The sequence below is a fragment of the Lytechinus variegatus genome, chromosome 10 (genome assembly GCF_018143015.1).
Source record: "Lytechinus variegatus isolate NC3 chromosome 10, Lvar_3.0, whole genome shotgun sequence".
Classification (NCBI taxonomy): Eukaryota; Metazoa; Echinodermata; class Echinoidea; order Temnopleuroida; family Toxopneustidae; genus Lytechinus; species Lytechinus variegatus.
The window spans coordinates 32,298,399-32,370,487 of record NC_054749.1 but is presented as its reverse complement, the minus strand read 5'-3'; the positions used below and the strand labels follow the sequence as shown (position 1 = coordinate 32,370,487).

Here is a 72,089-nt window from a genome sequence, read left to right as displayed (position 1 = left end):
TACATATTCCTTTAGACAGCAATGAACTTGAGAAACAAATATATATTCCTTTTGTTGTTGTTGCTATTTTCACTTCTGATAATGGATCGATAATCTAGCGACATGAAAAAGTAAACTCTATATTCCCCTTCACAAGCCAAATAAAATGCATGGATTTGCATTCCCTTTTAGCCTGTCATAAGCCCCCCCCCCCCCGATAATCTCTCTCTCGTTCTCTCCTCTACTCCCTCTTCTATCTCTATCTCTCTTCCTCTCACTTCACCCCATCCCCATCTCTCTCTCTCTCTCATCCCAGCTATTACAATTAACAAATTTGCATGAATTGTATTTGTCTTGAGCTCATCAAAGCCCATTTGTAATATTATGAATAAATGATAATCATAAACTATTACAATCGAGCATGGTAGTTTGAGTAGTACTACTAGAATCGCAGAAATGTCGAGTCGAGTACTTACAACGCAAATGCATTTTCCTTAGGGCACTGTCCGAAATAATGCTATAATGCTCAATGCTCATTTTTAAAATGTCAATATAAGAGGACTATAATATTCTTGCTAAAAGCCCACCGCATATTTACCGTACAGTTCGATTAATCAAAAGTTACAAGCATTTGAAAAGGGATTTAATAGAAACATTTAATTATGTAAGAAAATGAAAGAAAAATGATGATCTCTATATCAAGAGATATGGTGAGAAAGGTTTGAGACGTATTGGATTTTAAGTGACAAACAAAACTTATGAGTTTACAACTGTGGTAATGTATTTTACATTACTCTTGTCTGGGTTTGCAAGTAATATGAATTTCACTTCCGACAAGAAAATTTCTCCTCTCCTTCTCCCCATCCTGTATTTTCTTCCTATGTTGTTTTTATTTAATTTGTCTCCTTTTCTTCTTCCTTTTCTTTTTCACTCTTCTACTTCTTCTTTTTTCTTCTTATAGGCTGTCAATGCCTAGCAAACCTTTTTTACGTGTTATATATCTGGAAAGATATACAGGGCTCACATAAAACTTTATTGAAAATGTTTTCCCTATAAGTTTTATCTCACAAAATAATGAATGAATACAAAATATATGTCAAAACGTCTAAACATTTGAAAATTGATCAAAACTTAGACCCGTTCCGTTTGTTTCTTAAAAATAATGCTTTGTTTATGAATAAATTTAACTATATCCATTTCAGGAAATATCCATAATAAGATAGTTGTCAAAACTGAGATCAAAGACGATTGATGATTCTCGCTTGCGCTAATGATACATTCTCTTTAACTCACCCCATCTACGTCAACATTGGTCGTATAACAGTAGAAGGAAATGATCATTCCCGAATGCGAAATGATCCACTCAGTCCAAAGATATTTCAAACTTGTGGAGTGGGTAGACGGGGGTATAAATCTACAATACGAGGAAAACGATTGCTTGGCTTTTACTACAATGACAGATTGCTTGATTGCTGTGAAACCATCAAATGAGACACGTGTTGGGCTGACGGATAAGAATACTACCCATTAAAGGCGCTATTCAAACGTTGCATTGTCATTGTTGAATATTATGATCGAAGGTTCAAATTTCTTTATATAGCAATTAAACTGAATTTTAGAGAAAAAATTTAGTTAATTTTCCAAAAAGTGCATGCCATTGCAAATATTAAGAAAACAAATCGCTATACCGTCACCGACTCTAACAGTATACTATTCCTACCAATCAGTTGCAAATACAATACGAGAACTTGTAATTACCTGTAAAATTATCAAAACAAAACCTGAAATCATATTCCACCCCTAATATTAATAAATCAACATTCCAATCAAATGGGGTGGTATCCATCAAACAAACATCCGAGAATAGCATCAGATAGAACGATTGAAAGAGAGTTTGAAGAAAGTATCAAAATCATACTGACACCATTGCTGTGTTATCACTTCATCCATAAGACAAATGGCCTACTATCATGACTATCATGACTATAATGGTACATTGTTTTAAAAGAGGTTCGGATGTGTCGCGCACTTTCTCCTACAGACGGATAGAGAGAGACAAGTGTATTAATTTCAAGATCTCTTTTTCAGGGATTCGGTTAGTTAGAGCCCCTTATTCTAAAGTTGTCCTAAAAATAGAAAAAAATAAAGCCCCTATTATATATCTTCCTGTCCCCTACATCTTGGGGCCTACAGTCCTCTGGTACCTCCCCTGACTACAATAACAATGATCTTTAAGGAACTTCCTCCGCTTGCCAATGGCATGCAGCGTTCAATCAATAATATTTTACCCTCGAACTGTAGATATATGACTTACAAAATAACGATTGTATTTAACCGATTTTGTAGGTTGTGAAGAGTAAATGTCTCTAAAATGCCAACACGAAATGATGAAAATTATATAATTCGATTGCAACACGGATCTCAATAATCATAATAAACAACAGGGTGACATACCTTGCGTTTCAAGGAGACAGAGAAGAAGAAGAAGAAGAAGGAAGAAGAAGAAGAAGGAGGAGGAGGAGGAGGAGGTGGCAAACAACTTAAACTTATTTATGTAAGACGAGTTCTATAGGACAAACAATCTAACCACATTATGAAGATGAAAAGGTAGTAAATGAAAACGGAAAACGTCAACTTCCTTTCACCCCATACCAAACCAATATACTCATAACTCTCCACCAGTATATTTCTAAATGAAATATGAGAGAACAAGAAGCTATTCCATGAGATCATGGTGGTACTCTCGAAAAGATATAAAATTTGCTAATAACACTCCTACAGGGGTAATGAAATAGGGTTCTATGATATATTACGTCAAAGTCTTTATGGTCGAATTGACTCCGGAATAAGTATACCAGTAGCTGTAATATTTTATTTTGACTAGAAGATGAATGCCACAATAGATTATTCAAAAAAATCATTAAAAAGTATATATAGCCAAATTTAGCAGAAACATCCTGAAAAAAAAATCAAATCGCAATCAATGTAGTACGGCACACAGAGAAGATCCACTCACTACCAAGCCAAAGAAAACAACAAAATTCATTGTCTCGATCAATATGTAAAATAACTACCGGTAAACAAAATTTCTTAATAGAAGACGATTGGAGGTTTACTACAATCTAAAACAATTTACCAAAATTTGAAGAGATATTCTGTTAGAGGGGTACTTTATGTAGAATTTCTCATTTCAAAATGACTAAATTCTTGTCAAAATGAATGGATTCTGGCGACTTTTAATGGCAAGATGTTTTTCATTCATTTTGCATAATTGAGAAATTTGAGTAGATTAATAAAAAAAAGATTAAGCCTTTATTGCATGCTCGACGATCTCCGATCGACTCGCTTCAGGTCTCCAAGAACATTTCCATGACATCATCGCTATTTATAGCAGCCGCATATAGAGACAGCAGCGGGCACAAACTCTTAACCTCCCACTATCTCCACTCCATGACGAACAAGAGAAACAAATCAAGATGAAGACGCAGTGTGTCCTGCTTAAGACTTATGTTTCATGCTGTACTTCTTGACATAGATTTTAAATAGGGTTCACACGTCTTAAGATCAACCCTCTTTACATGACATAAATTGAAAAAGTGTTTCATGGTGATATGGGTATGTTCACACGAAGTAAAACCAGCCGAGTTCATTTCTTAAAATCATCCATTTATTGAAACTTATACCATGTCGTAAAGGGTATGTCGTGTTCACACAAATCATAACAAGCGGAAGTTCATTTTCTTAAAATCACTCATGGTGACAGGACATGAAATGGATTTTTAAGATTTTTTTCCTCATGTTACGGGTATGTTCACACAAAAATGGAAAGCCAAAGAATATTGTACTTATAAGCCTAAAATTTACCTTCTCATCAGAGAGAAGAGGGAATCCAACCCCCTAAGTCGCTACCCCTGATAATGTCATACTCAGTTTCCCCAGGTAGACTAGAGAGTCAAGACTCAGAACAAACATTACAAGCATTAAAAAACACTATGAAGTATATCTCACATTATATACCAAACCAATATCCTTTAAAAATAAAACCATGAAGTTTATTAATCTTTTAATTGTGCAATATATGGGACCTAAATATTACTGTGAATTTTTAAGAAAGTATAGTTAAAAAACACAACTAATTTATCAAATTATATTATCAGTGTATTATTTAAACAAAATTTTATATTTATCAATACCCTAGTTTATCTTAGTTCATTCAAAGGCAACCAGGCTAATCTTATTCCAGAAGGAACACTCAGGATTATTAGAATAGACAAGGAGCTTCGATAGAAGCTATTTCATCTGAGAATATTACCACAAAGAAAGAGATAACTTTACAATGTGGCTTCCTCACTCCTGATTATCTTACAAGGACGATGATATGACTGACACCAAAGAGTTCAACCTTAGACTATCCGGACTTATAAACTGAGCATGGAAACTACAGTTGCGGGAAAGATGGAAAAACTATAATATTCCTGACCTCTTCCACAATCTATTCAGGTTGTGAAAGAAGAAAAACCAAAATGTCCTCTCGAAAGAACTGCTCTTCTTCAGATGCACGCCCTCACATTAAAAAATAAGACCAAAACCAGCTGAAATGTTCTGGCAGAATAGTCTGTATTAGTACCATTCGCGCCGTTCAGTTTGGTAAGTTTGAATTTTTCGGGTAAAGGTCAAAGGCCTTCAAATGTCTCCCCAAAACCCCTCATAAATAAATTACCCTAATAATTACTAACATGTTCAATTCGAAATGTGATTTTGCCTTGAAAAAGCAAGTAAATTAGAACACATTGATCCAGAAAAAAATTCCACTTATAGGCATAAATGTATATATATTCTAATGCAGATAAGTTTTAATCCCTCTACCTTATACTTGTAATATCTATATGACTCTAAGCAACTGCAGATACGATCTTTCTCCCCCCCCCCCCCTCTCTCTCTCTCTCTCTAATCTGATTCCCAAGGTTAATAACGGAAGAAAATATATTGTACTTTTCAGCGACACCACATTTAGAATGAGAAGATATCACTTTGGATCCCAATTGATCACATCAACAAGATATTTTACTCTACGGACCTCTTTAGATCTACTCTAGATATGAAGATAATCATTGGTTTCCATGGTGATTGCACATCATAAAAGTAAGCAGACTTGCCACGCATCAAACTTTATAGTTATGTGCTTTGACAAGTGCAACAAACATCACAGTGAGCTTAAATAGGCCTATGAGAAAGTATTCATAAAAGTCTTTCTAATCTACGAGTCTTTTGGTGGGATATTGCTAAGAAGGCCTAAGTTGTTCTCACACTTCATTTTTACCAGGTATAATGTTCTTAATCGGACAAGTGCGAGAACACATACTATAAAGAAAAAGAAAACGATGAGAGAGAGAGAGAGAAGAAGAAGAAGGTGAGATGGGTGGAATGTAAATTAAATTTTAAACACTATTTGCCCTTCTTCCTTGTGTCAAATTTTAAAAATATGATTATAATGATTCTAGGACATCTACCCCCTGGACATCTACCCCCCGGACATCTACCCCCCGGACATCCACCCCCTTAGGACAAGTACCCCCTAGGACAAGTACCCTCTAGGACATCTACCCCCCGGACATCTACCCCCCGGACAACTAACCCCCGGACATCTACCCCCCGGACATCCACCCCCTTAGGACAAGTACCCCCTAGGACAAGTACCTTCTAGGACATCTACACCCCGGACATCTACCCCCCGGACAACTACCCCCGGACATCTACCCCCCAGACACCTACACCCCAGACATCTACCCCGGACAACTACCCCCGGACATCCTCCCCCGGACATCTACCCTCCGGACATCTACCCCTGGACATCTACCCCCTGGACATCCACCCCCCGGACATCCACCCCCTTAGGACAAATACCCCCTAGGACAAGTACCCTCTAGGACATCTACCCCCCGGACATCTACCCCCTCATCTTTAAATTGATTTTGAATTGATAAGATATATATTTTTGCTCGTCTGTGAGCGATCATAACGAACGAGCAATTTGACAAAAAAATGACAGGGGGTAGATGTCCGGGGGTGGATGTCTGGGGGGTAGATGACCGGGGGGTGGATGTCCGGGGGGTGGATGTCCTAGGGGGTAGATGTCCGGGGGGTGGATGTCCGGGGGTAGATGTCCGGGGTAGATGTCCGGGGGGTGGATGTCCGGGGGGTAGATGTCCTAGAGGGTACTTGTCCTAGGGGGTACTTGTCCTAAGGGGGTGGATGTCCGGGGGGTGGAAGTCCGGGGGTTGGATGTCCGGGGGGTAGATGTCCAGGGGGTAGATGTCCGGATACGGATTATAATCCCCAACAAAATTGAAAAATAAATGGTAGAATAAATGGGTGAATAAATGAATAAATAAACAAATAGATAGATAGATAAATAAATGAATATTATAAGTAAATAAATAAAATGATAAATGATGTGTGAATATGAAGTGAAAAGAGTAATGGTTTTGCTTCTTGAATATTTTATAATTGAGATAGTATTCTGGTCAATTTTTTTGTACACCACTTAATAAATGAATATTTTTTTCGAATTTCCTAGAGGAATAGAACCATCGTTAAGAATAGTTAAGTAATGCTAATTCACACTCGTGATATCAAATCAATATTCTTCTACTACATAACAATAGAATAGACCTTCGATATCACTTTAATCATGACCTTCTACTAAAACCCATTACTATAAATGTACGCAAAGTTATTTGAATTTATATTAATTCATTAATTTAATTTCATTAGTTTGGTGTGACCCGGCTTTGAGCCAATCAATAATTTTCACCTTACGTCACGACTCTATTAAGTCTCTATATACTCTTACACTAAACAATGGACGAGTTTTCCTCCATGACTCCCAGAATAGATTTGACAGGATGGTGCCTCTTTCAACTTTAGCCTTTTTCACATTCATCTCTCCCTTTCCGACACCAAAATAATTTATCTTCACTTAATATTTTCACCATGAATCTAATTAGGTTATTAATTCAAAGAGTTGGGATGTTCATTTCGTAATCAGGAGTAATCCCTTCCCACATCAAATCAATTCGGCATGAAAGCGGTGCTATACAGCGCGTCCCAGAATAAACGAAACCGAGATTTAGCGATCATTTATCATAACTTAATCATAAATAGAATAGACAAATGACCTACCAATTTAAAGCTTAGAATCTCCTCTTTCATCTGATATTACTTAGGTTATTTCTTATTCACGCATGAGTGAGTAAAAACAATTTGAAGAAAGGATACCAAAAACTCATTTGGCGGGGGTTATCTGGGTTTCAAAAAGAAAACCACATTTCTGAAAAGTTCAATATCTGCTCTTTGATTTGGTACCAAAATTACAAAATATGGTCAAGAAATAAAAAAGTTCTGTTCATTTGAAATAAGGCTTGTATTTCCATAATTTCATGAGATAAAGTGTTTTCACCGATTTCCCACAGAAGCTTTCGCATGGTGAACAAAAGATTTAATGCATGGCTGATCGTCAACAAAACAGAGTGTCGAGAGAGTTTAAAAGCCATCCTGGAGAACCTCTTCATTTTATGAAATTATTGAAATTCAAGCCTTATTTCAAATGACTAGAACTTTGTTATTTCGTGACCATTTTCTGTAATTTTGGTATCAAATTAAAGAGGAGATATTGAACTTTTCAAAAATGTGGTTTTCTTTTTGAAACCCAGATACCCCCCGCCAAATGAGTTTTTGATATCCTTTCTTCAAATTGCATTTGCTCACTCATGCGTGAATGAGAAAAAATCTAAGTAATATCAGATGAAAGAGGAGATTCTAAGCTTTAAATTGGTAGGTCATTTGTCTATTTTATTTATGATTAAGTAATGATAAATGATCGCTAAATCTCGGTTTCGTTTTTTCTGGGACGCACTATATATAGGCTTGTCAACAAAACATTACAGCATTCCATGTTCAGCATCCGCATATTCGAATCACATGAAAGTGTACCATTAGTTTGTAATATATGAAGTTGATTAATGTTTGCTTTTGAATGCATTTAAGCATAACACCTAATTTGTACAATTGGTGTTATATTCTATGTTGCCATAGTTAAAGTGTGCTGAATTTTCAAAGAATTTATTGCATCCTGACGGATGCATGTTTACAGTCACAGTTTATAACTGGTATTGATGATGGGTTTTTTTTGTTTGTTTGTTTGTTTGTTTGCATTTATTTCTGCGTTCAAAAACACAATACAAAATTATTTATAATTACAAAATACAAAATAATTCACAATATAAACAATGTGGTCATATTACATAATAAATACAAATAAGGATGTGAGTATAACTTAATCTTTTATAAATGTAAACATATACATATAATGTAAGAAATGAACGCAGGAGACCGCCATCGTGAGCGGTTAGGCTTGAATTGATGGCGGCCTCATAAAAGAGGCAAATGCTCTGGAGATCCCTTAATAGGTTGTATTGGTAATAAAGACAAATCATTCACCGTGTCTAAAATTGGGATTACACCAATAATTATAGCAAGCCTTGGCTGTCCATACATTTCTTTATTGCAAAACTTATACACTGAAGTCTAATTAAATACATTAGTTCCAACTGGAATTATGTATACATATTGTAAACATCACCCATGTGTTGAAAGAATCAATCAGTTACATCTTCAATTCCCGCAATGAAGTAAGACAAACTTGGACGGTTGAGCAGATGATTTCAAATAGGTTATGATTAATTTTGTGTCTTGGAATTTAAACAAGATTGTCTGGATTAGGAGGAAATAGCGGTCACCTTTTCTAGGGCATGTTTAAAAGAGTATATGGGGAAAAGACAGGTGGATTTACATTTTACATCAGATTTCATCTCAGGAGAGATAAATGCATGCAGCCCAGTACAGATATAAGGGTAATGAAAAACACCTGATCATTGCCCACACCCAAAATAAAAAAAATGAAAAAATAAATAAAAAGGAGAGCATATGAAAATCAAATACTGGGGTCTAAGAAGGTACATAAATTTAAGAGTCCAAAAGATAATTCGAAATTATTATTTCGTTGTATAGTTGCCATAAAGGGAGGATTGGTGTTTGGAACTAGCTTGTACTAAAAAAATAATGTCAAATGAATAACTGTATTACATGTATTTCGAACATTTTTGTTCTTGCATGCTTATATCTCAGAATTGTGCAAACAACAGTAGTAATGATAACGTCAATGATAATAACAATAGCTGTATTAACAATAAGAGTAATGATCATGGTTATGAAATAGAAGGATAATTTTCATAGTAATAATAATGATACTACTATTACTATTACTACTACTACTGCTACTGCTACTACACTCTAAAAAATGAAGTGCTAATTTAGCTCTTAAAGAGCGTTTATAGTGACTGCACTTCGGAGTGCTGATTTGTCTAGTTCAAATTTGAATTAGACAAATCAGCACTCCGAAGTGCAGTCACTATACACGCTCTTTAAGAGCTAAATTAGCACTTCATTTTTTAGAGTGTACTACTACTACTACTACTACTAATAATAATAATAGTAATAATAATAATAATAATGATAATAATAATAATAACAATAATAATAGTCATTATTATCATTATCATTATTATAAGTTATGATATATAAAACAATTATCTTAAAATTATGAAAATTCAGAGAAAGTCATAACTAGCCTTCTATACGAATTCCCCAAAATTTGAGACCCTAAAAACACCCCCAACCTCCCCATGAGAAGGGAAAATTATCTTCTACTTGTGGATAAGTGGTGGGCTGCATCTCGATGAGAGAATGAAGAGGTTAAAATCAATTTACAGAATAAAGCATCAAATCAACTTCCTCTATGAACACCACAACAAAGAAAAACAAAATCAATGAACGGATCAAAGAACAGGTTAGCATTTCAAAACCAAGAGCATACACTTCTGGATGTGACTCTGGACGAAATAGTCTTCAAACGTAAAAAATTTAATCAACGTTTGGTCACCACTTCATAAATTGATAAAAATTATCAAGAATAACAAGAAAAAAAACTGTAAAAAGTCAAATAAATCCAGCAATCCACCCTTTTAAAATCTAATAAGAACACTATGACGAAATATCACTCACATTACAGAAAACAAACTTGTTATTACGATTATGTAGCATCCGCTTATTTGATCATTAAAAACATAATCTTTTAATTTCTTTTTTTGATTTGTTTTATGTTATTGCCAGGCCCCACCTCAAATCTTTCAGTGATCTGTTGAATAATGGTACCAAATGAAAATGCATATTATAAAATAAATGTATATTGTCAATGATTAAAAAAAAAAATAATCCAACTCTATTTGGATTGATGTGCAAGCTGATTATTGATATGTTAAGAGTGAGGCTAAACAACAACTAAAATAATTAGCCAGAAGAAGCTAAAATTTCCTTAATCTTCAAATCACTCTTCAAAACCCTGCCTCAAAATAGCCTTCATCTTCAACAAAACGTTTGCACAATATTAAGACACGATGTTGCGCGAACGTCCAACAGCCTATGTACAAGACTAGCAGGAGAAACACGTACTTCAAGTATCGAATGCAAACCCCTCTTTGATCTGATCAATGCCCTTCTATATAATCACAAGTGGGATTAACTCACTATTGAACTGTATCAAAAGAGGGATCAGTTCGGCCAAGGACTCTCCATATGTATCATGGGTACAAGCATTATCGGTTGCTGGAACTATTTAAGATCATTAGTTTAATACCATCTATTGCGCATAAAGAGCTATCGCCTACTAAAGGAGAGCTAACAGTTTTCTTGTTCACTTACTCGGAATTGATTATGTTGGTCTAAAAGGAAAAGGGGTACATTCATTTGAATATCGCTGATAACTTTTATAATCATGATGAGGGTACACTGTATAATAATGTTAATGATCATAACACCATGGGGTTTAACACGACACCAAATAGTGTTACCAAATGTTAGCAAGCAGAGTGTGTTATAACAAAACCAATGTGTGTAAGTCCTACACAATTAGTTTAACACTGGTGTTAAATGCTTAATGGGTTCTCTGTTAACACTGATGGTGTAGTTTCGAGTTAACACCACCGTTTATTCGGTGTACCGTTTTCATTTCCTTCAACTTACAAGGAGAATGAAATTGAAAAAATAAATAAATGAAAGAAGTGGGATAATATTTTATTTGAGAACTTTTACAGATACAGTGCACATTTCAACTACTGACCTCTCTTCAGTGATAATCGGTATTGTAATTTGAATATTTAAGTAGCCAGCTCAATTTGTTTGAGGATAACTGTGATCTATATGTATATATATATATATTATAGGTGAAGAGAATATATATGTATGTATATATATATATATATATATATATATATATATATACATGTATATGTTTATACAGTTGAGGCCAAAAGTTTACATACACCCATGAAATTCAGTGAAATTTATTATCTTGCCAAACATCGTAAAATTTACTATATCTTCAGAAATATACTACCATGACGAATCTGGTATCAAATGAAAGAACGTTTTAAGCTCTTTCACATGATTGGGATGCTGCTGAGATTAATGTATATTTCAGGTGGAATTTTCTTTGAAGAAAAAAAGTAAAAAATGTATTCTATTGTTTGTTATTATTTTTTTAAACATCGTTTCATAGAAGTATATAGATGTCAAATCTATGATTTATATTTCGTTTCTATCATGATATGTCACCACTGAGCAAAAAGTGTAATCAGAAATGTTTGTGTTGAGAAAGAACTAGCGCAAATATGGAAGAAAAAAAATTATCAAGTTTTTATTTTTAATTTGTTTAAAATATGAAGTTTTTTGTGGAAAAATGACACCTTAATATTTTTCAGCTCCTGATGACAAAGCATTGTGATGAAGGGGCATGGCATACTCATTTGTTTGATATCAAATTCGAAATTCGTCATGATAGCACACATATATTATAAGTTACAGTAAATTTTATGATGTTTGGCAAGTGTTGACATTTCTTTGAATTTCCTGGGTGTATGTTAATCTCTGGCCTCAACTGTATATATACATACATATATACTGATAAAAAATCTTAAATCCAGTGCCTGCATTATGCTCAGTGGTATTTGATCGAAGAGAGAGTACCTTTCCAACAGAGGGGGGGGGGGGTCATATACTATAGGTGAAGAGAATTTGAAGACATTTTATACGTTAAAAGATGAAGAGAAAATGCAAATTATAATCAGAAAATAGACGAAGAGTGAGATGTAGATAAGGAAAGACCAATAGAGATATAAGAGTACGGGCATGATAGATAGATGGATAGTGGAATAGTGGGAGGGAGTAACACATGAAACTGAGCGAGACTGGATAAAAGAAGAGAAAATGCAGATATGGAGTTACATTGGTGGTTAAGAAAGTCAGGGTGACATTAATAAAGAGAGAGAAAGACATGGATAAAGTGACTTGAAAGGAATGATACCTCTCGGTTCATATAGGGGTGGGGCGACGGAAGAGTCAGTGTGGTGACTGCGGGACGATTTTTGAAGTAGTGAAAGGGGAAGGGGGAGCTAGAAAGGGAAGTAAGAAAGATATAGGTCATGGAATTCTACATCCCCCTGTAATGCATTTTATGACGTCACCTTATAGGTTTCTATCTCCATCCCTTTATTAAAATACCCTGGTGCCGCCCCTGTTTTGTGTAAAGTAGGATTGGATACTGCTAATGGATGTTCGCAGGATGCTTTTGTTCTATTATAGTCTATTCGAGCCACTATTTATAATCAGTCATACAGCAAATCTAATCACTACTTCACCTTTTAGAGAAGGGTTTTAATGCACTCTAACAACCAATTTGAATGACTCTATATTTGGGGATGTCAGAAGTGTTAATAAGGATATCAATCGATCACATAGAGTCATTTTAAGGAGTTGATGATCTTCAAATACTTGCCTAAAGGTCAATAGCTGAGTGTGCATGCATGCCAGTAATTCATTTTTTTTCTTATACTTATAGCTACGGTTTTTATAATTTTCTTTTCCCATTTCATTAATGAATGTGTTTTTTTTACTTTGGGTTTGACCATAGGCAATAATTTGTAAACATTTAATTGAAAATTGAAAAAGATGTTTGAAATAATATATTAAGTAGTGGGATGTTATACGGTATTCGGACTTGCACAAAATGTTTAGCTCACTTTAAAATAGATCACTCTACATACAATCAATGTGCCTTAAGATACCCTGAAAGAGCATTCAAGTAATAACAAATTTACAAATCCATCTAAAAAAACATAGCAATGATCCCCGGTTTTCCGAGACACAGAAAAGAAAGAAAAAATCACGAAATTCACAGAATCGCGATAAAAGAAATATTTTTTTAGGACAGAGGGAAGGAGCGAATTGTTAAGATTCCAAGTAACATCCAATAATAAACAACAGAGCATCAGCCAAAATTAAACAGATTTTGTAATTTAAACTTGCTTTATCAAATGTTTTATACAAATTTCATTTCCAATGATATTTAAAAAAAAAAAAAACACAAGTACATTACTCGGAATTCCGGTTCTCTAAATAGTTGAACTACAATAGCAAATCATTTTAGTTTCCAACATAATGATGTCATTTAAGGCAAAACTTGACTTTAATCCCTTTAGAACTCATCTTCGCAAAATACCGAAGGGCCAATTTTCCCCTATACGTACGGGATATTTAGGTATACCCTCATGGAGAGTGAGATCCTATCTCTTGTCTCATTAATCTACCTCGAAGTATAATGAATTGCCCGTTACTTTATACCAGTCTTCCTCCAAATCAGTAACATCATAGCTCATTCTCGATCGGATGGAGATGTACCTTCATTTAAAGGCTAATTCAATAAATCTTCGCCATATACCATGGCCTCGTTAGACAATTATTGCCAGCCATACTGACCAATACCAGCAGATCGAGACCATTGAGTTGGGTATTCTCAAGAGGGTATAAAGAAAGCGGTACTGACAGCTTCTCCGGTTCGTAATACATGTAGGCATGTACACTCAGAAAGGTTTTAACCAACCTATAGAAGATATTAGGAAAACGAGTCTATACCAACTGTTGGTTAAAACAAAATTTGGAATCCAATAATGATTTGGATTTTTAAAAACAACAGTTTCTCGGTTCAATATTTTAACCTGCCTTTGGGTTGGTAAGACAAGTTTTAAAATTCAAAATATTCACACAAAGCATGGGGACGTTTCGTGAAAGTTGTAAGCAATGACAAGTTGGCTTTCTTCGATAGTTACCATAGTAACAGCTGGAGGCCAGTGCCTCTCAACTAATCAAAAGCAAAGATTTCACTGAAATAGTCAGCACTTAGTCAGTGCTGACAACTTTCATTTAACACCCCCTGGTTGATTGTCCCCGATACATCTCATAGGCCTTTGAAATAGTTACGTTGTGCATATTTGATTTATTTTCCCTTTTTGTGGTGTAATATATTCAAAAATGTGTCCTACATAAAAAGGAAACCTTGCCGTAAAATTTTCAAAATCAAAGCTAAAGGGACTATTAAATGGTGCAGACGAAAATTGGTACAAGTGGGAACTGTATAAGAAATATGTAAGCTGTCTGGCAATGGATGTCATCATCATTGACCTCCTGACTGCCCACTCCAGCTCGTCCATGCACGTCAGCATCTTAACTAGTCCCCTCTTTAAGGAGCAATCGCATACGTCATCATCACTACCAAACGAGTTTTGAGATTCCATTGAGCGGGAAAATGCATGTTGGTCTGTGTGCCTGGGCAGGAGAATTGAAATAAATCATCGGGTTTCTTGGTCAAGAAGTCAACGGTCTATATTAACAATCGAGAGGGAATAAAGCGTTTACTGAAAACAGGATGTTGACAGAATTTCAATTACACTTGTGGTATTTATGTCTGCACCATCTAACCCCTTAATTCTTTACCCTTACTTCAATCTCCCCTATTCTTTCCTTGATACTATTTTTTTTTATTTGTCTGCTTAATTTGATTTAGTATCAGGTCTGTAATTTTCTGTGCAATGTTTTCATTGAGAGGCGCTCAGTGCGAGCTCGCATGTTAAAGGACAACTCGACCCCAACAAAAAGTTGATTTGAATAAAAAGAGAAAAATCCAAAAGGCAAAACGCTGACAATTTTATCAAATTCGGATGTAAAAGAAGACAGTTATGACATTTTATTTCACTAAACAGTTATCTGCACATCCTGGTTGGTATGCAAATGAGGAGACTGATGACATCATCCACTCACTTTTTCTTCCGTATTTCATTAAATGAAATATGAAATATTATAATTTTCTCCTCATTGTCAAGTGAAATAATTATTAATTCTTCCCTGTGGAACAAGCATTGTTTGATACTTCATGGTTCAGTCAAGTTGGTCCTTATTGTCAAATTTATAAAAAAATATTGTGTAATTCGAAGAATAAAAAAAACAAAAGAAATAGCGAGTGATGGACATCATCGACTGACTCATTTGCATGTCACTGAGTTGTGCATAATCACTATTTTGTGAAAAATTTTGCGAAACTTGAAAATAAATTTCGGGTTTTTTAATGGTTCATGCATTAATGATGAATTATATTTTTTCGTTTTAGGAACGAGTGCGAAATTATTTGTTTACAAACTGAAGGAACAGTATAAATTATTTTCAAATTTCTGAAAAAATTACATTTTATTGATTTTCACCATAAACGATGAGTGAGAAAGCTGCTCGCATATGACGTCACAAATCAAATAATTGAAATTTTGATAAGTTTTTTTATACTTTGATGGAGTTTTCTCAAACCTTCGGCAATATTTTTTATCATTTTTTTTTACTGTTTTACGTATTGTGCAGCTCAAGTTTTTTGGGTGTTTTTTACGTTTTACATTCTCTTTGCATCCGTTAGTGCAGTGGGACCGAGCCTAAACCGAATTGGTGTCTCTGCCCCTACAACCCAAATCGCCTCTTCTATTTCTCCTATCTCTCTCCCATTTTCTTTCTTCTACTCTCTTCCCCTTTTCCCCTTCCGCTCTCCCTCCCCCTTTCTCTCTCCCTCTCTCTCTCACACTCAAATCCATTATACCCAATTGGCAATGATAACTACTAACATGATTATAAAATAAATAAAATAACAATACTGTTACCATGGTAGCGGCCTTGAATCCATTGAATTACAGTAACAACAGGATGAAAAGGGGAAAGGAACATTTTCATAATGCATATTTCTTGTATTTATTCAGAATACCGCTATTGACGTCAAGGGGCAATTTAAAAGGAAAATTACAAATGAAAAGTTAATAATAATCGTTTTCTACTGGGAAATGTGTTAATAGAGTCTTTCCATACCTTTTATTTGATTACAATGGATGTACTTGCAAGTTAAATCAACTACTTTGAACTTATCATTCTTTGTATACATTTTCTGATTTAGTTGTCAAGGGAAAACATGTACAATGATGTGCTTGTATAGTGACTGCACTACGAGTGATGATTTTCTAGTTTAAACATGAAAATCATCACTCGTACAGTGCAGTCACTATACAAGCACAGCGCTAAATTAGCCCTTTGTCTTCACGTTTTACAGTGTAGTACTACTGCTACTTCTACTACTACTACTACTACTGCTATTGCTTCTACTGCAAATACTTCTACTACTGCTGCTGCTGCAACATACTACTACTCCTACTACTACTACTACTACTACTACTACTACTACTACTACTACTACTACTACTACTACTACTACTACTACTATTACTACTACTACTTACACTACTTTACTGCTACTTCTACAACGACTTCTGCGAATATAAGTTTGAATAACGACAAAGAATGGTCAAGGCTATTAAGACGCACCTCCCTCCCCTTCAACTGAAATCAAATGCAACTTCAATATCGCTATAACTATATTTGCTCTATCAAAATCAGCTAAAAGAACACATCGCCTTATCAAATAATAGGTTTACACTAAAACAAAACGATTCACTAATGAGTTAAAACCTACAATATTTGAAGAACCGTTTTCTTGTATCCCGGTGACCTGAGAATGCAATATTACATAATAAGACATTGACGTCATTCGCTGGTTTGTGCAAACAAGACCAAAGTTTATCCATGGAGATGTCTTCAACTGGACTCCGTAGCTCTGAAATATTGGTTAGTTTGGGGCTGGTTGGAGATGTGGCAGGGGTTAGGGCACAGGTGTGTGTGTTTTAATTATTATTATCATTATTATTATCATTATTATTATTATTATTACTAAACTCTGTCATATTTATTGTAATGCATGGGTAATTATTATGGGCTTGGTTTGAGGTGCGTTGGGGGATGTGTGGTAGTTCTGACTATCTCTTAGTTTGTAGATGGTTTCAATTGTTCTCGGAGCTACATTACTGGTTCATTGTTAATTCTTAAATGTTATTTCGGCCCGGAAATACCAACAAGATGTGGACGGCAGGCCTTATTTATTCCATTAAACTCTTATACATTATACTTATTGCCAAGCATAGAGAGTCTTTTTACAAAGGTGGAATTATGAAAAGCACGAAATATTCAACTAAATGCATTAAATCAATATCATTTTGAAAACTTTATATATTCCGAGCAATATTTCATGAATATCAATTCAGTAATACGTCACATACTAATTTATAGTAAACCAGTCGTTCTCAAAACACTGCTCAACGAGTTGAGTTACTAAGAGTATAGGATTCATTCACTGGAGTACAGATGGGGGTGGCTTGGGGCGGCTTCCCCCCCCCAAAAAAAAAAAAAAAAAAATCACCACCAAGAAAGAAAAAAGTGAAAAGGAAAGAGAAGGGTGAAATGTGATATAATTTTCTGTATAGTATTTAAAAATCTATCACAAAATTGGATTTTTGTAATGAAAAATGTTTTAATTTTTAGCTCCGTCGCTTCGCTCGCTCGCAACTTTTATAAATTTTATGCGATACGCCATATGTAGCCCCCTCAATTTTTAATTTATTTTTTGCTCACTACGGCACTAGATTTATTTCAAGAGAGAAGAAGTAATTTTCAGATTAATTGGTCTAAAGCTTTTAAGAATCTAACTGGTATATAATGAGTCACCACCCCACCCCCTCTTAAGTTCAACAAAGATTTACATTAAGAATCATACCCAATATGATCATTCATATCATGTAGCGGAGAGGAAAGATGATTCTAAGATAGAGATGGGGAAAATGAAAGCGATGTAGTAATGACCTTCGCCTGCTCTGAACCCTAAATTATAATCCAATTAATGAATGAACGATGAAATTCCCGCCTTAGGTCAACATACGTAGAGTAAGATGATAACTAGGCCAACAGATAAATCTCACCAGAGTGGCCGGAGGGTCTGAGGGTGAAAATCTTTACAGCCGTAAAACCTAAACCATAATTGAATTATTCTCATTTGCGATGTGACGGATACTGTTATTAGAGTTATCCAAATATTATGCTGTTTATACGTGCCACGTTGGTAATCTTGTTAGAGAGGCCGCGACCGGGATGCTTGCACGGCTATTAAGCTGTGACGAGTTAATTCTTTTAGGTCCACAAGCATAAATCTTACTGCAGTGGGTCAACGAATATATAGTATAATATCCTTTGGGGTATTACAATTTCAGTGGAATAATTTGACATATATAAGTGGTTTCAGTCCGGTAGGACCTAAAACCCTTAAGATCTAATACCAACAAGAAGAAATTAAAAAAAAAATGAATGTTCGGTAAAAAAATATAATCTTAGGTAATGCTCGTCATAAAGTTATTAAAGTTATTAAATACCACCATCCCGCTATCAGATTCATGCTTATCCACACAGTGTATATGATCAATCTCCACTCCTTGGGGAATATTCAAGCAAGGTGTAGCCAAGTCATTGCTAACCTAAACACCTTGACGTTAAAATCGCTATGGGTATTTACTACCTGGGTGTATAGAGAGGACAAACTGATACACGGCTCGCTATGGGATTTGAACCTCTGACCTCATGGTTTACAATAAGAGGGTCATATATAGCAACCGATCCACAGCACCCACTACACAGGTTTGGCCTACTACGTTACAAATCTCTTTCCTGATGAGCTCTCCATGTTGACTGCATTGGTCACGTGATTAGTATCATGGCAGAAATCCAACTTTGATATCACGAGTAGATATGAACAGCTTGCTTAATGTTATATAATTATCTAAGTTGAGGATTAACAGAAGATTGTAACTATCAGGGCCCAGTTAATCGAGGAAGAGGTTTAAGGTATACACTATGTGGTGAGTCCTGGGGCCTGTTGCATAAAACTCTTTACCTGAGAAATCTCTGGTAAAAACTGAAAACTAAGGTTACTCTGATATCTGTCATTGACTTTAACACAGGGCTAATACTCCGGTAAAAACAACCCGAGTTTTCTCAGGTAAAAAGTTTTATGCAACGGGCCCCTGAAAAAGGACTTGTGGTGAAATGGAGAGGCGGGAAAGTGGAAAGTCGGGAATTCTAGGAAGGCAGAGAATTAATTTCTGAAATGAGTCTATTGTCATTAAAACCCCCTGAAAACCAGAAAAGGTTTGAGGCTTTAGTGGTTGGAGACAAGAGAGTAGGCTGGCTGGCTTCAAACATCATAAGGATATATTTAATAGAAATAGAGGCCCCTTTTCACTTATGGCACCACGGGTCTCAAGTGAATCACAGTGGTTTCCATGGTAATCAGATAATGGCAAAGTTATAGCTGTAAGTCTATATGAAACTGGCCTCTTTGGATGTTTGAACTCGCTAGTAACCAGTGTTGATTAATAATATATCAATGATACATCTAGGTCAACACACGAACGTTTCATCTCTCAAACGGATTTTTTTCTTTTAACAGCAGCGATAGTTTTGTAATATATTCTATACATGGTCACCATCTTAAATTATTTGTTTGTTTTTTACTCTTTTTACTTTTTTTTCTTCACTATACTTTTGAATCTTAATTCAGTCTAAGCTTGATCTCATCAATGTTTAAGTCTTGTCTAAGGAATGTTATCTATATCTGGGCACGATACTTTCTTGCTCTGTTTTTGGAAGGCAGCTAATACACAAAACATCAGATTCAATAATGATAATCACAGAGTATTCTGTCTCTGATATGCCTTAAGAGCTGCCTTGTGACCAAATCCTTGTGTATAAACACGAAAAAGTATTCTCAAATGCAAGATTTTATGAAGCCAATTTGCTAACCCACTTAGTAAATATCAAGTGCTAATTTTGAATAATCACCACTCTTTTATTTGACCTAGATACCTACAAAACAGATTAAATTGTCAGTTTTCAGGTGTATTAACTCATATTTCAACTCGGGTAAAATGTATACCGCTGCCTCCGTCATGTCCGTACACACGACATGGCATTATGGAATACAATAAGCTACGCCATAGCTCAGATCTTCGTATGTATACATTATAAGGCATTGATGTAATGATTGTTTATGATCAAATATAAGTAGAGATGACTGCCTTATCTTAATAGCATCCCGTCATTGAGCTGATGAATGTATACTCCTATAAACATAGGTATGAAGTATCGGTAAACTTACATCAAACGACCCTATTCGAGATACGACAGTTGTCAGGTATAGCCTTTGACGAAGGCGTGCATTCATTCTTAAACAATCTCTCCTGCATATGGCTTTATTCTGAAAACGAATCTTTTGAGTCACGCATGATAAATGGAGAATTCCATCAAACCCCACCCCCCAAAAAAATGAATTAATGAATATGCATATAAAAATGCCTAATAGTTAAAAGAAATTTACCTTGAAACGGATGTAAAATAAGGAAATTGTGACATTGGAGTTTCGTTTGATTTCACAATACAGTATTATCTGAACATATTCTCTAAATGCAAAAGAGATAATCTCATCCCTAATCACACCCCTTTTGAGTGACACTAGGGACCAATCCCTTTGGAGTGAAATGTACATCCTTTTTAGAGTGAGGGCACATGCACTTCACTCCAAAACGGGTCATAATGCACTCTAAAAGGATGTACAATTCACTCCAAGTAGATTGGTCTTTAGTACTATATCACTCAAAGACGAGTGTGTGTAAGGGACTATTAGCTTTTAGAGAGTATGCAAATGAGGGAACCGAGGAAGCCATCCAATCACATTTTTTTTATTGAATCATTGTCAAATGTGAAATATTTCATATTCATTTTTCCTCACTTTGAAATGAAACAAAGTTTGATTCTGCATATGTGTGGCATTTCAATATTTTTGTTTGATTTGATGAAGAGCCTCGTTATTGCCAAATCGGCAAAAATTGGAATCAGCATGCAGTACGGTGTTGACACCCTGATATTATGATGGGATATGTACATGTATTTGTCATAGCTGTGTAAACATATTTCATAACAAAATTTGATAAGAAATAATGATCTGCTGATTCTCATTCATTGCGAAGTTTGATCTCTCCATGACCCCCTTTCACCCTTTGTTAGATGTTCAGTTCGAATACCACGCAACGATTTGTTCTTGTTCATCATAAAATACGTTCTGCTTAGTCCGCATATTTCTAAGCATGGCGTTGGGAGATGAATGATGTGTTTTGTTTGTTTTCACTATGATCGTTATATTTTTGTTTACTTCGCGAGACTATATTCTTGATCAGCATGGGTGAGGATCGAACTATAGTTGTTTGGCTTCGAGATTATTTGCTACATACAAAGACAAATTCTCTAACCCCTTTATGTGCCTCAACACGTCTGCATAAGCAAGTTTCCTGACAAAAGTTTATGCAGAACAGCAATTTTATTCACTGTTGAGCAAAGTATTAAGGCCATGAAATGTCATTATCTTGATAATATCAATAAATAAAAACCCTTTTTATCATGCATAAAAGTCAGCATACCCCCAAAAAGATGCAAACAACTTTTTTCTTTGGGGGGGGGGGGGTATGTTATAGGTCTTAAACATTTTAGATAAAAGCGCAGCAGCTATCTGAAATAAGATATAGATTTAATGAAATAAAATGAAGAAATCATTGTAACTTTTATTTTCTTAAATGTCATCTTGGCCTAAGTTTTCAGTGTTTTTTTAAATAATAGTTTGGAGTTTTATGAGTGGATTATAGGGTGAAAATCTGAAAGTCAATTCAACTTATAATGCAAAATATTCTCTACATCTATATAGTTATCACTTCTTTCCTTACTTCATATCATATAATTATCGAGGTAAAAAGAACAAGAGTACAAGACAGTAGAAAGAAATATGTGTACAAATCAATTTTTTCCCAAAGTTCTCTCCAGCGACTTCCATCCTTCACGAAATCAAAGATTTCTTCTATTTCATGGAGACCAGTGTCTATTCGCAGAGGATTAATCATGCGTGTCTCCCCTTTTTGTTGCCTTTTAAATTTTAGATTTTTTTTATCTAGCATTCTCTTTAATATCAGAGCGAGTTGGCCCCCAGGTAACCGGGGTTCGGTGGCAACATACATATCATGATACCAAATACACACCCACTTCTCACAGATAAAACGAGGGGATGTGACATTCCGCGCATTATTCATGACGAAACATCATCACTGTCGCATCAACCAACGGTTATCGAACAACTGTAATTTGCATTGTAAGCTATCTCCCACCGCAGATCAAAAATACATAGCAGTTTTTCCTCACTGTAGGTGAGAAGATCGTGTGTACGGATGGAAAGATGATTTTTTTTTCGGTCTGGTAAGACTTAAGATGAGGGTCTGCGTAGTAGACAGAAGGAGACTAATTCCAGACAGACTTGATGACAGAAGAGAGGTGCACTCTTTCCTCACAATTATTTCCATGCAGGATTGCAACTTAATTCACTCTTTATCTTCATTTCTGTGTAACTCTGATTAATGGAAAGCATTACATTTTAATAGAAAAGTGCAGGTCAGTAATAAAGGCAGAATTCCCATCATTTCTTGGTCGTAACTGTTAAGCAAAACTTACCATTTTAAACAATAATGTTTAAACAATCAAACAGAGGAATCCTTTAAAGCATTGCACTAATGTAACATCCAGCAAAGTGCACAGGAAGTTTTTTTTTAATGCGTGAAATTAATATTATATTGGCACAGCATGGGCCTTATGTATCCATGTGCCACTAGTACACTCTTAAGGTCAAATCTATGGTAGATTTGAACTTGTTATACAAAAAGAAAAGGAAAAGGGATAAGAAACGAATAGAGGAATTGTTGTATAGGCCTACATGATAAAAAAGGAATAGCGATGACTAAAAATATCTATAGGGCCTTTTGACCCAGATTGTGTTGAATCTTACGCTGACGTGCACGGCGTCATGTTCGGGTTTAATCAAGGGTAGATTGGAACCTCGAGTTCAAAATAAACGTATTTTTCTAACCTTTTTATACTGCCATATTAAATTTTCTAACAATTTCTGAAATAGTATAAAGAATTATAATGAGAAAAAATATATATTTATATACTATACACTCTATATATAGTTAAAGAAATGTTCATAGTTATTTTAGGCTAATTAAAATCTTATTTTAATTTTGATGAATGTGCCTTTGAAATAACGAACTTTATCTAAGTATCCGTTAAAAGAATAGGCAAACCAACCTTCGTAAAACCTAATCCTGTTTCATTTTATTTTCGGTCATTTTGGTCAATGTGAAAAGTACCATACTAAATAAAATATCTTTATTAACAAATAGGCCAGTCTGCCTCACACGCTTGTTCTAAGGATTATGTATTACTCAACTGCCTGCATAATTCTGAAAAACAAATCATCCAATTTTATAAATATTCCTTTAAATGCATTAAAAAGAAACAATCAATGAAAATAAAAAGGTCTAAAATTATAAGCACTTATAATGAGTACTTTTATACCAACATAAAACTGGTGCCTGTAAATTACCTACGGGTATACAAAAACGCAAAGGGTGAAAAAGAGAGGTCAAAGGGCGACCCTTAAAATTATAATAAAAAAAAACACTGTCATCCCTATTCTTTTTAAAAGAGTAATTTATCCTTTCAAACTCTTACATTTTAGGGGAGTTTATAAACAAAATAATAATTTTACTGCCCAATTTTTTTTTTATTTGTTAAATTGTGTTCCTTAAGTCTAAGATTATGTTATATATATTTTATTATGTTTTGCAGTATTTTCGACCTTGTCATGTTATATTTATCATTCTTATGTTGTGAAACGGAAATCAATAAAATCAAATCAAATCAAAATCAAATCAAATCTACATCCTTGTATATACATGTAGCTAGTGTGCTGCATGATATACAAGTAACCAATTTGCCAATGTTCTTCATTGGGTGATTGCCTTTAGTTTTTCATGATCTTTTAGAAGCAAGTTGAAAACACCACATTAGAAAATAAACGGGTCACATCGTTTCATGTCTCGAGAACATTCGATTTGCTAATACCTGAACCCTGAGGCACTCTTGTCACCATAGCTTGACAAGAACACGTCAGATTCACGCAAAAAGGCCGTATAAGCCATGCAATGTTGTTGGCTGTAACACCCTTCTGTGGGCATTCAGCAAAATGCATTAAGACTTCATCCAATTAGAATAAAGTGGAACCGAATAGTGTGAGAAACATTTTCAAATAAAACGGAAAGAAAAAAAACTAATGTCTTTGAACTCTTGCGGAAGGACCCAGTGGAGTTGAAAATCAACATTTTGTTGCCTCGGCTGCCTCGACAGGAGAAATTGAAGTAGCACCTATAGCTTAAAACTCGCCCACACGTATACTTACCCCCATCCATTACATAGGTCCTACGTCCTATACCCCCCCCCCCCTCATGCCAGCATTACATTGTGATCTTCGTTATTCCCTTATAGGTAATACAATATCTGTCGTGACTGCATGATGACTGTTTAAAAAGCTTTAGTTTATACGGTGATAAAATCGCCCACATGAACCGTACAAAATGCATCATTTCAGCAGTGCTATAGAACATTAAGTCACTGACAGATCAAGGGGGTGGGCAAAGCCGGTCCGTGCCCCCTTAAAAGGCACAATTAAAATTTGCAATGTAAAATATCCGTTAAAACAGAAATGTGCCCCCCCCCCCTTCTTAAAGTAAAGACCTGTTCTTTTTCCCTTTTTTTCCTCGGGAAAATGTGCCCCCTCCGTTTTGGAAAATCCTGGATTCGCCCCTGCATTAGGTTATCCGAACAGCTGAAATCGTGGTTTTCATGAGCTGGTAAGGATATGCTAGTCAAAAGTTCGATGTATATAGTGCCCTCTTAAAACTGAAGTGTCATAAACTGAGTACTAAAAATTAATGTCAAGAACCATCATCAAGTTTACAACACACGCTATATATATACGCTCACAAATATTACTTTTGTAAATAAACCAAAGATGGTATGATAGCAACAACTGCTTAAATTATGACAATGAAATATAAGGCTGAATGAATCAAACAAGTAAAAAGGTATAGGCCTCGAAGGCAATTAAAATCCTCCAAATTACCCCTGTTTATTTGGATGTTTACCACTGAAAATCATGTTCCGTAATCAATTATGGAATATATAATGATATGATATTGAATATGATAAAATATCACAATTTTACTATTATAATGATACCAATATTTTCTAACATTAAAATTTCATTTGAAAAACAAATCCATGTTCAATATAGTTTTCAAAGGCTACTCATTTTGTATTAATTAGAATAACACATTGTATTTCATTACCCCCCCCCCCCCTAAAAAATACAGTATTTTCAAAATACATAATTGTGTTACCATTCAGAATATAAATCAATATTTTCACAATAATCAGTTCTACTCTTCTCAGAACTTTTCTTCTATGTTGTACAGGCCTATATACCATAGTACGTGGTAGGTCACTCTGGTAATCAATGCAGACATTGGTTTTCTTGCTAGATTATGTTTTTTTTTTTTTTGCTTCAAAACTATCCTTATACCCCATGTTTACCCCCTCCCCCTCCTTACCTGTTCCGAATCATCCACTTCCCATAAGCTGTGAGGAGATTACATTGACCAACATTTCACTCTTGTTCCCCATAACATCATCCCACTATTCTGCTATTACGGTGGGTCCCAGGGAAGCAGAGCGTCATGTTTCATACGGACCTCGCTACTTAGGTATAGGCTTGCAAGAATCATTCGATTTTACAATCCAACCAGGTACTTTGGATTCGATCATCAATAATATCACAAGCGGTGCCCCCTGACCCCATAACAAAACCATAAAAAGACGAAAGGTGTGAAAAGAAAAGATATTAACACATGGACAGATTTAATGTGTATGAGGTAATGGTAATTATTTGAGGGGGGCCTAAAAAACATAAATATAATCTACTTTAAACGCAGAAATATGATCAACATGGTGTACTCGATCTTCAGTTTCTATTAGATGGAAAGATAGCAGGATTCTGGGTGAGAATTGAGTCTGTGAATTCCCCTCCAGACAAAATTATTAATACAGTTTTACGAAATCATTATAGAGTCGGCAAAATTGCGTCTGCAATGATCGAGGGCCTCATCATTCCCAATCCCATGTCACCCCGCATCTTGCCCGTAGCCCGTCTAGGCTATTAGACCCTCACCAGCCAACCAACCGCCAAACTAGGTTGTGAAGAAAATGTGAACATTATCATAGCGCTCATGAAAGACATGAAAGTGGCAATTACATTGAATATGCTCAGTCTGAGGTACAAGGATGGGGAAAAGCACAGCATCATCGAAGATTGCACAAAATGTTATCGTGGTAAAGCTGTCATAAAGTCATGGGGTGACTTCTAAAGCATTGAAGATTGAGCTATACAACTCATATTTGTGGAGTGTCGGTTGTCAGCCCATTAACCAAGTTATTCAATCGTGCAGTGAAGAATGTGTCTACACGATAATTTTTTAGAAATGAAAAACAAAAATATGATAAAGTAGAAAATAAATGTCAATAGAATACTTATAATCCATTATTTCTCATGAACCACAGTTTTGAACAATCACATCTAATGTACAATTTGGTTTCATGAATCCCGGTTTTAATAATCAAATCTTATTGGATATGGAGCTCCTGCTCTTCTAAGACACCCACCAAAGATTGTGTACAATATGTGCTTTCAATGCTATTCCGTATATTACACCAAGCTTTTTTGAACAAAATATCAACACATTTGAGAAAAGATTGATGTATTTTTCAAAACAATTTCCTCCTTTCCATTATATATAGCAGCAAAAATTCATCACTTGTCATAAAAAATACTGAATTCTACTGTAATCAAATTAATTCATCAATAATTCATCATACTGATTTAAATCTGGAACAAATGCCATGTGACAAGTAAAGAAAAACATATCAATGCAGAATCTTGAATTTTGATCAGGACAAGGACAGTATCCTTAGAATGATGCATGTGTATCAAACAACAGGAAGGGAAATAATTCGTCATTGTTTGGGCTCTCAAGACTAGAAATGGAACACCTGCAAACGTTTCCTAAAGGATAACAGTGATTTTATATTTTTTTTTCATTTTTTTAATACACACATTATATAGTTTCCTCCACAAATCAAATCTCATGTACAGACTTTATCTCTAAATGATGATCTTATAATCTTGATCTAATTTTGTCCAACCCACTTGTTTGTTCCCCCTGTGGTATTCCTCTATGGGCAGCCAAAAGGGCCAAAATTAACAATCTCAAAAATAAAGAAACTCTAAGAAATAAATGTATCTCAGAAATGCATGTAGTCTTTCGGAAACAAAATTCAGTCTCTCAGAAAAAATGCTGTTTCTTAGAAATAAATCAACCTCCTCAGAAATAAAAGTAGTATCTTAGAAATATAACATTCAGAAATGAATACATTACACTGGACGAAGTCAGAATTAAATGTACTAGTATTTACCGTAACCAGAACTGGATATAATTGAGAAATAAGACAACTTGTCAATCATAGATAAAAGATTTTAGAAATATAAGACTCATTAAAAAACAACAAAAAAAACATCGTAATTGAAATACTAGTAGCAGAATATTTTACAAATAAATGCCATCATTCAGAAATAGATAACCTCGCAAATAAAACCATTTCAAAAAATTAGAAAACTCTAGAAATAAAGATAACTATACAGAAATAAAAGCAACTACCGAAATAAAGACAACTGCAGAATCATAAGTTTACGCGGAATTAAAATTCTTGGAAAAAACGTAATCACAGATTCGCATGCTTTTGCAGGAATATATGTAAATAAAAAAATATTTATTTCTGAGAGAGAAAGACTACATGTATTTCTGAGATACTAGTAATTGATGAGAGTTTTTGAGATTAATTTTGGCCCTTTTGGCTGCCCATATTCCTCTCCCACTTGGATCTTTGAAACAGATCATTTCTCTTTAAAATCAAGAGGAGTATTATGCATGGTTCGTCTGACATATAAAACTGTTTGCTGACATTTGAATGGAGATAGCTGGAATACACTGCTGTCGACTGTAATTGGACTTCAACATTATCAGCTCTTATCCCTTGAGCTTGTTCACACTACTGCAAATTCATCGAAAGCTCAAACCTGTACCACAAAATAAAAAGAATTATCATAATTATCATAGTTAGATGGAGGAGATAATATATGCATATCGAAAGTGGGATCATAATCATTTAATGGCAGAAGAATTGATAATCTAAGAGACATATCCTTAGTATCTGTAAAACCAATAATATATGCATATATTATCTTTTACATTATAAAAGAGAACTGTTGCTCGGCTAGCGCCATGAGCGTCTACTGACGGTGTGTGCGCTCTACAAATATACACTATCATTATTATCAAATATACACTATTATTATCTATGTAGCAATTCCTCTGTATATCAATGAAAATAAAAACACTGCATGATTTCGTGCATTCTTACTATGTATTTTAGCAACAAAATCTAGGTTGGTTTAACATGCAGTATAAAAACATGGTAAATATGAACTTCATTGTTATTGTTTTTTATCATCATTATTATTTATATCATTATTATTCTCATCATTATAATCATCATTATTATTATTAATATTATTATTAACACCATTATTACCATTATCATTATTAATATCATTGTTAATATTATCATCAATGTCGGTATTATATGGATGCATGCAGCGGAACCACCTTGTCTATATAGATTCAAATTGAATTCTAATAGTCTCATTATGGGGTAAAGCTGTTCAATTTTGGTTTAATACAAAGTATTTATCATCAAAATCATTCAACACTTGGGTCCCGTTTCATGGAGACTCGTTATGAACAAATTAACTGTCAACCAATCATACTGAAGGATTTCAGTAGCTTTAAACAGGTTATAGCAAATTTGTTATTATTGTTTTATGAAATGGGCCCTTGATGCATCCTAAGTAGATATGAAACTGTTCTGATCAGGAAAAAAAGTAATCATGTTGTATGCTAAAATGCTTTATAAATTTCAAAGTGTATTACACTTAGGCCTAGAACTTTTATATATATATATATATATATATATATATATATATATATATATATCTTTATATATATATATGTATGTATTAAGGGTAGGATCTAGGATTCACAATGAGGGGGAGGGGCTACAAAAAAGGTAAAATCTAATTAGAATTCATGGACAATCAAAGAAAGAAAGGGTGAATATCGCATGGAGTCTTTAATGCACAATTTTGGTAATTTGATGAAAGGGGGGGGGGGGTTCTGGGTTGAGATTGTGAGGCCATGTGGGCCCAAAGATCCAAGACTGTATGCACTACATGTACATGAACACATGATTTAATTAGACAAGCCTTGAACTGAACATTAGAAGAGTCAGATTTAATAAGAGACAGCGGGAATCGATTTCAACCCACCTGGTGTGAAGAGGGCTCTGAAGGGTATCAATGCCTATACCACCATGTCCGTTTAATGAAGTCTATACCTATGCCAAAGCTTGGCTGTTGTCTTTGCATATGCAAAACTTCAAGGTCACTCTCCTGATCCCATAAAGTTGAGCTTTGATGCAGAAATTTGGGGATTGGAAATATGCTGAGTAGGATCAAGGAAGCTCCTTGGTAGGATCCAAACTGTCTAAAGTGTTGTAAGCAAGGAAGCTCCGTGTTGTAACACTGTAGAAATTACAGTGTTAAAAGCAACATCAAATTGAGTTTTACAGGACCCATCTTCAGGCATGTCAGGTGTGTACACCGTGGTTACACCATGGTTTCAACATAACAGGAATATAGTTTTCAGAATTAGGAAGATGTAAATGGGGCATTAAACGTAATTGCCCTGTAGACTACCATATCCAAATTCTCTCTATATTTCTAGTTTGAAACTGAGGTTGGTCTATCTGGAAACTGGCTGTATAATTGCCAGAGCCCCCCCCCCCCAAAAAAAAAAAAAAATAATAATAATAATAATAGAAAAAAATTGGTCAATGAAGAAGAAAAATGAATGTCTTTATATCACTATAGGAATTAGATATCCATTCAAACAGAATAAAAACATGGGTTTTAGATTTCCATGAAAATACTTTCATTAAATACCATAAAACATAATAAGATTCATTAGGCACATAATTCAAAATACCTTCACAGACAGAACTAACTCATTGTGTAAAATCCTGATCATTAATTCTGAGGCAATTTTATGTGTTATTTCTTTCATGAAAAAATACTTATATATGTTGCAATAAGAGATGAAATAATCAGATACAGGAAAATAAAACACCTTCAAGTTGATATAGAAAGAAAGCTTGTTTTTTCGTACAATTAAGATAATTCATCAGATTTTTTTTGTCCAACTTCTCAACCTTGCTCTAATGAACATCAAGTATTTACTGTCTTACTGTCAAGCATTTTTCTTTTCATTATTCAATAATTCACCCTTGCCCCTGGTTTATTAGACAGAAACTGATCAAATATTGGATATCCACTCAACTGCCTGCAGACAGTGTTAATGAGTAACAAATGATTTCTACAACCGGACTAACAGAGAGAAAAAAAAACATGTCAACATTTCTCTTTTTCATCAAGTCAAAAACAATGGACTTTGTCACCTGTGCAGTGACGTGTTGTGACGAGCGGTCGATGAAAATTGACTTGCATCAATTGCTTTTAACCTTTAAGATTCTCCTGCCAAGAGTGGCTATGATCAAATACAACCTACCAGGCTTTTTATGAACATCAAATCTTTACCAGATTTACTTTACACAGATGTAGTTCAAGATTTCTTTTCAGTCATGATTCAATATGATTCAGTATTGTCAATGTAAATTAAAAAATATAATAATTGAATTTATGTACAACAGAAAAGTAGTAATGTTAAACAAATATTCTTTAGTTTTTAAGCCTTTCCTGCAAATATCATGTTCATTTTCAGATTTATATTTTGACAGGCGAGACAGATGGACGCCAAACTATGTACATTAGCTTACTTGCTTGTGCTTTATTTTTTATTGTATATTACTGTTTAGGATTATTTGTCATGTTCATTGCCGTAACTTGCCCTTTCTTTTTATGTATTTGTTACATGTTCTTGTCAGGATCAATCTTACCCTTCCTAATGGTTTTTCTTCTTCTTTTTTTCTACCTAACTCCTTTAACCCTGTACTCTTTCCATGCCTTCTCCTTTCCAAAAATCTTTCTTGATCCTAACAATATACAGTTATGCATGAATGTAATTTTAATAGTTTTAATTGTATCATAAGATCAATGGTATACAGTACACTGTATTTATCTACTTACACACTTGAACATTGTATTGTAAAATGTATTCAATGAAATGTATACTTGTATTTTTGGCTTTCTAATTCACATGCAATTCAGTTTGTCAACTGTAATATGTGGAGAATTTTAATAAATACCATTTATCTATCTAATATTTATCTATCTATCTATCTATATATCTATCTTGACACAAAGTTGGGTTTGCCATTTAGTTAATGGTATTATCATTATGAGAAAAAAAATCCTATAAATCATCATGTTTAAAACTTGTATGAAATATTCCCTTTTGGTTAATCTATTCTCATAAACAATTAATCAGTTTGGTTTGTAAATATTATGACAGTATTCAATATAGAAGAATCAAAACATTGCTGTACACTAATTAGTTGTCACTTCATCTTGATCTGAATGTAAGTAGAATGACAAATCTAGTATTCACTTGCATGTTTGCACTTAAGGGACAAACATGTTTATTCAAATGACAGTTTAAACTACAAAATAACCCAGTTTTAATGTTTTAATCTACATCTGCATGTACAAAGGGGCTTTATAGTGATCTGGGTTTGTGTTAATTCCATAAAAGTCTTAACACCCCCACACTCACACTCGCACAAAAGAAAATAAAATTTTATTTGGAAAAAAATACATTAGGAAAGAAAAGTCCTATAGGATTTTTTTTATTGGATGCACACATCTTGTTTAAATGTACAAAATATTTGTAATTTTTTTTTCTTTCTTCACCCCTTCCCCTTCCTACCCCTTAATCTCTAACCAAGTTCATTGATTCATGATCTCGACAGTCATGTCCAAACATAAGCAAAAGAATTCTAAAATAATTCCATAATACTGAACAAAACATCAACTTGCAAGATTTCAACAATACATTGGAATACAGATTTCAGAACTGTGTTAATTTCCACTAAAATTGTTTTTTTTATTCAAGCAATAACTTCATGGCTCGTTTGACATTTACTAATTCCCAAGGCTTCCTTGATTAATTACTTGTCTGTTCTCCATGATGTAATACAATGGGGAGCTGGTCCCTTTGGGCCTGATGTATACCAAAGCTGATGAAGTCTTTTGTCTCTCGGTAGCAATCTACTGGAAACATTATGAAGATGCGGCTTAAAGCCATTACGGTCTGTGGAACACGGTTAAAAGGGAATATCATGGTCTGTAGAGTGCATTGTTTAAAGGGATGGTCCGGACTTCAAATATTTTTATCTAAATAAATAGACTAAACTATACAAAGCAAAATGCTGAAAATTTCATCAAAAATCTGACAACAAATAACAAAGTTATTGAATTTTAAAGTATATCAATATTTTGTGAAAACAGTTTAATGCACATCGTCATGAATATTCATTTGGTGGGCTGATGATGTCACATCCCACTTTCCTTTTTCTTTCACAATGTTTCATTATGCCATACTTGATGTGTCTCCTGTATGATGAGATAAGCGATAAATAACTGATGTTCTCAATCAGTTGTCAATCTGATTGTTCTAGTTCTTGGTAGAAAATTTTGGAATAAACCTAATAATAAAATACAAAAGAACAAGTGGGGATATGACATCATCAGACCACCTAAAGAATATTTATAGAGACGTGCCTAGAACTGTTTCACACGAATAATGCAAATCTTTAAATTTCAATAACCTCGTTATTTGTTATCCAATTTTGATCAAATTTTCAGCGTTTTACTTTTACTCTATTCATTGAAATATGAATATCACCAGCCTGGACCATCCTTAAGAAACTTTGCTAAGGGTGAATCATAATAACAGAGAAATCTGGTAGTATCAGGAGGAGTGATGGTGAAACTGGTGGTGGTGGTATATTATATTGTTTTTGTAGAAGTAATACATTTAATGGTGGCAATAACAGTGTTGGTAGTTGTAGAAGTAGTTGTGTTGGTACAGTGTAGTGATAAAAATAGTGGTAGTAGCAGTAGCAGCAATGGAATTCTCAGTAGTACTGGTAGTAGTGGTAGTGGTGGTCATGCTGTAATATGAAACAAATCCCAAGTGTAAACTTTCAAACAACTTTAGCAACGTTACATATTTCATTTTCTTAATGAATGAGACACATGCCAAATAAATACACTTTACACATGCCAAATAAATACACTTACACATTCTATTTCCATCATTTCCATGGTGTATACTTGTAATTAAAGTGTGAAATCAAGCATTTGTAAGAAAAATATTACTATTAAATGGTTTCAAAATGGGACGCTAAATTGATTCCAATAGACTTTGTCAAGTTACAACCATAACTAGTATAGTACTTCACAATTCACATAGCAAATATAAATATTTTAGGGACAGATCACCAAACGGCCCTGTCCATGTGTATTCCACTGTATGAAAATAATATCTTAAATAGTTATATTCCTTCCATTCACAATTCAAAATGTTCAAGTAAAAAAATATATATTTGGGAAAAAGTGAACAAGCAATTTTTTTTTCATTTCAAATAATGGTCTGCGTGGAGTGAAAGAGGCTTAAATCCTTTCTGTGTAAGTCAATATCTTTTGTAACTCTTGGTAAACTAACCAGTATTAACTACTCATTACTCTACAAACAAGCATGTTCGCATCATACACAATCCAAACCCTTTTTTTTAGGTTTTGAGTAAATTTGCTATTGTAATACCATGGACCCTTTGTGGTAGGGTCCATGGTATTACTAACCTCATAACCCCTTCAGCATTCCAGCATGGAATAGGGGATTAAAGAATAAAGGCAGATATAAGGGTTGGATAGGCCTGACTAGACTACCTAATCCCCTTATATCTCATTCCTTATTCTTTGGGTTAATGACCATTGAAAACTATTAATGCAATGCAAAGAGTGCTAGGGGTACAACCCGCCCTCTTTTCCCTTGAATGGCCATTAAGAGCAGATCACTCTTTTACTGGATTGGTAATCATGGTCATGTTTCAATGTCTACCATACATGTAGACTAATAAATTGAAATTTAATTGAATTGCAAGAAAGAGTTGTCTTATTAAGACTTTCCAACATGTATAATCTGGTAAATTAGCATAGTAGATAATGCAAGCAAATTAATTCTCCCTTTCTAACTTCCATATTTGTGTTAGGTGTCAGTGTTGTGTGAGGGGCCAGAGGACCACACCCTTATGTGCTAATAATATACACCCTGGTCCCTGACGTTTGAAATAGTGTGTTAAACCAATAAACACAGTGTAAAATGTCTGTGGGGTCCCCTCCCACGACATTTGGTGTAACACCATCATTTTTACAGTCTGCTAGAACATATATGTTACCTTATTCCCCTCAAAGAATTAATTTAAAGTACCATGTAGTTTCATGACTGAAAACTAAAATATAAAATTCATACAAGTTGAAAATTCTTGTCAAAAATATCTACATGTATGAAAGTTCACATTACAAAGATCAAGTTGAAACTTAATTTACTGATGTAATTTTTTCAGCATTGCATTACATTGTATGCAGCAAAGACTACAGCTCAATCTTGTTATAGCCTCTACTGATATTGCAAGGCATGGAGATATCTGCCTAAAAGTTGAGTCCCCTTTTCTTCCCCCCTGAATTACAATGAATGATGTTCGTTTGTTGCAGCATGTGCGAGTTTCTACAACATTCTCTCTCAAAAGAACAAAATGAATGCATCTACACACTCCTTATACATTCACGTACATACACTGCATATTGTGATACAATCGACTGGGTGGGAATAGGAGTTATATATTACTGGGGAAATGGGAAAGAATGGGAAGCTTTGAGTAGACTGATGTTCTAAATGGGATAAAATTAAATTTTGCCTCATAAAATCACTTTGGAGGGTGAAAAAATAGAGAGTCGGCAAGTGAGGGAAAACATTTATTTCGTATATGTATAAAATCCATACAAAAAACCCCACTTGTGTGAACTCCTTTTATGAAGTTGCAATATTAATAAGCCAATTTGTTTTTGTATTCATTATCTTTTAAACTTTGAACACACTGGAATATAGAAGCTAACCCAGGTAGACAAGAAATAGGAACAAAATTATAAACTAATTTTGACAATAAGTTTAGTCTACATATAGGAATATGTGTACTTTTACTTACTGGTAATTAACAAATTTTTTTACTACAGTACTGCAGGGTACTCAAAAAGTACATGTAATGTACAGATTAGCACAGAGCCATGTACTTCAAGCTCAATCAAACAAGTATCTTTATGATCTTTTCATCACTATATGTAGTTCTCACTTGGAAATGTGTAAAAGATGATGCGACATCTTTCACATACATGTAGCTTTCTATTAAAGGGATGGTCCAGGCTGAAAGTATTTATAGCTTAATAAATATAGAGTAGAATTCACTGAGCAAAATGCCGAAAATTTCATCGAAATCAGATAACAAATAACAAAGTTATTGAATTTTGAAGTTGAGCAATATTTTGTCAAAACAGTCGTCATGAATATTCATTAGGTAAGCTGATGTCACATCCCCACTTGTTTTGTATTTTATTATATGAAATTAGGTTTATTCAGATTTTTTCCTCCAAGAACTAGAAAAATTGGATTGACGACTGATTTAGTGCATTAGATATTTATTGTGGCAACTTATTTTACACACAAGTATGAAATAATGAAAAAAATATGATTTTATATAATAACATAAGAAAAAGGAATATGGGGGATGCGACATCATCAGCCCAACTTATGAATATTCATGACGACTGTTTTCACAAAATATTGCTAAACTTTAAACTTCAATAACTTTAGTATTTGTTATCCGATTTTGATGAAATTTTCGGCATTTTGCTCAGTGAATTCTACTCTATGTATTGGAATATAAATATTTTCAGCCATCTCTTTAAGAGAATCACGCTAACATCTATAGCACTGGCAGCGTCTTTTTTATTCTTATCTTCCAACTGCATAATAGACAAGCAATGGGGAATGAGAAAAGGGTATTGTAAAAGACGCTGAGTTGCATTCCTGCTAAAAGATATGGTGGACATTTGCCTTCACAGCATTAATTTATAAGGGCTGATGAAGTTGGGCCTTCTATTTGGCCTTATGACGCAGACCCAGACCGACAGGCGAGACTAATCCTTGCCACATTGTATAATTTGAATGTCAGCACCGATGGGTATCCTTATATGACACATGAATAGATCTTACCTTATTTCTTATCTACACCTAATCAATAGTCTTACAAGACCCAAAGAAAGTGACAATGGAAGATTAGAGACACTATTGAAAGACCATAGATCTCAAGTGACTGATTGTTTTCTCTTTATTATGTTAGAGGATGTTTACCTATAAGTGACTACATGGGATCGATTTGTTTCCGAGCAAAAAAAAAAAATTGTGATCATGACTATTTGAAAATGTCATATAAATGTTTTTTTTTACCCGTTCAAAAGGCAATTAAAAAGTTACATCACTTTTGTGCATGATGAAGAAGTATATTTTGGCACAAAATGTTAATAAAAGTGATCCTTTCATGCCAAGGCACCTCAACAAATTTCTCAGCCAAATATGAATCAAATATCAAGCTGGCTTTCTTCTATCCCCTAGGCCGAGTGTAATAAACGTGAACAAAACAAATGAAGGGTCAGAAAACTCTCCAAAAGATCACACAGGCCTAGAGCAACAGCACTCTACTATTGTTGTACTGAAGGTATTTTATTTAGAGACATAAGGACCTTACATACAGCATGTCACCTGTGTCATTTTGCAAGACACTGATCTACATGTACATAGTATACATTTGGAGTATGCTGCTCCAAAGCCCTCACACATTTCAAACATAAATTCTTCTTCATTTTTTTTTAGAACACCCTCGCTTGTCTGTTTCAAACTACTATAGTGATTCATCACAATGTGTCATGGCCAGGGTCAGTCAAACAAACATTAAAATAGAATACAACAAATGAGTTAAATTGAGATATGATATTCAAGTTCAGTTCAAAGACAATTTTATTTTGATCAAAACAGTTTTTTTAATACAAAATAATCATAACATTCTAGGGAAATAACTACAATTTTAGTATATACAAGCACATGATAATCCACCAGAAATTTATTTCCATACAATGTAATCATTCCAGCTACATGTACTATTATTAATATCGTTATGGAAAGTCAGAAAATTTTGATTTTTTTTCAGTAACTTTGGATACCATTATTTGTTTTAAATAGGCTGTGACAAATTTGAGCTTAAAAATTAAACCGCAAGGAGGTAATATATATATACATACATGTGCATGTATGATTCATTCAAAATAAATAAATAAATCAATGAATAAATGAATGATACATGTCAATGAAGAATCAGTCATCAATTGTAAATTTTCCACTTCTATTCCTTTATTAAACAATTACACTACCTATTCCAAAATTAAAGATGTGATAAAACAAATTAAGCATGCATAAATTTAAAAATATTAGCAAAAAAAATTGAGCGACATGCAGTAATAAATACTGCTTTACAAAAAGTAAAAAAATAAAAATAAGTAACATCACACAATTTTCAAAATAAAACAGGTAAAATAAATAAAATTAAACTCATATGATAATGGTGATAAAAGATACAAATGAAATGGAACAAATCAATGATTTACAATCCCAAATCAAATACCAAAACAAATGGTATGTCAAATGATGAAACGTAATAAATGAGTTTTGATTTCTTGGCTAGTAAATCACAGATAACATAAATACAACAAAAATACTTACCCTGATTATTTTCCAGCAATTTACAATGTTGATTTGCTATGGTGCTTATAAAACAAATATCCCCTTTAAAACCACTCAAAATACATACATTGTAAGATCATCCCTTTTAAAACCTTCAAAATACAAAGAATATATGTGGGATATCCAATTGGTAAAGCAGGTCAGACTCAAATATAATACATAAATGATCTTTATTATTTCAAAATTTATCACTTTAGAAACGTCCTTTAAAAGTATTATCATAATCTACAGAAAATTATGATAAACAAGTACAATTGTAAAAATATATATATATTACTCATATTCCTACCACCAAAGGTTAAATACACCTGTATATAATCTAATAGCCCTCATAATTACAATTCTTGAAATTCAGACATTAACGTCACTTTTTTGTTTTAGCCTTCCAAAAGTAAATATCTTTATACCCTTTTTAATCAGATGATGCTTTGTAAGAATACAACAACATATTAAAATACTTGGATATCACATCCTATATCAGACATCAACAGTGAAATCCTAGTTTTGCCCCCCCCCAAAAAAAAAATGAATGCATTGAAACCCATTAAAAATATATGCTGGTGTGTGTGTAAGTGATTGTGTTATCGTTTGAATGTTTGAAGTAATAATGTGGATAGACTACAATTATATGACCTTGAGCCCGTAACACAAAAGCTAAGCAATGATCGTAGAACAAATTTTTACAACTGATTGCATTGACAATATACAATCAACAGTAAAAATCAAGCGTACAATGAATTATTATGCCGTGTGTTACGGAGCCCAGGTTTCTCTTTTTTTCTTTCTCAATCTAACTTTCCACATTTTACATGCCCCCTGTATATATAGTTAAAGGCTTTAATCGCTTTATACAAATGATTAAAAGTCTTATCCTTTTTTCATGGGGGCAGCAGTACATGTACATGTAATTCAGACTTTAGTTTGGAGTAGGACTTGGAGATTAGAATCTTGTTATCAATGTACAATGCATGATACCTGACACACTGAAATAAAGAATACACTAGGCATACATGTAGAACAGAAGGACCATTGTATTTGTATCATGTCACTTACATGTACATGAAAATTTCAGAAGGTAACTGTAACTGTTTAGAATATCAGTTCAAGTAATATGCAGACTTTAATGAAAGTACACATGATTTTGAATGATGTACATGATTTTGAATGATGCAGACCTTTTTATTTCATAAATGAAAACGGATGAAAGTTAAAAAAACAAAAATAAAAATGAAAAAAACATGCAAAATTTGAATACCAACGATAGAAAATAAATAATGAGACAATAGGTGATCGATGTACAGTTGAAATAAAGTCACAAGGCACCACCCGGAAGAATACTTACATGTACAATATGTACTGTATTAACATGTAACATGTTGAATTCAAGCAAATTATTTCAACGACACAGCCTGTTATACACCATTACACAATATCATTTACCAGAGTACTGATCACATAATTAACTATAGTCTAGTGCTGAGCAATATTATAGAAATGATAATTTTGAATATTAGATCATGGTTTTATATAACGGAGTAAAAGGCCAACATAGTGGTGATTATGAATTAACCATAAATGCTGCTCTGAATTGCTTCAAACCTACTCTGCACTCAGAACTTAAGTTGGTACATAAACATATGATGAAAGTATTTCTTTCATTTCCCCCTTTCCTTGCACCCACGGAATTGTAGCTTATAATTAACGTTATGAATATTCTGAATCAGCGATTTATTGCATTCTCAGCGACATTAAGTTGGCGATACTGTAATTGATTAACATTGAAATCAAATATCGCCCAGCACTAAAGTTCACAATAATGAGCATGATGAATAGAAAATATCCAAGATGTTTATTTTTCTTGTACACACATTTCACACGTAAACAGTTTTCTTTTATGTTGTGTATACATGTACATACTTGAGGATTTGAATTATAAAGTGTACATAAGATAACTAGAACTACATGTATCACTGAAGGTGATTAATACCCCTGCCCTATGCCATTACCATGGCAACAGTTTGCAACAAATGGAGAAAAAAAAAATGTCTTACCATCTTTACCCAAAGTCCTATGTGTGAGCACAATATGAGAATTGTTTAAAAATTGAGAAAGTAGTTTGATGCGCATGATTTGCACCTAATTTTAGGCATTTTACATGTATGCTGTTAACATGGCAACACAATTTTCAACATGTTCGAAAAATGTGTCTTGCACAACTTTACCCCAAGAACAATGTGTGGTCAAATTTCAAGAGAATCGGTTGAAAATTGAGAAAGTAGTTCAATGCGCAAGATTTGCAACAGACCTACCGATAGTACACTGATTCCTACCCCTTCAAACTTTGTTTGGCAGGGGTTTAAAACAATCATGCAAAAATAACATGTATATAGATAGTCGCATTGCTCCATGAATAAACCAGCAGGTCCATGGTTCAATGCATGAGAAAAATAAGAATATCTCCGCAAATATTATTGCTTCCAGCCCTATCTACAATGTATTATTGACTTAAATAAAAATTTCTTTGAAATTGCATGTACCTAACTTTATAATTGAAAATAATTCAGGAAAAATATTGGTACCAGTGTGATAAGCTGAAGTAAAATGCTGTTAAAAGATCAAACTTACCATTAGTAACAATGTACATGAGTGTGACTCAGCAGAACTACAACGTAGACCACTTTTGTTTATTTGGGTCATTCCTCCTACACAAACTAGAAATGCAAATACTGTATACCAAAATGTGGACAAAAAGGTACATAGGCTATTGATAATGGAATGGTGTTACAGAAAAACATCTTCACACTTCTTGTCAGCCATGATCCCTCATTCTTAATTTAGTAATGTCTAATGGTCTACCCCTAACCCCCAAGCCTCCCTGAACCGTACAGCTATCCAAAGCCGTCACTCCTAATTACCACGACCATCTATCTGGATAAGGCTTTCTCACCAAGATTCCTCATTACAAAAATATAAATAGCAAGCTGCAAATGAGACTGACTCTCATTTGCGCTCACTTTTACGAGACGATTGCATGACACAGATTTGAGGAATATTTTTGGATGGCAGCCAGTTGGAAATCTGAGCTGTGTTACGCCTTTATGGGATGTAAACCTTCTTTATCAGAACACTGTGATTTTCAAAAAATCTCTAGCTACCATGAAACTGTCTTGTTTGCACATCAGGTATGTAGGTAACCAATCTCTATTCCCATGGAAGACAGTTTTGAATAAACTGAAGACAAATAACACAGCACAATTCCAAAATGTTACAAACAACATTTAAGAACAGAAAACTATGAAGTTTCACACCTAGCAAATTGCATAAATCTTTCAAACTGAAATGGCTTAATGTACATGTATACATGTATGTACACATAGATCATCATCGTTTATGCTTTGAGTTTCCATGTACACAAATAAAATACAATGTTCTTTTGCATCGAATGATAAAATTTTCCTTCCACAGAATAGAACACTAACGTACTGTCATAATGAAAGCAACTTGTCTTGTACAAAGTTTATTGGTATTTGTTTATATACAAATATAAATCTCTGGACACACTTTACATGTATATTCTGCACTGCAATATCGTACAGGGGTCTTACCATTTCTTCAGTAGTACTGCTATACATTTGACTCTTTCCTTTTTATTTCCTCTGGCATCTCCTTGAGGGCTTCTTCAGGTAGAGGACTTGGTTGACTGGTCAGTGACATTTCCTCCGTGGTCTGGGAGTCACAACATCGCAGGGGATGCATTTCGTGCGAACCCTCATGAGAACCCTGAGACTCAATAGAAACGAGTCTACTGACGTCTGGGGCTTTCCACTTCAGAGTTAGATGTTCAGTGCTCAGACTCCTTCCATTGCAGTCCCCACGAGCAAACTGCTTGAAGCGACGTGAGAAAATCTCTTCTGTCATCCTAGGATTCCATCTCTGCAGCTTCTGCTCCTCAATTACACTGGTGATGAGGTCTTTTAGCTTAGCTAGCTGGCTCTCTGTCGTTTCCTCTTCCTTTTGCTCAATTTCTTCAAGATCTTTGGCACTCTTCCTCGGATGACCAGGGACAGCGTAGGTCTCCTCAAACTTAGAGTAGTCAATGTCATATTGTTTATCAAACTCACTATGCAGACATAGAACTGAGCTGCAGAAGCGATAGCCCCACTGGATTTCTCCAGGCATGTAGGATGTACGAGCTTGAGTGGTCAATCCTGTTTGTTCGACGATGCCTTCAAGGATTACAACAATTTCAAAGTCAGCGGTGTCTATCGTGTTGCAGGAGTACTCATAGAGTGGACTGTCTTTGTCTATTGTGTGTGATACAATTATTGGCCAAACCAAGAAAATACGGTCTTCCCCACTGTCATAGCCAAGATCCATGTTGTGATGAAACAAAGGTATAATCTCACCCTCTTGTGTGACTTTTGGTTTGATCATGTAGACTCTTAAGTGAGCCTCAAACAAATGGCTGTTGCGAATGTCTCCTACCCTGAACATGAAGCATAGTTTACCATCCCTTTGTGCGATAACAGCTTTCCGACTGAACTTTAGAGTAGCGGCCCGTTTCTTTGGACGAGCAATTTTGGCAAAGATGCAACCGATGAATACAGCATCTATGAGACAACTGATGACAGACTGCACTACAACTAGCAAGACTGCAACTGGGCATTCTTCAGTCACACTCCTAAAACCATACCCGATTGTTGTCTGGGTTTCCAATGAAAAGAGAAAAGCACCTGTAAAAGTTTCCATGTTATACACACATGGTTCCCAGTCTGTTAGGTTGCGACTTGAGGCGTTCAGATCACCATGTGCTGCAGCGATGACAAACCACACAAGTCCAAACATGAACCATCCAATGACATACGCGAAGGTGAAGACCATCAGGTTCCATCTCCATCTTAAATCCACCAAGGTTGTGAACATGTCCTCAAGAAATCGTAACCTCGCGACTCGAGTGTGAACCACATTGCACACCCCATCTTTCCCCACTAATCTCTGCATGAGTTTCCTGCGTTTGAGTTTCCTTCGCAGTTTGTAGGAACGGACAGAATCCTTCCGGTTGTGATGTGTGGGGATGGGAGGTCCGTTCCCGTTACTGCTGTAAGCACTCTCCGAAGAGAGACTGGTGTTGCTGACACGCCGGTCCATTTCTGCCTCCATCTTAGGGGGCTCCATCAACCCAAGCGGCTCATAAAGGTCCGTCTCGCCGACGGAACGAGAACGAGACATGGCGAGACCTCTCTCAGTGCTTGCTCTTCAAAAGAAACCTGAATTGAAAAAAAATATATATATATTACTTTATCTTCCAAACCGTAAAAATACATAGATTTCATAATGTTCAATTATATGTATGCTTTTTATTGTTTAATACAATACAGAATGTGGCACCATTTTGCCAGATGATGAGATGTAAACTACATCTTTTTTTGTCAAAGTCATAGATGAAATGCAAGTCATTTCATCCATATTTGCACTGGTGCTGTGGGCATTTGATACACAGGATATGCCTACTGCGACATGAATAATCATCAATATCTTGATTCATGAATGACCGCGAACTTCCACAAGCAGTCATCCACAAAGCCAAGCGATTCCTGTCTTGTAATCAGCTCATATATGTAATGTTGATATTGGATAAATACAAACTGCTTTCAAGAATTTGAAATGACTGAGACATGGAAATATCTCTGCTGATGAACCTGTATACTCAATGATAAAGATCAAATGATTGATACATGTAACTCCACCTTGTCTTATCAACTCATGAACACACAATACTGAACACAGGGTACCTGAAAGGCACAACAACCATGCTATACAGCGAGATACAAGGACTGTTAGTCGGACACATTGGTACTCTCTTCATTAATCTGTGTGCCTCATCTAACTAAAGATCATCAATTAAAATTCTGATTGTTGGGTATCTCAACAATGTGCACCTGCTTGGCACGAATGAGTTTGCCGCCTTGTTCACATGTTCATCAAACTGCTTCACCACTCCATGCTCCACAAACCCTGACAAGTGACAACCACTCCATTTTCCGGAGCACTTTGTTTTCTGATAAACTTGTCGATGTTATGTTCATTCTGCTAACCTCGCTCAATTAATGACAACCCTGTCTGGCCTCTGAAGGTGCTACTTAACATGTCAATCTCAATCGCAATTGTTGGCTAGAACAATTCATTCACACGTTACCGCTGGAAAGTAATTACTTTGGCAAATATTCCGAGCATGCCTTAATGAAGCGGCGTTACATAACGATCAATCTCACAAAATAATTAAATCAAGAAACAAGCAGATGGGGTCTTTCAAATTTTAAGGGTCAAAAAGTACAGGCCGAAAATAAAACAGAGTATTTCAACCAAACAAAACATGAGTGCTAAACTTTTATGAAAACATAGATACATGTAAAAGATGAATAAAGACTTGTAGGGTTAAATTTTGTAAATACAAAAAAAAAATTATGTAATGCCTGATATAAAAATATAATCCTTAATCTATTCACAATATCATCAGGCATCACATTACATGTATTTCATCACCTTATTCACTGCACATGCTAATGATAGCAAATAAGTTTATTTTTATTGAATAAATGTGGTAAAGTTTGACAGAGAATTTATTAAAAACTGTCCAGTATTATACTTCACATTTGCTCTCTAGAGTATGTAATCTCTGTTTATGGAGACATGTTCAGGAGTGAATACTACATGAAAAAGATAACAACCCCCCCCCAAAAAAAAGAAAACATTACCAACATTGTTTCTAAAGCATAGATTGGGATACTGGGTAAATTATTTTAATACTTCACTTCCATTTCTAAAACTCAAAGAGGAAGGCCTGTAAGGGGAGAATTTATTGATTTTCATCTTTGTCCGAGATCCGAGGCAAAAAGACCGCACTGCGGCGACCTGTCTAAGCCCGGGGCCTCATCTCAACTGCTTCTTTGTCTGTAGCTATGAATAATGAATTGGGAGGGTCTTTAATAAGGCGTTAAGGTGGGAAACTTGTGAACGGGATAATAAGTGGAGTGTGAAAAATAAGACATGGAGGATTCCATCCCATCAAATGAAATACCAGCATGAGGTCCCTTCTACATGTATACATGTTAGGGAATGACAAGCTTATGAATTTTTTAAGAAGGTAAAAATAGAAGGCATTGGACCTTCTTAACTGAACAATAACAAGTTATCAAACTTTCATAGGCGTTAGAGGTTTGTTGTCACACCATTGTAAACTCTAGTAAACTTTGACCCTGTTCTCAGTTTACTTTCTTGAACTGGTAGTCAAGATTGCTTTGCTGGATTTCTTAACACCAACTCCTGAACTGTGTCCAGAACCGGTGGGGGGGGGGGGGGGCTCTTCCATTGATGAGTGGATACCATGCGCGACCATAAGGTCTCCAAAAGCACCCTAAACACATATTTTCCAGATTCTGAAAATGCACCTCTTAACAAGTATTGGCATGTGAAACCCTACCCTTAACAAGTATTGGACATAAAATGATACTATTGGCAAGTACATGTATTCCTTGAATTTAACCCCTAAACAAGTACAGCCATATTTAAATTGTTATGTCATGGACGTCGGTCCTAAGTTTTCCTTCACATCATTGGGTTTAGTACAGCTCCACCTCCCACACCTCGCGCAAATTGTACTCTCAACATGTAGTGTTGACTCTTTGGGCAAAAAGTACATCCTTTATAAAACATTTTAGTCTTGATTTTTCATACCCTCCAAATTTGACCTCAAACACATAGCTTTCTTAGCCAAAATAGATACCTTTTTTATTATTTCAGTATTAGATCGCTACTAAGACAGCTTTCGGAATCCCCATTACATGTACAAATTAAACTGGTTTCCACTATAAAAAAGGTAGTTTAAGGACATGTGAGAACAGGGTTTAACCTGTGTTAAAATAGTTAAAAGATCATGTACACAGTAGGTATACACTGGCCTGAACTGGATAGGAGTGGAATATGCACAAATGTTTCTAACAGGAGTACTGTTTTCTTCTTCAAACATGACTGCCCACAGATTATTGATGAAAACATGATATCCAGATTATACAATTTCACAACACATTATCCCGCCGTTACATTAATCAATATATACAAACATACATATACATCACTTCAAAAATTTCAAAAGTTGACAAGGTGTAGCATAACAAAAGCCACCAAACTGGCCCCCAAGGACTTATCAATATCTAATGATATTAACGTAAAGACTGTAATACTCGCAAATGCTCTTTTAGATTCCAGTTGGTTATTGTCTGCCCGTTTTAGACTGTTATTGAAGGGGTATTGATTGGGAGTAGATAATTGAAGAAGGTTGATTGATTAAAATTTCTATTGTTGATTATTGGCATGAAGACGGCGGTTTCATTAGATCTAAACACTGCAACCTACATATACATCATCATCATTTAGTAGTCTGTAAGCACAGACTCGTATTTGAAACTTTAACCAATAACAGGTCTAGAGTAAAGACTAGATGCCTAGATGTCTGTGTAGTGCTAGCCACATTACATAGTGAATCTAGTCTCACTACTTCAGACTCTGCATTATGCACTATGCAGATTGCGAAAACCAAGGGTCTGTGCCAGCAGACTAATCATTTATTTCATTCAGCAAGACTCTAATAGCCATGATGACAATCCCTCCATTTAATACTTGTTTCTGTCCTGAACATCCTCCTTGTTCAGACCAACCTTACAGCTTGATACAGTTCTTCACCGTTCCGTGTCATTTTTTGGTCTCCATTTCCTCTTATGCCATTCACTTCCAGAGCCAATGCTCTTTCCACCTTCTCTCCTCAACATAGAACACATCCATCTCAAACCACCTCTCTTTATGTAACATTTCCTTCCAAGCCAAACATTTTCATGAGCGGTATAATTCTTACGCCACAAAGACACAGAAGTAAATGTTGATGAACACAACATCAATTCATGCACTGTTTTACAGTTCATACCTTTAGAAAGCAACTGTAGAGCCAAGTTACAGCAGAAGTTTTCTTTGAGGATTTCTGATTGAATCTTAACCAGTCTGAAGTCAATGCATGTAAGTTTGCCTCAAACACATTGGGCTCGAGCTCATGAAACTAAATACATGTAAATCAGGATGAGGATACATGTAGTGTTCTCCAAAGACCCCTCAAATAATACCCACTGCCAATGATTAATTTGAGCTGTTCAACTGTGTACAAAGAACTACAATGTGCCAAGAAAAGAAAGTGACCAAAGCCAAATAATGGATCTTGACAATCATATCTCATTAAGCTCTGTGGCTTGTTGAGGTCACTTGGCAAAGGGATTAAGCTTTAAGCCTGCAATCTCTGAATCAGGATAATCAATCCATTAACACTCTTAATAAATCCTCACTGACTTATTGTTTTCAAGTCCAGCTTGTTTTATTGTGTTTAAATTCTCCTTAACCCACCTCTATTAAGTGTAAATTGTTCAGAGAAGTTTAGTGTAAGCTACAACTGAGATAAGTCTGAAAAGGGATTAAGCTTAAGCCTTTAATCTCATCAAAAGGGATAGTTTATCTGTTAAAAGTGTGGTTAATTTCTGACCCAAGAGATAAAAAAAGACTTCAGACCTCATTACAGTCCTAAAAATAGTATATAGTGGAAACCAGTTTAGTGCAAAATAGTTCCAAACCAGTTTGCCTTGTTAAACTAGTTTCTTCAGTCAATGCTTGGCACACTACAATGTACTTCACACATATTAAAGATCTCTATGCTGCCAATTCAAATTTCATGCATGTAGCATCATTATTGATTTACGTGGAGTGGTTGTGAAATATTGTACAACGCCTAATTAGCTTGTTGTATGCGATCAAATGTGAGGCTGAATGTCACACATTTGTACTGTTGCACACAAGACGTACCATTCAAAATGTACCATTGCACAGCTTTAGGGGGTGACGTCACAATGCGATTTCATTGAATAAGGAAAAGATACAATGCGCGTATAGCCCGCTGGCTAAATGCGCAATGTTGTCCAAAATCATGTGCGCTTGTAGCTTGTGGGCCCGGTTTGTGGGATTTTGCTTTTCACTTTCAATATTTTCTCCCTATTCATAGATTACTGGAGGGAAAAACTTCTTTTTTTTATATTTTTCGCTAGATTCCGAGGCGTTGTACAACACAAATAGCGAATATTCTTATTCGTGCAATGGTGCAAGATTTCGCATTCGGTGAAAGAAAGAAACGCTCTATTCAACTCGGCTAACACCTCGTTGAATAGAGCATCTTTCTTTCACCTCATGTGAAATCTCGCACCATCGCACTCATGCCTGGCTATTCGCTATTTGTATACCATACCACTTTCAAGTGATCAGATGGGAACGCTAGGAAAGCGATATGGTTTCCTTAACCGGTTTCCACTATTAAACTACATGTACATGTAGTACAATACTGAGAACGGGGTCTAATTATCTCAGTAATTCTCTTTAAAATCATCACTTGCTTCTGCATTTAAAGATCATAAACTTTACTTGGATGATATGTACGGCTAATGTACATGCTAATATGTATGCCTCGGTTGCATAAAGCATGCATATGTTTCCTAACTTTTCTTAACTCTTTGCTCGCCAAGGACCTAATATCTCCTCTGCCACATTAATTTTAAGGTGCAACCCAAAGAGGGGTTTTGCATGGACTTATGCTAATTAAGCTCCCAATATCTTTTGATTGGTTTATTGTAAAGAAAAGCTTTGTGTGTACACTGTACAATGCGATGCACATAGGCCTACCACTATTGTGCATGAGTGCACATGGACAATAGACTTAATTTAATGCACTCTGTGTGAACTGTGACTTGAGTCGTCCTTGGCGGTCCACTGTATGTGACTCTAGTCGTCCGTGGCGGGCAAAGAGTTAATTATCATTAATGAACCTTTACCAAGCCAGGCTTTGGACAAACTCGAAGTGCCATACACATGTACTGTACCAATATTACTCTTGGACAGCTTCCATTTAAGCTTTCATTTTTCATTTCCATGCCAACTACATTATGCACGATAATGAAACATTGCAATCAATGGAACAATGAATACCTAATTACAACTGTAACTACACATACTGTAATTTAATTTCATACTTAATCATCTTCATCGACAACCTTTGTCAAATGATGAATAGGCTCATTACCCAGACGGGTCATGGATCACTTTGCCTGGGACTACAAGGAAAATCAATGCCATTAGCAATAAGATGCATCACTGTACGTTAGAGTAGAAAACCCCATCGTACTAGTTAATAATTACACTGTAGTCTCCTACTGTAGGATAATTACAAAATAATGAACCGAGAGACGTCTACAAAGTATTAGGGAAAATCCCAACATAAACTTGTATTGAACTACAATGTACATGTACAATGGTGACTGAACTAGTCTATGTCACCGTTCTCACTACTGTCCTAGAACTAGTTTACTGGAAAGCGGTCTTGTCTGAATAATAAGACACCGTTCTCACTACTGTCCTAGAACTAGTTTACTGGAAAGCGGTCTTGTAAGCGATCTTCCAAACCGGTTCAGAAAACCACCTCGCGATGTAGTTTTGAAGATCACTTTGCTGTGTTAAACTGGTTTTAGCGTGAGGACAAAACCGTTATTCGGGAAGCGATCTTCACACATTTCGAGCGCACTACTCCATACTCTGTATGTGGAATTCCTACGCTGCGATTCGAATATCGTGCCAAACATGTCACCCCACTGAGAGTGTTCCCATACATGTAGCAACAAGACTGCTTTACATGAAGTGGTTTTGAAAACAACTTTCAAGTGATCAAATGGGAATGCTCGCAAAGCGATCTTCCAAACTTGTTTCCTGAACCAGCTTCCAGTAAACCAGATTTAGAAAGTATGAGAACGGTGTCTGTAAAGTAAGAACAACTCCTCTTACATGTAAGCCCTCCCTTAAAATCAGATAAAATAAATACAAAATGGAGCTCTACAGTGTATGAAAACAAGGAATTTCATTTAAACATAATACTTGTTTACTTAAAACAAAAAAAAATGAAACACGTAAAATAACACACATTCCCCCCCCTTCATGAGCTAAAACAAGAGTTGTACGTAGACAGTGGAATCCAAATTGTTGTTTGTAGTTGTTGTTTTAGCTTATACGGTGCGTATCATTCAGTAGTGAATATGTGCGCCAAGTGCATGGGCATGGATGGATGTATGCGTATGCACATGTATTTACACTTTATCATGATGTGATCATGTGCGAAAGTTTTGCTCATACCTAACAAACAGTTCCCTGCTCACGCCATGCTGTGTATGACAAATTACAAATGGTTAACCAATCACCAGGCCAGGTGAAGGGCAACGGGTACAGCATCACAACACCCACATTGCCCCCATGGAGAGCCTTGGCATAACAAATAACTAGGTAACTAACAATTCACATCGTCAAGTATTGAATATACCAATGCAGGCATCAAAGGAACTTGAATAGTACAAATAAGAAATTATAAGGTACACTTTCCTCTCCACTTGATCATGAAATAATTGTTCATTACATAATGTAGGCCTAGAAGAACTTATTTAGGCCTCAAAATACATGTATATGATTGTGTTCAGCCACACACTTAAAGGGGAATCCAACCCAAATAAAAACTTGTTTTTATAAGAAAGAGAAAAATCAGACAAGTTGATAGGTGAAAGTTTGAACAATATTGGACAAATAACAAGAAAGTTATGAATTTTTAGAATTCGTAAATATTGGTAATCACTATACCTATGGAGACTTCAAATTGGCCGCTTATGTGATGTCATAGTGATGTAAGGCAAGGACTACTCTTCCATGTACTTCAATACATATTATGGCTAAAATGTCATTTTCCCCAAAAGTTTTATTTCAAATTGTATTTTCTTTCATGAGGACATTAAACAATATACTACCTGAGTTATATTTAGATTAATGCCCCAGGGGAATGGGTAATTAAGAGAAAACCACAAATCCCTGATAATAAAGTACATGGCCTATGGGAAAGTTGTCCTTGCCCCTTGTCATAATTTACTTACCAAGTTGCCAATTTGATATCTAAATGGTATTAGTGATCTCAATTTTAAAGCAGCTATAACTTTCTTATTGCTAGTCCGATTTCTTTCAAACTTTCACCATTCTGTTTAATTCATTTTTCTCCTTCCCAACACAACATTCTATGGCCAAGGCTGGATTCCCCTTTAAAACATGTACATGTACACTGTACAGACCTGTGTAAAGTTCCATAAGTGTTATGAGCTAACAAGGTTTTTGAATGATTTCATATGACTCAATAGTAAATATACCATGATATTTCCTTCTGAGATCCCTTAATTTTGTTTGAAAAGTATCTACTATTTAAACTTGCAGGAGTTGCAGCTTCATTTTCTTTGGGGATACATGTACTGTATATGCAAATACTTTGTTTCTGTAACGGCAAAACATAGAATTTCAATTTGGACTTACATGTAGGTAGAAAAAAAATAGATAAGTTTTTGTGACTTTTGAATGAGCATGAAAGCACCTTCATCGAGCAGTACTACAATTCATATACTGGTAGTTATACAAAGAGCCGGGAGGGTTAGCAAACACCAGCATGATAGGGCTCTATGGATTTCTTGTATTCCATACAATGACTTTCAACAATAGTTTCAGCTGACACAAGCAAACTCGGTAAGACTCGAAATAGATCAAATGACTGAATAGTGGAAAATTTTGACTCTACATGTACCCTGTATAGCCAGTATTAGATCATGGTGGTCTTGTTACAGTTTATTTTCTTTTAATACATGAGTGCATGTAAATGTACATGTAGTAACACCTCTCCTGTAGGGGAGACCTGGGTTAGTTGGAACAAGGGGTAAGTTGAAACATTGTAATTTTCTTTAAAGCCTGTAAAATAAATTTATGCAATACTGCCCTCAATTTATTGCAATAATAATTCTACACTGTTGTATTATTGATAGCAATGAATTGAGGGCAGTATTGCATGAATTTATTTTACAGGCTTTAAAGAAAATTACAATGTTTCAACTTATTCCATGTTCCAACTAACCCCGGTCTCCCCTAACTCTTGAAGTGCATTTACTGAGCTCTATTCCACAAGGTACTAGGCCTAAAAATGTAAACATGTTTGTACACACAAATCAACAGGTTTACTTTTTTGTGCTTCCAAATGCATGGTAGACTTGGTGAAGGCCCTTACACAATGTACAAGGACATCGTACAGAATGAGTATACTGCTCCACAAGTGAAAAGAAAACAAGAATAAAAAACAAGAGTGATAAATTTGACTTTGGAATTTGAACTGTTTGTTGTCTATGATAAATCAAGCATAAATAACAAACAACTGAAACAAGGCATGAAATATGATATGTTCACATATACTCTACAAGTAGACTATGCGTACGTACATATACACTGTAGACCAAATGATATGCTAAAATCAAATGTATGTCAACATCCAATATATTGTAATAAATAATAATATTGTACACATTTTTGATAGCAGAAAAACAAGGTTGAATAAATAACACTTGGAGGAAATGCCGTCACGTATGTAATGACATACTTGTAAGCATCTACCAATTTATTCCCCATTCCTTTATAAAAAAATAATACTTTTCAAAAATAATTAACAAGATACATGTAGATCTTCCCTATATCTTCTTTAAGTTCTTAGAATATCAGTTCAATAGAAACTATAGACTACTTTTACTGACAGACTATTCTCTGAATGTAGATACTGAGCGGAGTTCACTTGTTGGAAACTTATCATGCGAATTAAGTCATACTTAAATCTTTGTGTATCACCCCCCTGTTCACCTTTTGGCTTTCACCTAACTCTTTTTAAAGATTCTGATTAAGCTGGATTACCAACAAGACACACTAATTAGGAATTAAAAAATACTAGCCACCTTACACACAATGTACATGTACATGTACTTAACCAATCCTATACGAAGCAGAACAATAAAGGGTGGGCATACAGTTAACTCTTTAAGACTTGACTTTTCTATACCTAATTTTTGCCTATATACAGTATTTAAAGAAATTAACATAAACCAGCCCTATGGTACATGGAAAGGGATTAAGAAAAAGCTGGAGTGAGAAATGAAATATCAAGCAGTAACTGAATAAAACAACAAATTAAGAAATATTATAACAGCATAAAACACTACACTGTAAACGGGTCTCACTGCACACTGCTGCAGTGATACCCGGTTAAAGGGGAAGTCTACCCCAACAAGAAGTTTGTTGTAAAAAAATAGAAGAAAAAATAATAAAAAAGATATTGGTGAAGGTTTGAGAATCCATTTAATAATAATATCTCAAAGAAAGGTGTACCATTTGTATGGTACCAGTTCCAACATGTACTTGACCTTGAAGAGGTGTAGGAGATACATGAGGGTGACCCTACCCTTATGACAGCCAAATCCATCCTTAAAAATTCATCCATGATGCATGCTTTGTGGCAATCATAATTTCTGGAGTCGCCGTAATATCCGTTACAATTTTCGATATCATTTATAAAATTAATATTCTGACCATGGCGGAGTAAAACTTGCTTTTATACCCCGGAACTGCAAAATTGCTCATTACAATGTACCCCTTAAAAAGTACCATTAGCCCTTAAAATGAAAGAAAAAGCCCCCAAAGTTCCGTAATTGCCCTAATGTGGAAAAAAGAGAGCCCCTAAGAAATAAAAAAAAATCCTACCCTGATTAATAGGACAAATCCTCTAAAAACTTGAAGTATCATTGTAATCATTCTTTTAACTAGGCCCAGAAGTGTTGGTTGCTCGCCTTCCTTGACTAATAATGCACACCTTGACTAATTTCTTTACCAATAACCATGTAGGCTTATATCAATGTACAATGTAATTTTACCAGGAAGGGCAATCAACACAATGGACTTGATCCTAGCCTTGTGGTTGCTACATGAACAAAGGAAAGTATTGAACAGAACATAACATTAAGACTCGCATGGCTTCATCTCTCTATTCAATCCATTAGATGACTAATCCTTGTCTCAACAAAGAGATAGTATCACCACAGCCTGCCATGGTGCTTCAATTCAGCTGCCTCATAAGCACATCAATGACGTTCACTCCCGGCGGTTTGGTGGAAAATTAAGCGGGAATTCAAGCTGTGCATCCCAAACGATGATGGGTTTCATCTTCGATGAATCATTCCACCACGTGTGATTCAATGCATATTTGATTTTCTTCGCTGAATCACACAGAAACGAGTACCAGTACTCACAATTGGTCATAAATATGACCATCTATTGCAATATAATGTACGTACATACAGACTTGCTAATTCTGTTTAACTTTTTTCAATGACAAAAAGAAGCTGCTGAAAACTGCTTATCTAATAAAAGAGAGCAAATGGAGTAAATTAAAAGGGGCCTAAGCTTTCGATCCTAGCAGAATCTTCGTCGGAGGCAAAATGACAAACATATAAAGTGGAACAACCAAAATATAGACCACAGACAAGCTACAGCAACACTAGAAACAAGGAGACAAAGGGGCAATGAAATAGAAGCTCAACCAAAATTTGTTGGATATCACGAGCAATGTAGATGTTGATGCACCTTACTCATTATAATTATTCAATTCAATTCATTTCATTTATTTTGAAGTGATTGGTTAACATAGGTTTGACTTTTAAAAAATCTGAGCTAGAAGGTCACACTTGTCACCTGTGTCTGTGATATGTTACAAAAATGAAGCCCAGAAAAAATTGCGTGTGAGAATAATTATTGAGTGCTTAAAAAATTGAAACATAAAGTGACTGGAAACACCATCTTAATTTCATCCCATACACTTATGTGTACTATTTAGGCCAGGCGCGTACGCAGGATTTTTGAAAGGGGGGGTTTTCGAGCTGATTTTTTTTTTAATCTCCCGCCCAGTCTCTAAAAAGTGATGAGCGGGGGGGAGGAGGTGATGATTTTTTTTTCTTTTTTTTCAGCGCTGCAAATAAGACAATAACATTTAAGTGGGGATGGGTATGTAACAGTGCGGTCATGACCCGCGAGCGAGCAGAAATGTTCTCGTTTTTGCGTTGAAAACATAATCTTTTTGTCAATAGTTTGTTGGGATCATAGTCGATGCTACATGTCCTTCGGATCGTAGCACTCATGATATGGCCAACCGCGTAGCCATGATTTCATTTTGGAGGGGGCGGTAAATGCACGCGAAGCGTGCCAACACTTACAGAGCACGCGAAGCGCGCTCCCTAGGGGGTGGGTGCAGGGAGGGGGAGTTTCCCCCTCCCGCGCGAAGCGCCAAGCTTTTAGTGTTTCATAAATTAAAATGAAAAGGAGCCGTTTCTCTTGTCTCTAGTACATCCAATTCGGTTGACTATATTGCGATTTTGAACCTTGTTTTCAAAAGTGATTGTAAACGCACAAAAGAGGTATACAATGGAGGAAATTAAATTGATAATAACTCCGCGCGAAGCGCGGAAGCTAAAGTGATTTATCAATTTTTCCTGCCATAAAAAGGGTCCCGAGAAAAGGGTATTCTCAAAGATATATTGAAACTTTCTTTGGAAAGATCAGATTTGATTACAAACAATTTAGCATCAGTGCATATTTTTAACTCGCAAAACAGAGGAGAAGATTGGTAGAGGAAGATATTCCTCCCCGCGATAAGCAATGAAACTCTGAAATTTCAAAGGGCGGACGTTTCATCAAATGTAGATATCTCTAATACCCAATCGTCTCTAATTCAATTGATTTTCTAAGATTATTGAATTTCATTACAAGGAAAATAGTGCGCATAAAGTTGAAACTTCTGTGATTTATTGAAATTATCTATCTATATAATAAAGGATGGTTATTTTTTTTACTTATCCTGAAGCGCTTCATTTTGAATATAAAGAAACTTAAGTGTCATTCAAAATTTCAAACTGAGGGCGCAAAACAGGACAGGAGATGAATGTATACAGGGAAATGACATGAAGTTTAATACAATTTGATAAAAAAATAATGTACTTTTTTATTTAATACGTTACGAATTCCATACCTTCCTCTTTTTAAATTATGAACTTGTTTACCCCAAATTATGGTTGTTTATAGTAATGAGCTGAAAGCGGGAGAAGCTGACTTTGTGGAGGTGACGGCAGAAACTGATATAAAGATTTTTACCCGCTCGGAGCCGACCAGACCAGAAGTTGCGCGATCAATTAAAAAAAAAGAGATAACTTCATACATTTACTTCGGCCTAACCTTACTCAAATTCATGCCCTAATGTATACAATTTTAACTTTAACTGGCAAGAAGCACATAGCTGAGGTGGAAAAACAGGGTTAGAGAAAAGGTGGGGGAACAATGGAGAACTTCAATATTGTCATTTAACCGCGCGCAGCGCGGAAGCAAAATTCATATATGAATTTAAAGCAAAAAGAGTGAAGGAGTTTCTCTTTTGAGAAAAATATAGAGAATAAATAGAAAAAACACAAAGCTACCTTTCTTCCCTTTCCTTCCTTCCCTTTTCCTTTTCACCTCTCCTTTTTTCCCTTCTTTTTTTTCTTTTTGGGGACGTTTGGGGGGGGCGACCGCCCCCTGGCTACGCGCCTGGATATGGCCTTGATCAGAACACTGTAGAAACTTGAGAAATGTCATGAATAATTACGAGCGAGCGGAGCAAGCGAGCCGAAATGTTTGCGTTTTTCCGTCAAAACATACAATTCTTCTCAATAGCTTGTTGGTAATGATTACATATTAGTTGATGATACATGTCCTTCTGCTCGTAAGTCTCATGATATGGCCTTGATCAAGAGACTAGAAACTTAAGAAATTTCATAAATGATTACGAGCGAGCGGAGTGAGCGAGCCGAAATTTTCGCGTTTTCCCGTCAAAACATACATTTCTTGTCAATAGTTTGTTAGTAAATCAAGTATTAGTCGATGCTACATGTCCTTCTATTCGTAACACTCATAATACGGCCTTGAACAGGAGACTAGATACTTATGGAATTTCATAAATTATATAGCGGAGCGAGCTAACCGACCGTGATCATGTCGGCGACATGCGGAAATAAAAGATATAATAAACTGGAGCGAGCGAAGCGAGCGGAAATTTTTTCTGTGTTTTTCGTCGGAAACATGAGATCCTTCATTATTGCTGTCATATACATTATTGGGTAGGGGAACTCTCCGTAACCAGACCAACGAGTTATCAGGCGCTTGCCCGATAACTCCTTGACCAGACCGACCTCTGGGGAGACAAGCAAAAAAAAAAAAAAAAAAAAAAAAAAAAAAAAAAAAAAAAAAAAAGGAAAACGAAAAGGGGGGGGTTTGAACCCCCGAAACCCCCCCTTGCGTACGCGCCTGATTTAGGCATCTAAAAGACACCTATTTACAAAATTAGGGTTTGCCTTGTAGTTATAGCTTTTCATTCTCAATAATGGTTGTTTTCAGGGTTTATTAGTTCTACTACATGCACTTGTACACATGTTTCAGTTTCATCTTGGTTTGAGAATGTTTTAAATCGGCTGCTCAAAAAATACCTTTAAATTATAAGCAGTGTGATGGTTATGGCTCCAGATTCCATTTGATTTTAAAATTTTAATACATGACCCAGCCTTCTTTTACTTCTTGTGCTCATGGCCGGATATCTCTTTTTTGAAAATCATTCATATAAGGGTGCTACATGTAAATGTACCAGTATACTAGGAACAAATTAACTTAGCTACTCTATCTGCAGGCTTACATCATGTATCTCCTTCTTACAGAGGAGAGGGTGGCTATTGCAATGTTTTCAATTAGGATGACGTTTTAAGACCCATGACTCTTTTTTAGTGACTAAGTGAAATACATCAATCACATTGTTCTCAGATGATCTATAGAACTTGTAAGTGGGACTAGAACCCCCATCTACAAATGTATTGCTCTACACATGCATGACCAAATTATTTCCAAACACGCCCTAAACGAGTTTTTCTCTGTGTGCAAATTAACCCTCTATACAAGTTTTTTGCAGGCTTCCTTTACACATATTGGCCCCTAAACAAGTTGTCGCCAGAATATGACCCCTATGCAAGTTTTGTGTACTTGATATATAATAACAATGAAAACTAAATTCATGGGTAGGCCTATTGTATGCCACCAGTGCAGTTAGGGTTAAAATACCACAATTGGGAAGAACCCAAACACTTTTCAGAAACGAGAAGGAAAAGCTAGGGGGGAAAAAACCTACCCTAAACACGTTTGTCTAGTCTAAAAAAAAGCTTTAGAAAAAAGTTAAATATGTTTGACCCCGCAATTGACCATCAACCAGTCTTTCAAAACCACCTCTTTTGAAAATCTGTGTTTTTGATACCCTCAACGAGTGCACGAGCATCCATAACTGACAAAAAACCCACCCATTTCAACATGTTTATTTTTTGGTCACGCATGTGTACATGTGTACCCGGGGTCTACCAATCTAGTGTGTGTATTTGAGTTTTTTCAGACGTGTATCAATCAGATATGATTATTTACGTCTGGGACCGAACTTTAACGTGACCACCATCCGAAAGACGTGACCAGGGTTCGAACCTCGAACTTCTGCATCACTTTGTAACTTCCCCATATAGCTTGGATTACAGGTGCACGCCACAACGCCCAATCTAGGCCTATATTTAGACCTACTTAATAACAAAATATCTATTCTTGCCAATTTGAGGATTGCTTGGCATATATTTGACTGAGGGGGGGGGAGGCAGTCAAATATATTGCTGTACACACGGGTGATCAAAAATGCCAGATTTAAAAAAAGGGGTAGATTTGAAAGACTGGTCAATGGTCAATTGCAGGGTCAAACATATTTAGGGTATGTTTTCTTCCCCAAAGCTTTTTTTTTTATATAGCCAAACATGTTTAGGGTATGTTTTTTCCCCCAAGGTTTTTCTCTGGGGTCATATTCTGGCGACAACCTGTTTAGGGGCCAAAATGTGTAAAACCCGCAAAAAATTTGTTTAGGGGGTTATTTTGCACACAGAGAAAGACTTGTTTGGGAATAGGGGGTGTTTGGAAATAATTTGGAAATGCGTGTGTACAGCAGCTACATGTACATGTAGGCCCTACATGTACATGTATGAACATACAGCAATACATTTGACTGCCCCCCCCCCCCGGATATCTTATTAGATGTAAAGATCAGACCAAAAGCATCAGTCTCTGTTATGGTAGTTCCGCTGAACTCCGTTGGCTTCACTCATCTATTAGTATTACAGAGACCGAAGTTCTAACTCAATCTGTAGAGGGAATCAATGGCCGTATGTTTATGTATCAAGTGCGGACAAACAAGGGATGTGGGAGTTGCGTGACAGCCGAAGTAAAGTCACTGTTTTTAAAATTAAGTTTATTTTTTTTCTGTTTTGGTGCATTTCAGCATGTTCAGGCCAAAACAGAATAAACATGATAATAATCTTTATTTTGGTCCAGTATTGTACTTTTTATAAATTTCTATAAAATAAAAAAAAATCAATGTGCCACATCAGGAGGATTTTGCCTTAATTGAGGCTGCATGATCGCGAGCCATCTGTGTACGAGGCATTGGCGGCGGAAGCCAAAAAATTTAGGGGGTGTCCACCTGAAATTTTGGGATGGACACATGTAAAAAAATTTTGACAAGCAAAAAAAAAAAAAAAAAAAAAAGGTCATCAACCTAAATTTTAGGGGGGGACAACACACGTTTCAGGGGGGTACACGTGAATTTAGGGGGGGACGCAGGAAAAAAATTTGACAAGCAAAAAAAAAAGGTTATCAAACAAAAATTTAGGGGGGGACACGTCCCCCCCGCTTCATATGCATGTTACATTAGACATTATACTAGTATTACTAAGACTTCAATTAAAGAGATCTGTTTATTGATCCTCACTGAGCTAACTTAACTAAATAAGATAAGACTGTCTTGACTGTCTAACTCTAATACAAAATACTAGCTAGGTTTGCTGCAATCAGAAATGAGAAAAGCATGAGACAGTGTGATGTGAGCAAATTTCACATAATTATGATAGACTAGTAATAGAGTCGTGTTAGAGAGTGGTATTTTCCATGTGTTTCCTGCAGTACACGTGGTAACCACACCGGATCTTTTGGGCAGCGTCTTAACAAAGCACTTCGCATCAGGATGATGGAAAAAAAAATCATGGTTTCACTTTCCTAACCTACGCCTCGTTATTTTGGATAGCGTACCACGACGAGCTTGCCACCCCGTCAGCACGGGGGAGATTTCATTTCAGTTTTCCATGACAAATCGTGATACTTCTCCTCTTGTAAAAACACCAATATGCGTTAAAAATGTACATTCTTAATACTTACAATATTCTATAGCTGTCTTGTGTATAATTCCAATATAATATCAAAATCCTGGGAGAAATAGAACAGAAAATAAGGAAAAACAAGTTCCGCTCATTGAGTCTACCGTACAGATTCCATTCCTTGAGCTGAGCTAGCTTGCATGATGATTGCAAATGATACACATTTTAACACACACGAAAGCCCGCGCCTTCGTGTGCATTGGCGGGATTGGGATCAATCCATTATTCATAGGTGTATTTTTTTATTTGATAACACACACTTTTGGCAAAACCTCATGATTTGACTGAACTTTATCAAAATTATTATTCATGAAACTTACGATTGTATCGATGTGACGAGTAATTCAAATTATTACACGCATTCATTGGAATTTATATCACTCATGCAAAATTTCGTACAAATTTTTGAAAGTCCCTCCATAGGTACGTTGCACATTAAATAATAGACTAGTTCAAAACTTCTACCCATTCATTCACGGATTGTTGTTATCCACCGTAGAGGTGGATATGTTATCCAGTTATCTGACCATTGCTCTGACTTAGCAATGACCTATTAATATTCATCCATCAGAAAGTCACTTGGAAATACATTTCACACAAACAATATAGTTTTTCAATTATTAATTTTATCATTATCATCACTATTTAATTTGTTATCATCCTGAAGTATAAGGCGTGGGATGCATTTTTTTTGTTGCTTTTTATTTGGACAGGACTGTGGCCTCCAAACTGTAACTTTTAAGGGTCGTTGTGGATGGAAATTTGCATTGAATAATGTTTTCAATTTTCCGGTACATTTTCCCAGCCCTGAATACAATTTTTCTCTGGCACAAAACCGTATCCCGTTCCCAAAATTACATTCTTCCTTTTTTCCCATCACTATCATTACCATTATTTTCCTGCTTCTCATTCTTCTTCTTCCTCCTCCTCCTCTTCTTCTTCTTCGTCTTCTTCTTCTTCGTCGTCTTCTTCTTCTTCTTTCCCTTCTTCTTCTTCTTCTTCTTCTTCGTCTTCTCCTTCTCCTTCTTTTTCTTTTTCTTCTTCTTCTTCTTCTTCTTCTCCTCCTCCTCCTTTTTCTTCTTTGCTTAGCCTTCAACTCTAATCCTAAAGCCTGCAGCAACATACTTTTCTTTTGTAAAAGAGGGAAAGAAAATGTTAAAAGACGTTTACAATGACTGATTAGAATACTCAAAGCTGAACCAAAGTATTATAAAAGTATGACAGCAAGTCTTGGATGGAATGAAATTTAAAAAAAAAAATTATGACAAAAAAATGCTTAATTACAGCTGTTTTGATATTAAGTCATCTTTAGAAAGAAGTGTTGAAAAGATAAAGGATTTTATTGACTGAAGAAAAAAAAATCACTTCACATAATCTCCTTGCATATAAATATAAAATTACAAAAGAATTATTTAGGTCTTAATTCCTATACTTGTATTTGTATAGATAATGTGGTATGATTTCGTCTAACAGCTTCAAACGCATGCATAAATAATCTCTTTTCTTCTCTTAATGCAACTAATAATTTCAAATAAGGAATACTCACTTGTTAAATGTATCTGATAAATGTACATGCATAACATCTTGCATGTCAATTTTTTGGTCTTCTATTTCCATGAAAGGTTGTTGAGGTCAACTGTAAATAAATTATTTTTTATGTTGGAGTGCCTTTCCTCAAATGGAAAAAAATTGAAAAAGCTGGAGCTGTTATTTGTGTATTGCGTTCCTCTTGCATTTGTAACAAAAAATATAGACATTTTAAACGATTCTACAAAATCTGATGTAGAAGTTTAAGGTCTCGGACACGAGTCCATTATTTTTTGTTATTCCATCAACAAGGATATGCTTGACGTATATAGAAAATGCATTTAAAAAAATGTTATATGACGGTATCGAGAGAGTTGAGATACATAGATTTCATTCAATTCTTTTTTTCATATTATATAATTTTGTTTACATCAGATATAAAATTATTTTAAAAAAAATATATATAAGGCACACTCATTTGTATATATGTGTATATATACAGGTTTATAATGTATTCGCATGACACTTGCATGTCTATTTTTCAAGTCCTTGAAAGGTTTGCGAGGCCAAGTGTAAAGGATTTTTTTTTTTTTTTCGTTTAACTATGTTTCAGTGTCTTTCCTCTGATTAAAAACAAGGTCTAGTGGCATGAATAACGGTTTTCAATGGCTTTCAATAACTTGGAGTAGCTTGACCTTTATTTAAACTGCTCAGTTCATCATTGACCTGCTCTAATATGCAATGTTCTTTGTCACAAATATCTATGAATAATTATGATAATGATAATGACAAATTGCAGTTTAGAGGATAATGGAAAATAAAACCATAAATTCTTAGATGTTTTATTATCAAGGCTTGTTTAAATAATTTTATCTATCAATGAAAAAAAGGTTAATCAGCAGGAGTTTTTGTAAATCACATCCTTAGACATGTTAGAGGGGGAAAAAGAAGCTAATTCAATGTTAAATTGAGTTTGAATAAATTATTTTTTATATAAGTTTGCATATGTCATAAACCTGTAAAGCATTTTTATTCATAGTGTTCCTAATTTAAGCAAGATGAATAATTTGTACATACACGTACAAATGCAAAATTACGTAGACCATGTACCAGTTTGATTTTAGATTAAGAATATTGTTGCAAAATTCGAACATTGACTCTTTTCACCTCCATTCACTTTACTGGAAAGTCTGCCCTGAATTGTTTGTATCAATGACTATGCCACTTTAAGTATTGTTATAGGGAGGCTTCCCATCTTCGTTATTATCTATGGGAGCTCACCCATGTTCGTTATGCATCTGTTCAGAACGCAAAGGTTAACATTTAGTAGACATTGTATATATGTAAATGTTAACCTGTTGAATCTTTGTTTGTTTGTAGATTTTTTCGTGTTCTCTATGTGCGTAACCAGTTTTTCTTCATCGAATTCTTCTTCTCTCCAGGTCTTTGCCTCGTCCACACTCACGTGCAAGCGGTATCCATGGTCTCCACAGGAAGCGCTGTTTTTCATTTCGTGTTATTCTCACAAAATTCCCGGTCATTGAAAATCAACCTTTTGCAATGTTGAATGATGATGAGTTATACCATTTGTTTAGGCCGAATACTGAAACCCAACAGAAAAATTGCAACCTGCCGTATTTTGAAAACCTTGTATCCAAGGAAATGAATTTAGCTGTAGACTTAAACGATAATAATGACAATAATTATCACAGTTCAAATTACTTTACCATAAATCAATTTAAATCTCCGGAAAAGTCAGCGAATACATTTTCAATCATGCACATGAACATAAGGAGCCTGAGCTGCAACTTCGATAATTTACGTCTTTTAACGGATACATCTCCACAAACGAATTTGTCTGTAATCGCGTTAACCGAGACATGGTTATCTCAGGAATCTAATACTTTATACTCACTTCCTGGTTATACCTTTGTAGAAAATAATAGAGCTAATAGGAGAGGAGGAGGGGTGGGTCTCTATATTAATGAAAAAATAGAATATTTCATACATACAGATCTTAATTGTATGAATGAATTTGCTGAATCTATCGTTATTGAAATTCAAATCCAAAAATCTAAAAACATTATTATAGCGGTATTTTATAGACCTCCCAACTCCAACTCACATATTTTTTTAGAATACTTACAAGATTTTCTACGAAATCCAGTTTTTATAAATAAAGATTGTTATATAGCAGGAGATTTCAACATAGACATATCTAATACTAACCATAATGCCTCACAAGAATTTTTGGACATAATGATATCCTCATCTTTTTTACCATTAATTACAAAACCAACCCGGGTTACTAACCAATCTGCAACCCTTATTGATAATATTTTTTGTAATGTTACTCCTTTACCCGAGTCGGGAATTATTTTATCTGATATCTCAGACCATTTTCCGATATTTTCAAGAGTCCCGTTTAGGTTAACAAAAAATCATTCCCCGCAGCATAAGTTCCGAAAAGTAACGCCAAATAATATAGCGAGGTTGAAAGAAGGTCTAGAAGACACCGACTGGTCTGAGGTGTTCGGTTCGCAAGATACCAATACTGCATATAATATATTCATTAAAAATTTAACCACACACTTAGATAGACACGTACCACTAGTCAATAAATGCTACAATTATAAAAAGAGTCCAAGACTTCCTTGGATATCGAAATCAATATTACGGTCAATAAATCGTAAAAACAACTTATACTATGCCGACAAAATAAATCGTTCAGAGAAGTCGCATCGCAAATACACCATGTATAAAAATACCCTCACAAAAATTTTGCGCAGCGAAAAACGAAAATACTTCACAAACCAATTAATTCATTTCAAGCATGATATAAGAAAAACATGGCAAACTATAAACAATGCCTTGAATAAGTATAGCGTAAAATCGAACATAAAAACAATAAAACACAATGATATCGAAATTCATGATTCTGCCCGGATAGCTGACATATTCAATCAATATTTTTCACAGATCGGAAAAAATCTAGCCGACAATATACCATTAACACAAAAGAAATTTACCGATTTCACTCACCGACCAAATCCTAATTCTCTTTTTCTATTACCAGTACATAGGAATGAAATTATAGATACAGTGAATAACTTAAAAAACAAAAAGAGTTGTGGTCATGATGGTATTGATAATATTTTATTAAAAAATGTCATTGAATATATTGTTGATCCTTTAGTACACATATTTAATCTATCCTTAATTAATGGCGTCGTGCCCGACAATATGAAAATATCTAAGGTAATACCAGTGTACAAAAAAGGAGATAAGAATAATGTATGTAACTATAGACCGATATCTTTATTGCCTACTCTATCAAAGATTCTAGAAAGAGTGATATATACAAGACTATTAGAATTTTTGAATAAATATAACATAATTTCTGATTTTCAATTTGGATTCCGCCAAAAGCATAGTACTTCTCATGCCACTCTTTCATTTGTTGAAAAAATCACAAAAGCTATTGATAACTTTGAACATACAGTAGGTGTTTTTCTGGACCTCTCCAAGGCCTTTGACACTATAAATCATGAAATACTACTATACAAACTTGAAAATTACGGAATCAGAGGAAAGGCCTTGGAGTGGTTCAGGAATTACCTAATAAACCGTAAACAGTTTGTTAACATAAACGAACAAAATTCTTCTCCACTAAAGGTTAATTGGGGTGTTCCTCAAGGCAGCATACTGGGCCCACTTTTATTTTCGATCTATATAAATGACATTCACAATTCTTCGACAACGTTATCTTATATTCTTTTTGCAGATGATTCAAATGTACTTTATTCTCATCCTAATCCCGATATTTTAGTCAATATATTGAACATTGAACTGGAGAAGCTAGTACAATGGATAAGATCTAATAAATTGTCAATCAATGTAAAAAAAACGAAATGTATGCTTTTCAGCAATTCTTTAGATAAATTACCATACGATATTAAATTGGACAACGCTGACATTGAAGTGGTCACTACAACAAAATTTTTAGGTCTGATAGTAGACAACAATTTATCTTGGAAAACACACATTGATTTTATATGCCGTACAATTTCACGCAATATTGGTGTTATAAATAAGGTCAAGTTTTTTCTTCCAACTTCCTCCCTAAAAATGCTTTATTCAACATTAATTTTACCCTATCTAAACTACGGGATAATTGTCTGGGGAAATACACATACATCATATCTAGAACGAATATTACTTTTACAGAAAAAGGCATTGCGCGTTATTTTTAATATGTCCTGGAGATCCCACACAGACCAATTGTTTATTGACAATAAAATCTTAAAAGTAAAAACATTATATCAATATAACTTGGGTCAATTTATGTATCAATTAAATAATAATATGCTACCATCAATCTTTGATTCTTCATTTAATAAAAACAAAACTATTCATAAATATCCTACACGTCAATCCGAGGAATTTCATTTTCCTCTACCCCGGACAATTCTTGCCAAATCCATCTTCACTTTCGAAGGCCCTCGACTTTGGGGCACTCTTGATAATACTATCAAAGATTCCCCAAGTCTAAATTCTTTTAAATTTAAGTTGAAAAAGTTTCTCCAAGATACTCGTTAGTTTTTTTAACTCTTCATCACTCATACATTATACTTTTCATATATATACTCAGCACTACGAGCTGTGAAATATGATATTTTTCGTTTTCCTGTTGATCCGTAAATTCGCTGTGAGTGTTGGGGCAAGAATCTGGAGACCACTGATCTTGCTATTTTCTCTCATTTCTATTTCTTTCTTTTTATTCTTTTAAACTATTCATTCAGATAGTTTTACGTTCAAATTTCTTCCATGTTGTGTTTGTGTTTTGTTTATATTCTTCATACGTATGTTATAGGAGGCTGCATCCTACAAGCTTCGCTTTTTAGCAGCCTCCTCCGTTTCCGACCTGTTATCTTGAGTATTATACATAATAAGTTTCTTTGTTTTATCGATTATAATTATATCAAGATGTATGTAACAAAACTATTGTAAATGTTAATGATTGTTGGAAATGGAAAAAATAAATGAAATGAAATGAAATACTGTCGACAGGGCAGAATGAAGTCATGTCACCGTTCAAAGTGAGCCCATGGTGTTTTGGGTAGAGCGCCCTCTCTCAAAATTGAGTACTAGTAGCTTTATCTTGATAGAAATCAATGTCAAATTAATATAATTCTCACCTTATGTACTTCCGAAATGCATTCATAAAATCTTACATTACTAAAATCTAATCTAAATTTCAATCATAGACACGAAGTGTTTTATGATAAGCTGTTAATAAATGCCCCCTCAAAAAAAAAACATTGTCAAACTAAATTCATCCACAATAATAAGACAGTGTAGGTCAATTGTACACATCTAATAGCACACACACAAAAAAAAATGTGTCAAATCAGTGGGGCATGGGCGACAGATTCCCCTTGATATTTCAATGGAAATTGTAAAAAATGAAAGGGAATAAAAAAGACGAAATATAAATTTCAAAATGAGGAGGGAAGGGGGAAATACAGATAGTATATTGAAGAGGAAGTTAAGGGTTTCACTTTGTATAAAGTTGGAATTGCCTTATATTGTATCTCATATCAGTGGCGGATCCAGAGGGAGGGGGGGGGGCAAATCCGACCCCCGTTCCCCCTTTTTGAGAGCAATAGTCAATATTTAAATGTAACTACCTTTCTTAAACAAGACAGCATGCCCCCCTTTTAAAAACTGCGGTGTTAAAACTGACACCAATTGGTGTTAATAGAAGACCACATCCTGAGGTGTTAAAATTACACCCTAGAGTGAAACGTAACACCAAAGGGTGTAAATGTAACAACAAAAGGTGTTGTAATAACACCTATAGGTGTAAAACTAACACCACCAATTTAACACTGGTGTAAAATAACTGGTGTGGTCCTCTATGTACACCGGTTAACACCACAGTTTTTGCTGTGTGAAAGTTACAGCATAAATGGGAATATGTCGCTCATACACAAGTGAGGACCTTTGTTTTTGCTTGTCAAATTTGTCGTGGACGAAATGACCTTCGATTTTTAGTGATAACTTTTATGGGAGGGAGGTGGGGGTTGTCAAATTTTCCTCGGGGAAAATGTGCCCCCTCCTTTTGGAAAGTCCTGGATCCGCTCCTGTTGTATATTCTGTACAGACATTATTAAAGTCATCGATAAAAAAACGGTGATGATCACGCGATTTTCCAGCAAATTCGCTCTTAGAATCTAATGTTCACAGACCTCATTCAGTAAGAGCGCCATCTTTTGACTATGAACAGTGTACATAATATGCTTTCAAGATCACAATATATGTCACAACTTGAGAATGTGTTAATATCCAGTTTGCCCCGATTTTCTCCTTAAAAAAACTTTCAATCTCTATTTCTTTTCTCTCATTTAGTTCATTTTCTCTAGGTTCTTTTTAGCAAGCCTGAGAACTAATTTGTTATTTCCTTCTGAATATTCCGTCTTGTGCAGGGAAGTGGGAGATTTCCCTGCTTTTTATTGGGGGGGGGGGGCTCTTAATCTTTTCTACCTTATTTTTTTCTCTCTCCGTCCTCTCCTCTACTATACAATGACATCGTTACCATTTACAGTTTAGAAAAATTCCTTCCAAAATATTCTTGTATAGTCCAATATGATTTGTAAATGTTATATTTAATATATGAACAAAATAAATGCATGAGAATGAACGAATCCTTTTCCCATACCGCTATCTACTCGACTCTTGAAATGGTTATACAATTTCATTTAACCTTTTTCCACCAATATCACAACTGCATGTGTTTAATTTCTCCCATCTCTGCATCTTGTTTTACACATTAAATTGTTCTAAGCTCAAGCTTAAACTATGGGAGTAACAAAAAAGTGCCCTGTAACAGTTAATTTATTAATAATTATCAATTGAAAGTGAGTTTTGTGCATTGTTGGAGGGGTTCCACTCCAGTGGTTTGTACTAATATAATGCCATCTATGAAACATTTTAACCACCCTAGGAAAAAGCAACTCACAAGGAAATCATAAAATTCCTAATATCATATACAACAAATGAGTTGTCCCAAGTGCATCTTGTCACAATCTATTACTTGCCAACTTGAGTTCAACAAGTCTGGGACGTTGGAAGAAACTTGCATTCAATTGCACAAAAAAAGTAATACAGGATTTGTATAGCGCAAGTATCCACTTTGCAAGGTGCTCAAGGCGCTCCTATATTACCCGGCTAAACTATTCAAGTGCTCACAGATTTTTGAGAAATCACTTCCTGCCGGTACCACAGTACCAATTTACCTCACCTGGCTTGGGTGTAGCACAATGATGGTGAATTTCTTCCTGAAGGAAAACAGACATGACTGGGAATCGAACCCATGTCCCTCACAATAAACATGATAAAAGATGAGAGTCTGAACCACTAGACCACAACGCCTCCACAAATCAAGCGTAAGTTCCCAAGTCAAGCGTATATGGGGATGTACAAGAATTTTTAATTGCAATAACTAAGTTTCCTTCTAATCAAATGACTTATTCTAAATTTGGGACTTCATTTGGAATTGAACATAAGTTTCTTGCATTGCTCACTCATTTTTAAAACAGTCATAAAATTCTCAGACCAATTTCTCTCAATCTTTCATTTTAATTTTCTCTCTCACACAAACCTTTTCAATATAAATATATGTCCACCCTTGTTGAAGAGACATTCATAGGATAATAAAGAAAACAATGAGAATTCTACTTTATTTCACCACAGCCTTTACTTTAATGTGTACATCACAGCAAATTGATATCAGCTTTTATCATATTTACAAAATGAATCTTTTCGATTCATACTTACAAGGGAAAAAATATGTTCAATTTTTACTCATAATAGAACATAGTGAATGATAAATTAAACTCTTAGATGCATTTGCGATCTGAAATCAAGTGTAATGGATATGAATAAAACAATAAGTGGAGAAAAATATGAACATGCTTAAAATAATATTTTTGCCATGTGAATACTGACATATAACTATAAGTCTACATGATATCAACACTCAATGTTATTTTCCTATTTTACTCAATTGCATTTCAACCTTAAAGTGACAAAGCAATTTGATGACCTTTTAAATTATTTAGCGATGTTTTATCATTATCAACTTTTATTTTATGACCCTGTTCAAGTTTTCTTGAATAACAAACCCCTAAACAGACAATATTGAAGAAAAAAGTTGCCACAATGCAGTATGCTGCAACATTTATCACAAATAACTAGTAAAAACTGTCAAAATGGTAAACTAATATTCATTACATCTCTTAACTTGGCAAGCTTTTAGGTTTACAAGAGTATTTTTCAAAACAAAATGTCTCCAGCACCCTTTGGGATGGAAGCATATTTATTTTATTGATTGTTTCTTTTTTGCATATTGTTTCAATTTATAATACTTTAACCAACATAATTAAGAAAAAAGGATCATACCCTTTAGATGAAATACAATGATATCTATTTTTGTTCAAATATGGACTTGAATTAAACCAGTTGTATACTGAAATTCAGTGGCCATTGTATAAGTGCAATGAAACAGAATTTAGCACTAAATAGGTTAACCGAGTTAACCTATCACTAAAGTGATGTGATTGAAACATGATAAGAGCAAAAATATATAAAATATCTACAATTTGTGATATTCATTCAATAACACAGTAATATCTTAAAGTTGCACATATTTGTGAATAACAGAAATTAGAAGTACATGGAATACAAGCATCCCTGGAATAGAATACAATTGGTTGATAGAAATGTTGATACAAAAGATATACAAAGGAATGTTGATCGTATATGTTAGATGTTATGAGAGTAGAGTATAAAATGGAAGATATGCAACTGGAATGAAAAAAAAAACACCGGAGAAAATATATATGGAAAAAAGCTGCAATGTAATTAGGAAGACATTCAAACTGTATAAAAAAAAAACATATATCATGTTCTGTTTCATGTGAAGGTTTATATATTAATTTGAAAATAATGTGATACCCATTTTTATCAATAAAAAAATAAAAAATTATACATCAAGAACTATGTACGACTAGTACAGTAATTATGAATGTGCTTTGTCAGGTTGCTAGAAATAAACAGAACTTTTAGAAAAGGATAAGAGAAATATTATTAAAAGGAATAATAACAGAACTTTTAAGAGATCTTTAATTTCATAAGGCATCATTATTGAAGCCATGACAAAAATGTATGACAATACATGATACATTGCTTGAATACAAGAAAGAATAAAAGAAGGGAATGTTGATGAATACTATTCAGACAAGATGAAAGAACTTGAAATTTACAAGGCAAAACATGAGTTTCAACTCCTGTGCTAATTTCTGTGAAAAGGAAATTGGCACACCTTTAGATTTCAATTATGTTTCAAGTGTATTGTGACTTACTGTTGAACACACTGAGGTATTCGGTTGGATCAGGTAGGCATTCAAATTAATTTTTTTTTCTCAGCTGGGATCACAAATATTACTCACAAAGCAAAATACATCTACACAAAACCTGTGATAGTATTCAAGTGATTTCACCACCACTGATTCTTCCTCTTTTTAACTCATCAACTGTGTAGTTTGGCCAAGAAGTATAGGTCATTTGAAGTGTAGGCCTACACTCGGTATGGATCTATTAAAAGTGAAATTACTCCCATAGCCATGATAGCATCTCATTTGCATTCACAAGGTTTGAAATGACCTAGGTTCGGAAAAATGCATACCCAAAACAAACCTTTTCATCATCTCATGTTTGAAATTTTTTATCATGAGACTATGACCAATGGGAAAGCTTT

At 34.9% G+C, this 72,089-nt stretch overlaps 1 protein-coding gene across 2 annotated transcripts; it reads right to left on the bottom strand.

Annotated features, from left to right (window-relative positions):
* Nucleotides 1-39,474: 39,474 nt before the first annotated feature.
* LOC121422213 (ATP-sensitive inward rectifier potassium channel 12-like) lies at nucleotides 39,475-60,908 on the bottom strand. 2 transcript variants are annotated; one of them, XM_041617119.1, is made up of 2 exons: nucleotides 60,744-60,908; nucleotides 39,475-43,687 (listed from the first exon to the last, which is right to left on the bottom strand). In XM_041617119.1, exon 2 carries the CDS (start codon nucleotides 43,647-43,649, stop codon nucleotides 42,045-42,047), a length of 1,605 nt encoding a protein of 534 aa, XP_041473053.1. In that variant the 5' UTR covers nucleotides 43,650-43,687; nucleotides 60,744-60,908; the 3' UTR covers nucleotides 39,475-42,044. The 2 variants fall into 2 exon arrangements, with proteins under 2 accessions (XP_041473053.1, XP_041473054.1); XM_041617120.1 differs by lacking the exon at nucleotides 60,744-60,908 and adding an exon at nucleotides 47,398-47,519.
* Between the last annotated feature and the right edge of the window lie 11,181 nt (nucleotides 60,909-72,089).

What these genes read in the sequence shown, in the direction of transcription:
- LOC121422213 (XM_041617119.1), bottom strand. Translation starts at nt 43,649, where the DNA reads ATGTCTCGTTCTCGTTCCGTCGGCGAGACGGACCTTTATGAGCCGCTT.